At 36.1% G+C, this 52,786-nt stretch overlaps 2 protein-coding genes across 2 annotated transcripts; one reads left to right on the top strand and one right to left on the bottom strand.

Moving 5' to 3' along the window:
• Window positions 1–16,958: 16,958 nt before the first annotated feature.
• On the bottom strand, window positions 16,959–17,909 carry LOC126076343 (olfactory receptor 6C4-like). The gene has a single exon (XM_049884890.1). It carries the CDS (start codon window positions 17,907–17,909, stop codon window positions 16,959–16,961), a length of 951 nt encoding a protein of 316 aa, XP_049740847.1.
• A 16,400-nt stretch (window positions 17,910–34,309) lies between these two features.
• LOC126076342 (olfactory receptor 10A2-like) lies at window positions 34,310–35,260 on the top strand. The gene has a single exon (XM_049884889.1). It carries the CDS (start codon window positions 34,310–34,312, stop codon window positions 35,258–35,260), a length of 951 nt encoding a protein of 316 aa, XP_049740846.1.
• The last annotated feature ends 17,526 nt before the right edge of the window (window positions 35,261–52,786 follow it).

Genomic DNA, 52,786 nt, shown 5'->3' with positions numbered 1-52,786 from the left:
AACCAACTACTAAAGCCAAAGATGAAGAAGATGCATTGATAATTACTGGTGATTGGAATGTGAGAGTTGGAAACAAAGAAGAAGGATCAGTATTTGGAAATTATGACTTTGGTGATAGAAATGACACCAGAAATTGCATGATAGAATTTTGCAAGACTAATGATTTATTCCTTGCAAACACATTTTTTCAACAACAAAAACTGTGTACATGCGTACTATACATGTGTACCTCACTGGATGGAATACACAGGAATGAAACAGACTACATCTGTGGAAAGAAATGATGGAGACACTCAGTCAGAACAAGGCCAAGGGCCAAATGAGGAACAGACCATCAATTGCTCATATGAAAGTTCAACTTGAAGCTGAAGGAAATTAAAACAAGTCCACAAAAGCCAAAGTACACCTCACCTGAATTTGGAGACCATCTCAAGAATAAATTTGCACATTGAACGTGAAAGACCAAAGACCAAATGAGTTGTGGGATGACATCAGTGACTTCGTACATGAAGAAAGCAAAAGGTCATTAAAAGACAGGAAAGAAAGAAAAGACCAAAATGGATATCAGATGAGACTCTGAAACTTGCTCTTGCAGTGGAGTAGCTAAAGTGAATGAAAGAAAGAATGAAGTAAAACAGCTGAGCAGAAGATTTCAAAGGGCGGGGAGAAGTCAAACTAAGGTATTACAATGAAATGTGCAAAGACCTGAAGATTGAAAGCAAAAAGAGAAGAACATACCTGGCATTTCTCAAGCTGAAAGAACTGAAGAAAAAAATTCAAGCCTCAAATTTCAATGCTGCAGGATTCTTCATCTCACATATTTTGGATGTGTTATCAGGAGGGAACAGTCCATGGAGAGGGACATCATGCTTGGTGAAGTAAAGGGTCAGTGAAAAAGAGAAAAACCCTCAAGGAGATGGATTGACACAGTGGCTGCAACAATGGGCTCAAACATAGCAACAATTGTGAGGATGGCACAGGACAGAGCAGTGTTTCATGCTGTATATTGGGCTTCTATGAGTCAGAACCAACTCAATAACACCTAACAACAACACCAAAGATCAAGCCTCTTAGGTCCATTGTCTTGAGTGGCAGACTTAGAAGGTTAGTCTTTAAGATATAGAAAAATTTGTCATCATTGACAAAGAAAACATTAAATGAGGTAACATTACTATTTAAGAGTCAGAATCAGAAAGATCTGGATTGAAGGGAAGTAAGGCCACCATTGAGTTCTTATGCCAGACACAAGAGAATTAGGTGAGTTTGCACCCACAGAAACACTTCCACATTTGAATCATCAAGAAAAATGTGCTCATTCTACTTAACAATTATATTTCAAATTCATTTACTTTTCTACCTTTCCTCTACTGTATGGTTAAACTCATACTAATTCCTACAACAGCTAAACTTCAAAATCATTGTAGCACAATTTTAATGAAGTATAAAATGCATACAGAAAATTCAATTGTAGGTGTGTAGCTGGGCCAATTTTCACAAACTGGCCACACCCATGTAAAACACACCCATGTAAACAGTACTTAGATCAAGGAACAGAAAGTTATCAGTACCACAGAATCCCCTCTTGTGTTCTCTTTGTTCAGTATTCCTCTCAAGGCTAACTATTCTTACTTCCAGTGGCACTGATTAGTCTTAACACTTTTTACACAGTAGAAGGTTATGTTATTAAAATTTAAAGTCAAATATGCTGCACAAAAAGAAGATGTTTTTGGAGGGTAGACTTGGGCTGTTCTCTTTGTAATCATTCAGAGATTCAAACTGAATAAAGTTCTGTCATTGTCAACATATGTCAACAATCGGTTAGCAAATGAAGGAAGACCAAGAGTAGAGAATCACTTAGGAGGTATTTATGGTGGGCCTGGAGATGACTTTCATAACTTTCATCTATATTGTTTTGACAAGACTAAGTTATATAGACACACCTAAACGCAAGGAAGTCTGGGATATCTGCTCTAGGTTACTCTTAAGGAGAGAAAATTTTAAGACTAGACAATCAGTCTCTGCCACAGCTGCCATCATTCTCATCTGATCTACCATTACTTTGGACCTGGGTTAGTAGCTTGTAACAGATTCTAAATAAACTTCTTCCTTCCTTCACTGGATCCATTTCCTATAGAAATGCTAAAATTATGAGACAGAAAATAAAGATGTGTTAGTTTTTGAATATTCATTTCAGGAGATCATCTACATAAAAGTCTTCTGATATAACTCTTCCCAACTTTCGAGAATAATAACCAACACTGAAAAATAATAAAGCAAACTTTCTCAACTCCAGAAGCATTTGAAAGTAACTTCAAGATGAAAAAAATTTTAGATCGAGGAAAATATATCCAAGCTTTATGGCACAAAGCAGAGGCCACATCCAAAATGAATAAAGTGATCTTTAAGTCCTCTTTAGTTTCTCTCCTTATCTTAGAGAAACCTAGTAGATACTACCCGGAAAAATACTAACTATAACTCTGTATAGGGTTTTATGTGTGTATCAATTACATTGTGGTTCCTCCTCTTCAAAATATTCTGTTAATTTATTTTGTTTTTTTATAATTTATTTTATTTTTTGTGGTTGTTGTTGAGAATATACATGCAGAACATATACCAATTCAACAATTTTTACATGTACAATTCAGTGACATTGATTGCATTCTTCAACTTCTGCAACCATTCTCACCCTCTTTTCCAAATTGTTCCTCCCCATTAACATAAACTCACTTCCCCCTAAGTTTCCTATGTACTACTTCTAGTTGCTGTTGTCAGTTTGATCACATATAGTTCTTAAAAGGGCACAGTGCTCAAGGCAGTCTTTCTATTTATTATTTTGTTTGTTTAAATGTTGTTGTTGTTGTTAGGTACCATTGAGTCAGTTTTGACTCATAGCCACCCCATGAGTAGAACTGCCTCATAAGGTTTTTCTAGGCTGTAATCTTTATGCAGCAGATAGCCAGGTTTTTCTCCCATGTAGCTGGTGGGTGGGTTCAAACTGCCAACCTTTCAGTTAGCAACTAAGTGCTTTAATCTTTATGCAGCAGATAGCCAGGTTTTTCTCCCATGTAGCTGGTGGGTGGGTTCAAACTGCCAACCTTTCAGTTAGCAACTAAGTGCTTAACGGTTGTGCTACCGGGGTTCCTCTTTTTTTTTTTTTTTTTAATGGTATACCATATTTTAACACAAATAACGCATGCCTTCCACCTTACTTTGCCAACCACTCCCTTCCCCAAGAGGTAATTTCTTAAGTATGCTTTGCTGTTTTGTTTTTTGTTTTTTTTTTTTTACAGCAACACAGAAAAATAAATTGGCAAAGTGGCACACCTGAAAATACCTCACAACAGAAGGGAGTGGTTGGCAAACAAATGTAGAAGATGTGCATTGTTTGTGTAAAAATGCAGTACATACAAAATTCTCAAAAAGTAAAAAAAAAATTAGAACTCTGTTGATGGAAAATAGTAACCTTCTGCTCCAGCCATCATCAAATAGAATTCCTGTTCTCCATATACTTTCACTGGTTTTTCTTTTTCTGTTGTTTACATTCCCATTGCCATCCAGTTGATTCCAGTGATAGTGACCCTGTAGGATAGAGTAGAACTGTTCCATAGGGTTTTCAAGGAGCCACTGGTGGATTCAAACTGCCAACATTTTGGTTAGCAGCTGAGCTCTTAAGTGCTGAGCCACCAGGGCTCCTATTACTTACATTACTATTTTTTTTGTTTTTAAATAATTTTTATTGTGTTTTATTTCTTTGTATCGCAGTATCTTCCTCTCCATATGGGAGGTGTATGATTACATTTCTTAGTCCCTCTTTATTATTTTATTAGTCCCTGTGTTGTCTTCTTTTATATAATAACATTGCCGTTACCCTGTGTTGGGATTTTTTTTTTTTTTTAATCTTGCTTTTTTTTGTTTTCTTCTTTTGGATTTCCCTGTCTGGGTTGACTTCTGGTTGCTCTGCCCAGTGTTCTAGTCTTGGGCCGATACCTGATATTATTGATTTTCTAACCAAAGAACTCCCTTTAGTATTTCTTGTAGTTTGGGTTTGGTTTTTACTAATTCCCTCAACTTCTGTTTATCTGGAAATGTCTTAATTTCACCTTCATATTTAAGAGACAGTTTTGATGGATATATGATTCTTGGAAGGCGATTTTTTTCCTTCAGTTTTTTAAATATGTCATCCCATTGCCTTCTTGCCTGCACGGTTTCTGCCAAACAGTCCAAGCTTATTCTTATTGGCTCTCCCTTGTAGGTGACTTTTCTTTTATCCCTTGCTGCTCTTATAATTGTCTCCTTATCTTTGGTTTTGGCAAGCTTGATTATAATATGTCTTGGTGACTTTCTTTTAAGATCTACCTTATGTGGAGTTCGATGAGCATCTTGGATAGATATCTTCTCATCTTTCACAATATCAGGGAAGTTTTCTGCCAACAAATCCTCACCAATTTTCTCTGTATTTTCTGTTATCCCTCCCTGTTCTGGTACTCCAATCACTCGTAGGTTATTTCTCTTGATAGAGTCCCACATGATTCTTAAGGTTTCTTCATTTTTTTTTAATTCTTTTATCTGATTTTTCTTCAAATATATTAGGGCCAAGTGATTTATCTTCGAGTTCAGAAATTCTAGCTTCTACTTGCTCAATTCTGCTCATCTGACTTTCTATTGAGTTATCTAATTCTGTAATTTTATTGTTAATCTTCTGAATTTCTGATTTGCTGTCTGTCTATGGATTTTTCCAGCTTATTAAACTTTTCATTATGTTCCTGAATAATCTTTCTGAGTTCTTCAGTTGCTTTACATATGGGTTCCTTGGCTTGTTCTGCGTATTGCCTCATTTTCTTCCTGATGTCTGGAAGGGTTCCGTATATTAAACTTTTGTATTCTGCATCTGGTAATTCCAGGAATGCACTTTCATCTAAAAGATCCCTGGATTCTTTGTTTTGAGAACCTGTTGAGGTGATCATGGCCTGTTTCTTTATGTGACTTGATATTGACTGTTGTCTCCGAGCCATCTATAAGTTATTGTATTAGTTTATGCTTACTTACTGTGTCGTATCTGCTTGCTTTGTTTTGTTTTGGTATACCCCTATGGATTGTTTGAGTGAGCTATCTTGATTATTTTTGCCTTTGGAGCTCTGGTGTCCTGTCCCCAGCTGGCTATAGCTGTTATCAGGTATATCAGTCTAGGAGTCCATTCAGTTTTCTTGTATGAATTCAGCTCAGGTTGCCAGGTAGCTGATATCAAGTGTGTTGTACAGGCTCTTTCCTACAGTCTTAGAGGGGCAGGGGTGATTGGCATATATGCCCGTATCTGATTGCAGCAGGGGCTCACACTCTGTACAAGGCAGGGGGCTGAGAACCAACCCCCAAGTGCCTCTGAGGAAAACACATCTCTGTTCCCTAAAGCGTGCTGGTGGGTGGGCTCTGCAGAGGGACCATGGGCACCCAAAGATTTTGTTGTAAGGACTGGGAGGTACCAGTTATCCTGAGGCCCCTGTCGCTGGTGGCTGGGCGACCCAAGTGGAGCCACCAGTCCTTAGGTCCCTGTTGTGGGTAGGTGAGGACCTTGTTTAACAGGCAAAGCAATGTCAAACATCAAACACCCACCTCTCCACTGCACTGCTGAAATGGTTGGAGTTTACCAACAAGGGCCTATTCTCTCGAAATAGGCCCACACAGGTCCATGCAGAAGGGAAAGGTGCTCAAGGTCCACGGACGGTTTATACCTGGACAGGAGCCACTTCTGTCCTGAGCTCCCCCAGTTAATGGAGCTAGCAAATTATCTTGTCCCCCCAGTTGGAAATTTTTTCCTTCCCCAAGGCCAGGAGGACAGCTCCAGGTGCTCACCAGGGTCTATCTCAGGCCTAGGGATTCAGCCGCTGAAGCTGGGTTGGGGCGGGGGGGCGCGGTAAAATATACACAAGTACTTAGCTTTTGCCGAGAGTGCCCTTCTGCTCAGGTTCTGGAGGTGTGAGTGGGCTGTGTGGCTGGCTGCTTCTCCCTGAGGAAACTGCAGCTGAACGCTAGGACCAGTCTGCCTCTGCCAACGCTGCCACAGCCGCTCCAGGAATGGTGCCTGAGGGCTCCCCACGATTCAGGTCCGGCAACTCCTCTCCGCTTCTGAACGGTCTCTTCCTTCCCCTGCCCCTCGGTTCATTGTCTAAGCTTGCCTTTGATGCTCAGGGCTCCCAGCTTGTCACAAATATACTCATTTTGCTTGTTTTTTGGGGGGTCTTTGTTGTAAAGAGGTCTCGAAGGAAGCGTCTGTCTATTCTGCCATCTTGGCTCAGCCTCACATTACTACTTCTTAAATAATATTTTCAGTTTCAGATTAGTTCTTTATTCTCTAGTATGAAAAATTATTTTTTTACACTTCCTACCCTCACACTTTACCTTTTCCTCTTTCTTTTTATTATACTTTTCATAATAATTTGTATTATTGATTAAATTTTTGTTGTAATTCTCATTTACCTTTTTTGACAATGTAATTATTTTTTTCAAGCTGAGCCACATCTTAGCCTATGTTATGTATCCCTTTTTAATAACATTTTGTTACCACTGGACTTAATTTTCTCATTAAAATATTTGCTTGGCCCTAGGGGTACAGTGGTTAAGAGCTCGGCTGCTAACCAAAAGGTCAACAGTTCAAATCCACCAGCAGCTCTAATCCACGAGCAGCTCCTTAGAAACCCTGTGGAACAGTTCTACTCTGTCCTATAAGGTCGCTATGAATCAAAATCAACTCAATGGCAATGGGTTTGAAAGAAGCAAGCAAGAAAGAAGCACCAGGAGCATAGCAAGTCCTTTGGACCTGGGGTCTCTGTGCTGAGAAGGTCCTAGACAAGCAGAAGATTGATGGCAAGGATCTTCCTCCAGAGCTGACAGAGAGAGAAAGACCTCCCCTGGATCTGGCACCCTGAATTCAGACTTCTAGCCTACTAGATTGTGAGAGAATAAACATCTGTTTGTTAAAGCCATTCACTTGTGGTATTTCTGGTATAACAGCACTAGATAACCAAGACAATTGTTATATTCCTTTGTTCAACCATTTATACTCCCTGAAATGCCTTGCTCTACTTCCTTATCCAATTCCTAGCTAAAGATCCATCCTCTCCTATAAATCTTTTCCAAATGCCACAAGCCCAGAAAAATCCTCTCCCCTGTCTTCTATGTCACTTTGTAAAAATGAATCTCATTTATCACCAAGCTTATGGCACATTATATATGATTATATTCATACATGTATTATGTCTCCTCAATAACACAGTAAACTGACATAATCAGAGATCCTGTTTTATATATACATTTCTTTTATTTTTCAGTGTATAACAATCCATCCTCTATAGACCTATGAAAAATTGTTTACTAAATATTTGTTATTGATAAGGAAGCCATCAAAGAAACATAAGTGTTAATAAAGTCACCAAAGAAGAAACCTGTCCTCAAGGGATGAAACTGTACCTAAGGATTTTCAGGACATTTAGTTTAATCAGGGCTTGTAAAATTCTCAACCACATAATCAACTTCATTTGGGTTGGCTTGACTTTTTACTGATCGTATTATCTTAGGGCAGTTGGCTTTAACTGCAGTGTGTCCAAACACTTGCCCAGTGATTGATTATTAGAGTAAAACTTATTAGAATTTCTCCTCTCTATTCTCCTAGGCAGAGCAAAATTACATATTGGGTCGCTCGCTATAAGTCAGAATTGACTTGATGGCAAACAATAACAACAACAGTGGATTGAACTATATGTTAGTTAAAAGAAAAGAGCTGAATGGAAGTCACTGGCTCATCTGAAGAAGAGTCCAGTCTTAATGGCAGGTTTTCTGTTTTTCTTCTTCCGTTACTGTGTTACCACTTTTTGAATTTTATGATTCCTCCCCTTCTTCCTAATTTTATTTTTCTTCTTCTTTCTTTTCCTTTGTTCACTATTGTTCTCCCATATTCTGAACTGCATCCAGCAGAAACACTGAATTGGTTTATTTCTGTTCAAGTCAGCTTCATTATGCAATAAGGTAGTATTAAAGGGAAATTGAGGACTAGTTCCCTCTTTCCTTCTTAAAAACTCATTGTAACTGGCTTGAAATGAGCCTTCTTGTTTTTCTGGACAGAGAAGTTTCCCTGTGTGTATGCAGATTATCTGCTAAATAAACACTATGCTCTTTAATTCTTTTTGTGCATTGATTATTTTGACAATAAACTTAATACTGGAACAGAGGATGGTAAAAAAGAGTGTCACCCCATGAAGAGATAAAAATAGTAAGATAACACATTACAATGTTTTACAAGAGTAAAATATTAGAAAGAACTCACACAAAGAGTGTTGATTGGCTGAGTAGAAAAAGCAAAAGGCCACACAACCGAAGGGCTAATGTCATGATTATATTGCATTGTTTCCACTATTCATTTTAGCCAAAAGCTCTTTTTCGATGTCATGATCATATACATGTATATCATCTTTTCTCTCTTCTGCAGTCTTCCTGCACTCACAGTCAAGTCCTTGAGGTGATGATGTTAAAAGGGTCATTGGTCAGGCTGAGTGTAAACAACATAACATTTCAGCCTTTACATCTTGAGAAAAGAGGAACGCTATTTTTTACACAATGTTCACCCCTTCATTTCATTACTATAAGGGTGACCTCAACGGAGGAGAATTTTAACAATCAAGTGGATAGGATGATAGGTTCCATGGAAACCAATCATTCTCTTTCCCTAGCTACTCCCATTATTGCTCTATGGACTCATGAACAAAGTGGCCATGGAGGCAGGTTATGCATGGGCCCAGCAACATGGACTTCCACTCACCAAGGCTGACTTGGTGACAGCCACTGCTGAGTGCCCAATCTGCCAGCAGCAGAGACCAACACTGAGTCCCCAAAGTGGCGCTATCCCTCAGCCAGCAACATGGTGGCATGTTGATTACATTGGACTGCTTCCATCATGGAAAGGGCAGTGTTTTGTTCTTACTGGAATAGACACTTACTCTCAATAAGGATTTGCCTTCCCTGCTCAATGTTTCTTCCAAAACTACTGTCCATGGACTTACCAAATGCCTTATCCACCATCATGGTATCCCCCACAGCATTGCCCTGGATCAAAGGACTGACTTCCCACCAAATGAAGTGCAGCAATGGGCCTATTCTCATGAAATTCACTGGCCTTACCATGTTCCCCAACATCCTGCAGTAGCTGGATTGATAGAATGATGAAATGGCCTTCTAAAGACACAATTATGGCACCAGCTATGTGGCAAAACCTTGCAGAGTTGGGGCAGTGTTCTCCAGGAGGCTGTATATGCTCTAAACCAGCATCCAAAAATGGTGCCATTTCTCCCATACAAACGGAGGCATTCCTAGGTAATCAAACTAAACATCTAATTCTGATTCTTAGTGACCCATATTAATAAATTCATCTTGATTCATCTTTATATTCTACCTTGGTTTTACATTGTTAATATCCACTCCCATACACCCGCCAATTTTCTGTTGATATAAATTAGCAAAACTGTATAATTCTTTTATATGCCACCTCCTCACAGGTCACACTTTGTACTCTACCCTTTAGAGCTTGCTAGGACTTGATCCTGAATATAATTTTAGAAGTAAGGAGAGGTAAGCTATTATGGGTAGTTCTTAAAGATAATCAGCAACACCTCACAAGGCAACTACCCCAGGCTCTTCAGGCAAGAGGAGACTAACCTGCTCAGCCACAAGTGGTGAAGAGTGCAAGATGGAATTTAGGAATTTGGAGCAAATAGTTCTATCAGAATATGTCCAAATGCCCCATCTCAATGTTCAAGATCCCATAACTTCCAAATCAATGCCCTAACTTTGATAAAAGAAACCCTGAAAGTCCAAGGTTCCAACTTACATTCTAATTCTATCACATAAAAAATTAGACTTGGATTGGGTGTTCAGGAATCTATGGCCTCCAACTACAGGAGACAAGGGTTTCTTTCAGAGTAGTCATAAAAATTTTCATGTCCTTCATAGGGAGCATAGGTCCCTAAAAAAAACAAAGCAAACCCGTTGCCGTCGAGTCGATTCCGACTCATAGCAACCCTATAGGACAGAGTAGAACTGCCCCATACGGTTTCCAAGGAGCACCTGGTGGATTCAAACTGCCAACCTTTTGGTTAGCAGACGTAGCTCTTAACCACTATGTTACCATAGACCCCTAGGTGGCCCAAAGTTTTGTGTTTGACTGTTATCCAAAAGTTGACAGGTCAAACCCACAAAAGAGCACCACAGAAGAAAAGGCCTGGCAATCTGCTTCCTTAAAGATTACAGACAAGAAAACTCTATGGAGCAGTTCTACTCTGTAACACGTGGGTTCACCATGAGTCAGAATTAATTCGATGGAAACTAACAACAACATAGGGAGCATGAAAGTGGAATTTAAATACCTGATGTCACCATTTTTCTTCTCCATGCTCTATATCACCCTTGTAAGCAACCAGTCAATGCTATTATATTCATTATTTGGAAAAAATATTCTAAGACAGCAAATATTTCATCAACCAGAGTCTTATAGTTTTGACACTGCATACCATGGACAAAAAGTGCCCCCTTCACCACCAGCAGTGATTTAGGCAACTCATCTTTAAGGTTCCATTCTCCTGAAACTACTCTTGGTATCAATACACACAGATAGATGATTCATAGATAGAATTATAAATAATTACTTTAAGTTTGACCTTATGAAATCTGGGAATCTACTAAATACTGTCTGTAAGGCTATTTTCTTCATGACTGATGCTGGAGTTTGAAATTCACGGAACAGATAGTTGGAAAGGGAGAGCAAGAACAAGCTGGAATCTAAAGGTAGGAGCATGAGCCTCTGACGATGAACTGAAGTCCGTGTTAGTTGTTTGTTTTTCCTCACTTCAGACTTATTCCTGTCCCAAAGAAGCCAGATCAAGAGACAGTCATTTGAAGAGAACAAGGGGATACTACGTCGTTTAAAGTCAGCGAAGGTGTGCATCAGATTTCTACCCTTTATGTCCTTTCGGCATACTTATGCAATACGTATGCTGAGCAAATATTCCAAGAAGCTGGACTATATAAAGAAGAATGTCACATCAGGATTGGAGGAAAACTCATTAACAACCTGCGTTATGCAGATGACACAACCTTCCTTGCTGAAAGTGAAGAGGACTTAAAGCACTTACTAATGAAGACCAAAGACCACAGCCTTCAGTATGGATTACACCTCAACATAAAGAAAACAAAAGTCCTCACAGCTGAAACAATAAGCAATATCATGATAAACAGAAAAAAAGGCTGAAGTTGTCAAGGATTTCATTCTACTTGGATCCACAATCAACACTCATGGAAGCAGCAGTCAAGAAACCAAAGAATACATTGCATTGGGCAAATCTGCTGCAAAAGACCTCTTTAAAATGTTCAAAAACCAAGGTGTCACTTTAAGGGCTAAGGTGGGCCTGACTCTAGCAATGGTTTTCAGTCGCCTCATATGCATGCAAAAGCTGGGCAATGAATAAGGAAACTCAAAGGATAATTGATGCCTTTGAATGATGGTGTTGGCAAAGAATATTGAATATACCATGGACTGCCAAAAGAATGAACAAATCTGTCTTGGAAGAATACTGTCAGAATGCTCCTTAGAAGCAAGGATGGTAAGAATATATCTCACATACTAATTTTACTCTGGAGATGTTATCAGGAGGAATCATTCCTTGGACAAGGACACTATCCTTGGTAAATAAGAGGATCAGCAAAAAAGAGGAAGATCCCCAGTGAGATAGATTGACACAGTAGCTGCAACAATGGGCTCAAGCATAACAACGATTGTGAGGATGATAAATGAGAAATGTTTGAGTATTGAGATAAATATTTTGTGGATGACAAATATCATTATATAAGAACTCTGAGATATAATAATAAATTTAAAATTCTACCAAAAGTAATTATCACACGTGATTAAAATTTAATATTACAATTTTTTAAGTTTGACAACATATGCAACTTTCTGTCAACTTTCTAAAGTCACTATACTGGGTATTTGTGATACTAAACAAGCACACATTTGAAACTCAGGTTAGCTGACAAAAAAATAACTTTTTAATACCTCTTCTAGTAAAAAACACCAATGGTGGTGATGTTTCCAACAATTTATTAAGTTTTTCTTCCTCTCCAAGAAAAATTGATTGAGACTTTTAAAAATACTATGTGTATTTGTGTGTGGTGTATGTGTTTGTTTTAACAGAAATTATCCTTGTCAATAAAAGTTCTACCTACACAGTATCCTTTTAATCTGTCCTTTGAAGTGAGCAACCAACAAAAAACCCATTGCCATCAAGTAGATTCTGACTCATAGTGACCCTATAGGACAGAGTAGAACTGCCCCAGAGGGTTTCCAAGGTGTGGCTGGATTCAAAATGCCAAACTTTTGTAGAGTTTTTATAAGGAATTTGTGTTGCATTTTGTCAAATGCTTTTCCACATCAATTGAGGTGATCATGTGATTCTTTTATTATGTGGTGATTGATTTTCTAAGGTTGAACCATCCTTGCATAAAAAAAAAATTTGCATACCTGGTATGAATTCCATTTGGTCCTGGTATATTATTTTTTTTGATGTGATGCTGAATTCTATTGTCTAGAACTTTGTTGAGAATTTTTGCATCTATATTCATGAGAGATATTGATCTGTAATTTTCTTTTTTTGTGGTGTCTTTGCCTGTTTTGGAATCAGGGTTATGCTAGCTTCATAGAATGAATTAGGAAGTATTGCTTCTTTTTCTATTTTCTGAAATATTTAGAAAATATAGTACCGGTGTAAGCTCTTCTCTGAATGTTTCGTAGAATTCTCCAGTTAAGCCATCTGGGCTTTTTTTGTTGTTGCTGTGAGTTTATTTTATTACCTTTTCAATCTCTTTTCTTTGTATAGGTCTGTTCAGATTTTCAACACCGATTTGTGTTAGTTTGGGTAGGTAGTGTGCTTCTAGAAAATTGTTCATTTCCTATAGGTTTTCGATTTTGTTGGAGTATAGTTTTTCATAATACTCTGTTATGATCCTTTTTATTTCTGTTGGGTCTGTTGTAGTGTCCCCTATTTCATTTCTTATTTGGGTTATTTGCATTCTGTTCATTTTTCTTTTGTCTATTTGGCCAGTGGTTTGTCAATTTTGTTGATCCTTTCAAAGAACCAACTTTTGGTTTGTTGATTCTTTCTATTGTTTCTCTATTTCATTGATTTCTGCTCTGATCTTTATTATTTCCTTTCTTCTGGTGGCTGTGGGCTTCTTTTGCTATTCTCTATTTGTTCTAGTTGTGTAGCTAATGCTTTGATTTTGTCCCTTTCTTCTTTTTTGATATGTGCATCTAGTGCTATAAATTGACCTCTGAGGACTGCCTTTGCTGTGTCCCAAAGGTTTGGGGATGATGTGTTTTCATCTCATTTGATTATAGGGATTTTTTTATTCCATATCTGATTTCTTCTATTGTCCAGTGGTTTTAAAGTAGGGTGTTATTCAGTTTCCATGTAATTGATTTTTTTCTTTTGCTCTTCCTGGTGTTAATTTCTACTTTGATGGCATTGTGGTCAGAGAAGATACTTTGCATTACCTCAATATTTTGGATTTTGTTGAGGGTTGTTCTGTGGCCTAAGATGTGGTTTATTCTGGAGAACATTCCATGTGCATTAGAAAATAATATGTACTTTGCAGCTCTTGGACGGAGTGTCCTATATATGTCTATAAGGTCAACTTGGCTGATTGCATCCTTTACATCTTCTGTATCTTTGCTGAGTTTCTTTCTAGATGCTCTGTCCTTTATTGACAGCAGTGTGTTAAAGTCTCCTACTATTATTGTGAAACTGTCAGTTTCTCTTTTCAGTGCAGCTAGAGTTTCTTTTACGTATTTTGGAGCCCTGTCATTGGGTGTGTAGGTATTTATCATGGTTATGTCTTCACAATGGATAATACTTTAATCATTGGATAGTACCTTTCTTTGTCTTTTATCATTACATAGTACTCTTCTCTGTCTTTTATGGTGGGTACTGGGTTTTGTTTTAAAGTCTATTTTATCTGAGATTAGTATTGCCATTCCTGCTCTTTTTTGGTGGCTGTTTCCTTGATAGATTTTTTTCCAACCTTTGATTTTAAGTGAATTTACATCTTTGTTTCTAAGATGAGTCTCTTGTAGACAGCATATTGATGGACTCCGCTGTCTCATTTATTCTGTCACTCCAAACTTTTGACTAGCAACTAAGCTCTTAACCATTGCACTACCAAGGCTTAGAGCAGCCAACACAGGGTGACAATATTTTGGTTGAATACCATTAATGTATTGATGATAGCATACAAAACTGTGTTTAAAACAACATACAAATTGATGCGTTAATGAATCAATTACTTGACTGTCTAGAAAACTAACAAATTAACTCACTAGCTGACTAACTCATTAACATCAGTTATGTGTTAAATGTTTAGGTCACTCTTTAATGCAGTTATGGCTAGGTGTGGTGTGATTGATTACTTTTGTGTTGCCCTTCTAGCCATGGTCTTGTAACTCCCACTCAAGTGGTTGGGCAGGACTGTGAGACAGGGTGATTATAGCCCGTCAAAGAAATTAGTTTTTCTATCTCACTGGGCTTGAAATGAGCCACCCCAGTGGCAGGAAAGAGACAATCCCACCACCACCAAGGAAGAACCACCAGGAGACAGTGTGTCCTTTGGGCTCAGGATCCCTGTGCTAAGATTCTCTGGAACCAGGAGACAGGAAGAGTGAGAACTGTAACACTAAAGGCAGCAAGACATGGCAGCAGAGACCCAGCAGCAGAGGCCTGGTAGCAGGAGATGGTGCAGTGGGCTTTCTGGCCGATGAAGAGAGAAAGCTGAGTGCCTTTGGGCAGAGGCCCACAGCCAGGAAGTCCAGCTGGGAAGAGGCTGTTCTGATGGAAGAACTGCATCCTTGAGTGTTCTTGAGTCTGAATTGTAACCTGTTACTTCCCTAATAAATCTCATAATCATGAGTATGGTCTGTGAGTTCTGTGTGGCCATTGCAATGAATTATCAAATCCAGCAGAGAAGTATAGAGTATTGCGGGAGGGATGGCTGATGTCAGAACTGGTAGAGACAGGAGGCATATCTGACTACTGCCTCATAGGAATCAGCCTTGGGCTATTGATTTTGATTCTCCTTCCCCCTTGTAAAGTTAGAGGAGGTCAGACACTGCCTCCGTGCCGTTTTTTAGCTAGGTATACACCCATTGTCATTCAGTTGATTCTGACCCATAGTAACCCTATGGGACAGAGTAGAACTGCCCCATAGGATTTCCAAGGCTGTAAATCCTTATGGAAACACACTGCCACATTTATCTCCCACAGAGTGGCTGGTGGGTTCAAACCACCAACATTTCAGTTAGCAGCCTCTTGCTTTAAACATTGCACAACAAGGGCTCCTTGGCTAGGTATACAGGAACTGACAAAATCTCCGTTTTCAATAGGTATCCATTATTAGGTATCCCATGAATCTCCGCTACCTGGTAGAGTCTGCATTATTAGTTAATGGATGAACAAAGAAATCCAAGAGTACAAATTTGATACTAATTTACTACAAGCCTTAGTGAAAGTTTCTTAACATCTCTGGGACTCAGCTTTCTTCCTAAAAACAAGGGAATGGAGTAGAACATACCTATAAACCAAAAAAAAACCTGTTGCTGTTGAGTCGACTCTGACTCATAGCTACACTATAAGGCAGAATAGAACTGCCCAGTAGGGTTACCATAGAGTGGCTGGTGAATTCAAACATCCAACCTTTTGATTAGCAGCCATAGATCACAGCTGTAGCTCTTAGCTACTGTCCATGCTATGTATCTGGCCCATGCATTCTAAGAAATGAACATGGGCACAGCAATGTTCTGAAAGTTGCAGCTTTTACTTGTGATGGAGACTCTGACTAAGGAGATCAGATTGTAAAGATTTAAAGTTTAGTGTGATGAGAAAAAAAAAAAAAACCCAAGGACTATAATTTACACCTATGAAATAATTAACATCATGGTTAATATATTCCATATTCACTATTCCCTATTAAATGATTATTGAGTCAATGATTAGGCAAAACACTAAATTGTATGAAATAAGCTGGAATGACATATTTTTAATTAGATTAGACTTGAGTCATGGCTTTAGTTCTCTCATGTATTTGCTCAAAGAGTTTCATTTATATGTAAATAATCACTTAACATTTTTCCATCAATGCTAAAACAAACACACAATGATTTTCTTTTCTTTAGAATTTTTTTTTTTTACCTGAAATACTTGAGTATGCCTAAATGCTCAATGAGTGATTACTGTGAAAAGACTAACCTTAAATCATAATTTTAGGCTTTGAAAATAATCAACTTTATGTCCATTCGGTAATATATTACATAAGCTATTATGGCATAGTGGTTAAGTGCTACGGCTCCTAACCAAAGAGACAGCAGTTTGAATCCACCAGGTGCTCCCTGGAAGTTCTAATCTGTCCTGTAGGGCCGCCATGAATAGGAATCGACTCAACCTCACTGGGTTTGGTTTTTTTTGTTATTATTTAAAAGCTAAAGTATATTTATACAGAATGTGAATTTAATTATTCAGTTACAAATATAGAGATGACCATAATGATATTGGATAAGATTAAAAAATTAAGTTATAACAAACTGACTACTAGAAGTCAAATTCCTAATCCTGACTCTTCCCTTAGTCTTTTCTTAAAAGTTAAGTATAAATAAAGCAAAATAAAACTAAAGTGTTAGAGGTCACACAGGTACACACAAAACCTTTACATTTTTGAGAACAGAAGAGATGGTGATAAAGTAGTTTAATTGGGTAAATAGTTCACTGTTCAATTAGGAACATTAATGAGATAATGTAGAAAAAAATATTGTTAAATTATTATAAAGTCCACCTCTAGTCTTCCAAACATTTCTTTGTTATTCGTTTTAATGATGTACCTCAAATAGTTCCACTTTCTTGAAAAAAAAATTGTACCTTGCTGACCATATCTTTGAAGGCTATTTTCACTTGCTGGTTCCTTAGGGTATAGATGAATGGGTTCAACAGAGGGGCAACTGAGGTATTTAGCACAGCCACTCCCTTATTAAAAGTGGCTGCATCCTCAACAGAAGGGTTTATATACATAAAGATACAGCTTCCATAAGACAGTGAGACCACAATCATGTGAGAGGAAAAAGTAGAAAAAGCTTTTTTCCTTTGATGAACAGAGGGGATTCTCAGAATTGTCCTGATAATGTATGTATAGGAAAGAATCACTAAAACTAAGGTAAAGATGAGTGTAGCCCCAGTAAGGAAAAACTCAATCATTCCTATGAAATATGTGTCTGAACAGGACAAATGTAACAGTACAGTGTAGTCACAGCAATAATGATTGATGATGTTGGACCCACAGAAGGGCAGCTGGAGAGTCATTATATGTGGCACAAGGACAACTAACAAACCAGAGAACCAGGAACATAGGACAAGTTGAATGCACAGTCTCCTACTCATCATGGTTACGTAATGCAGGGGTCTACAGATGGCAACATAGCGATCATAGGACATGGTGGCTAAAAGGTAAAATTCAGTGGCTCCGAGAAGGATGGCAAAAAAATACTGAGTGAAGCAACCAGCAAAGGAAATAGTCTTGTCTCCAGTTACGATATTGACTAGCATTTTGGGAACAAAGACAGAGGTAAAAGAAATTTCCAGAAAGGAAAAATTCCGGAGGAAGAAATACATAGGACTCTGGAGGCGATAATCCAGCAGGGTCAGAATGATGATGGTCAAATTTCCCATAATACTTAAGACATAAGTTAGAAGCAGAAAAAGGAAAAGCACAGCCTGAAGCTCGGTGTCATCTGTCAATCCAAGAAGAATGAACTCTATCACTGACGTTTGGTTTCTCATCATGAACTTCAGATATATTAAAGGAAAGAATTATGATTAAAAACAAAAATGTTGCAATAAGACTAAAGGCTCTATGTATTGTTTTAAATATAAAAGCAGATTCAAAAAAACAATCTGAAGCAAGATTTTTAACCCTGAATCTTTCTTAACCCTTTATTTTGAAAATATCCTACATCTGAATGACAAAACAATAAATTGAATGAAAAATACATATATAGTAAAATAAATGACTAACATATTTGCTTATTTTACTTCATGTGTAACAAAGACTCTGCTTCTTAGGGACATTTTCAATTATTTCTTCCAAATTTTACCATGATTTATTTTTCACCACTTCCCTACCTGTTTAAATTTTCCTTCTTAGTCTTTCTATCTCAATTTTCATCTTTGAACTATTGGTTTTGTAGCTCGTGCATAGGTAAATCTAAAGCTTAATTCAAGAGAATTGGGTTTACTTGAGGCTTTAAAAAAAATTAATCCTTTAACTCTTCATTTATTAGCCAAAAGAGTAAATATAACTCAAGATATGAGCAATAGAAGATAAATGAACTTGTTTTCTTTTTTGTTTTGTATTTTGTGCTTAATTCAAATGTAGAACATATGGATTAATTGGTGTTCAACAAAATATTAAATCAAAATTATATCACTGATTGTGTTTTCTTGATGGAAACAGGACCTGTCTTAGGCTGGGTTCTCTAGAGAGGCAAAACCTGTAAAGCACATAAACAGAGAGATTTGTATCAAGGAAATGGCTTACACAGTTGTAGAGGCTGGAAAGTCTCAAGTCATTGGATAGAGGCTCCTCCTGATGCATGTAGCCACAGGAGCTGGCGAACCCTAGATCAGCAGGTCAGAGAGCACGGCTCTTATTTACAGGTTGTGAAGATTGACAAATCCCAAAGATTGGCAGGCAAGATTGCAGGTAAGCTTCTAGCTCAAGTTCCAAGAATAGGAAGTCAGATGAACAGGATCCAGCTGCAGGATCCAGAATGAACAAAAGCCCACAAGCCTTGCCAGAATATTCACTTATATTCAATGCAGACCACACGTCCAAGGAAACTCCCTTTGAACTGACTGGCTACTCACAGCAGATTCCATCATGAAGGTGATCACATAATATTAAATCTCATCATGGAAGTGATCACATTATCATATGACTATCAAACCGCTGAGAATCATGGCCCAGCCAAGTTGACATGCAACCTTAATTGTCACACTGTCCATCAACATATAATATAGTTCATTAAAAAATCATTTCAAGTTCTGTTCTCTGTAAAATTTTCTCTAATAATTCCTATCAATAAAAATTCGTTCTCCCCCTTTTTTATAAATATTTATCATAGCATAACACCGGTTTATAAAGTTCAGCAAATTATTCTCTAGTAATTTCAAGCATATAAGTCTTATCTGTCCAACTTAAAAATGATAAACTGCCTACGAAGAGTAGATAAAAAAAAATAGTCAGTGAGAAATAGGGAGACCTTTTCAACAAGACGGATTGACACAGTGACTGCAACAGTAGGCTCAAGGAAAACAACAATTCTGAGGATGGTACAAGACTGGGCAGTGTTTCATGCTCTTGTACACAGGGTCGCTATACATCAGAACTGACTCAACGGCACCTAACAAGAAGAGTAGAGTCCTATTACTTTATGTTTTTTGTAGAGGCCAGCATGTTGTACAGATTTGCCAAAATGTTGATGAAAAACTTATTTTTGATTCTGTTTAAATTCTTACCCCATCTTATCAAATGCTAGAGAGTTTTTATTCAAATCAGAATCTCTAATTAATTTATGCATATAATTCTTCAGGATTTTCTTTTAATATTCTCAATCATCAGTATAAAGAAATACTACTAAAAGAATGCTTTCTCCTACTAAAAAAAATTAAAGGCTCTTTTCATTTTAAAAATTAAATATTTCACTGCATGCATTGGCAAATGCTCAGATTACAATATGTAATATATTTCCATAGTCACATGTCTAACCACATCCATTACCAAAATTAAAATTCCAGAAAGATTTGATATGGACAAAATGCCAGCTTTTGCAAAGTTAGAAAGACTGTGTAGTAAAATTATATCTGGGAAAATATCAGGGGTCCTAATATAATAACGTAAGCCAATTTATACCAGTATTTTCTCTTTTGTTAAATACTTCAACAACTAGTTGTAAAATTAAATATACTAATAAATTTAAAAGACAATATACTATGTGGTTATGCAGTGTTTTTATTGTCAACAAGGAAATTTCTTTATATCAATGAATAATCTTGTTTACTGAATTAATAATGCAAACCTCTGTGTTACTTGAAATTATGATTATCAATTCCTAATTATCTTATAAAATTTATAATGAGTATAGATGAGTGTGTAAAATGAAAAAAATAGACACAAAAAAGAGAATATTATGAAAAGATTTTATATTCAGAAAAATATCAGGACACTACTTCCAGTATAACAAAGCAGGTCATTAAACTGTAATATTGAAAAAAATAGATATCAATCTTGAGGAATTGATCAATCAGTAATGATGTTTTGTTTCTATTTGGTAGATACTTTGAAGACATCAATTTTTATCTTTTAATTCGAGAGCCTAGATATTAGTTAAGACTTAAAATTCAAGCAGAAAATAATCAAGCAATTGCATTCACTAAAGAGCACTAATATTTTGAAATTTCTATTTTTTGATAAAAATGGTTTTAACAAAACAAAAAATTGTAAATATTTCCCACAAAATAGAACCATTTTAAATAATGAATAAGTCAGCGTTCAAAAGTTAGTAGCAAATACAGTATTTTTATGTTAGTAACTGATATTATCTATTAAATATAGGATCAACGAAAATGAAAATTTTTGTATAAGAAGCAAAATTTAACTCAGGCATAGTTCTTTTCTATGTAATAAAGAAAATAATCTTTACAATAAAGATTAGTGTCATTCCCTGAAAAATAAAAAAGTTGAATGTGTAAAAAGAAATTTGTGTTTTAAAAACGTAAAATTATGCATATATTGGATCAAATAATGAAAACCTATTCAAGTTAAGATTTATTTAGCAAAAAGATTCTGCTTTCAAAAGTTTTACATTTAAGACATTCATTAAAAAAAAAACTAAGTTTTATTTGTGGTTAAAAGGACATGGAAGAACTTTCTCAATCTTTTCTGAATGACTTTAATTATGGATCAATTCTCACAAGGTAAAAATGTTTCCACAATGAACTACATAAATGTCATGTTTAGCCCCCAGGTCCTTCTGTGGTAGGCTTTAGAGCTTTAAGAAACACTTGTAAAATTATGGAGCATTGTGTGAAGTTACGCTTATGAAGCAAGCTAAGAAAATAGAATTCATAAAAAATAAGAACAAGAACAGTGGAAAAAACATTTTTTTAATTTAATTTATTATATTCACTTTAAGCTGAAATTATGTGAGTACAGTGTAACATTTCCTGCCTGAAAGAAAATACATGTATGCTAAAATATTAGATTTTGAAAACTCTCACCTTTGTGTAAATCAATCCAAAGTTCATTAAAAGGATCTATGTCCAGGATAACAAAAAGCAAAGTTGAAAAAAAGACAAACAAATTCTTAAGGAAATTATGACTATCTAGTTAAATGCAGCCATAAGCAACCTTCCTTTACCTCAAGCAGAAGAATCTGTCCCATCCTAGTTCCAAATGAGCTCTTTTGTGGCTGAATTGGAGAGTATGAAGGTTTAGAGCCCACTGGGAAATAGTCCCATATCCATCAGAAAAATAAAAATCTAAACAAGCTATTTATGGAAATAAATATTTAGATTACACAAATCACTCATTCAATTATTTAACTGTCTCACATACAAAATTACACGTTATCCCTGTCTGTGCTGAACTCAAATACCAATTAATTTTCATATCAATAAATGTGGACATATGCACTACAAAAATATAAATTTTTCTGACACTGATGTATGGTTGTGATAATACAGGTAATCGTTACCTCTTTGGGTAAGAAATTTCAAAAGATCTGAGAAAATAATAGCTTAACTCACCATGATCTGTGTGCTTTGACCCAGTAGTTACATGTTGTTGTTGTTGTTAGGTGCCTTCGAGTCAATTTCAACTCACAGCAGTAGGTACTTACTCTTTCAATCAAATTTTCCAGTTAACTAACATTACTATTGGTCTCTTATATGCCCCCTGGAGTAGTGGATTGCTCCAGTGTTGACGCAGGAAACTGGCAGATAACAGAGAATGATGAGAGCTACAGAGTGGAGGTTCCCTGCCAGCTGACACAGCATGGGTTTGCCATCTCGGAGTACAGCCATCACGGACCCCAGACAGGGAATACAGGAAGGCAACATTATGTAGTTCCCCACAGAAGACAGAGCAACTGGCCTTGTGCTGCCTACATTCCTTCCTGAGGGGCTGTGCCATGCCACCCAGCAAGGGACACACCAACTTGCTGACACCCTGATTCTGCTCTGCCCTCAACAGCCAGTTCCCTCAGCAACATATTTATTTTTTGTTTTTAGTTTTTTTGTTTGTTTCTTCTCTCTCCTTCCATTTTTCCTTTCCTTTCTCCTGCCCACCTAGTCCCGTGTGCTGCCCCCACCCCTTCTTGATGGGCAGTGACACACTGCTCAGTTAGAAAAGCCACCAGCACACAGCCTCTCCATGTCTGCCCTGCCCCCACCCACCTATCCCCACTATGCCACCATTTTATTTACTTTTTTCTTTTTTTTTTTTTTTTGCTTCTGTTTCTCTCCTTTGTCTTCTTTCTCTCTTCCACTTAACTCCACAGATCACAGGCACAGAAACTGTCTGATAGGGAATTCAAAAGTGTTATATTTAGGGCTTTCCAAGAGATTAGGAAAGAGATGAAGGAAAACACAGAAAAACAAGGGGAAAAAACAGGCAAAATCATGTAAAATACAGACAAAAATCCAGGAAAACACAGACAAAGGAAAGGAATTCAGGAAAATAATACAAGGAAAAGAAAATGTCAAAATACGTGAAGAAGTAGAAATCATACAAAAACACCAATTGAAATCCAAAAGATAAACAATAAGTTTTCAGAAATGGACAATGCAACAGTTTTTAGGAGCAAACCTGAAACAATGTAGGACACAACCAGTGAAATGGAAGAAAATCACTGGATACCTTTTTTTTGAGGAAAAATCAGAGAAAAGAATGAAGAAAACCTAAGAACTAGGTGGGATACAATTAAGAGAAAAATTTATGTGTGAATGGAGTTCCAGAACAGGGGGAGAAAATGGAAAACACAGAGAGAATCACTGGAGATTTGCTGGCAGAAAACTCCCATAATATCATGAAAGATGAAAAGCGGACCATCCAAGAAGCTTAACAAACCCCATATATGATAGGCCCCAAAAGAAAGTCACCAAAACATATCATAATCACACTTGTTAGAACCAAAGACAAAGAAAAAATCCTGAGATCAGCTCAAGAAAATCAAAAAGTCACATATAAAGGGGAAAGAATAAGACTAAGCTCCGATTACTTGGCAGAAACCACACAGGCAAGAAGGCATTGCGATGACATCTATAAAACCTTAAAAGAAAAAAAAAAATGGCCAACCAAGAATAACACATCCTGCAAAACTCTCACTCAAATATAATGGCAAAATTAGGACATTTCCAGATGAACAGAAATTAAGGAACTATGTAAAAACCAAATCAAACTTACAAGAATTATTAAAGGGAGTCCTTCAGTTAGAGAACCAACAACATCAGACAAAAACCTGAATCTAGGACATAGGACAGCATCAGCCAGATACCAATCTAGGTAATGAAATCTCGAGGATAAAACAAAATTAAAAGATTTACAACAGGGAACCAGAGACATCAATCTGTAAGTGACAACAATGTAAGAAAAATAAAAGGGGAATAAATGGTATAGGTATAGAATTTGCAAATGGAGATGAAGTCAAGGCGATATCAAGTAATAAAAGATTGGTTCAAACTTAGGAAGGCAAGGTAAATTTCAGCGTAACCGCAAAGAAACTTAACAAATTTACTCATCAAAGTAAAGAAGAAAAACATAAAGTCTCAGTACAAAAAAAAAAAAGTTACAAAAATGAAAGAAACAAAAAAATTCACACACACACACACAAAAAGAAATTCAGCACAGGAGAATATGAGGAGCAAAGAAAACGTCAGCACCACACACAAAAAAAATCATTGCAAAATGACAGCAATGAACTCACACCTATTGATAATCACAGTAAATGCAAATGGCTTAAATGCATTAAATGACAGGATGGATTAAAAAAAAAAAGACTCATCAATATACTGTCTACAAGAGACATGCCTTAGAAACAAAGACATAAATATATTAAAAATCAAAGGATGGAAAAAATATATCCAGCAAGCAGCAAACAAAAAAAGCAGGAATAGCAATACTAATCTCAGATAAAATAGAGTTTAAGACAAAATCCACTAAAAAAGACAAGAAAGGACATTATATAATGATTAAAGGGACAATCCACCAAGACGACATAAGCATAAAAAATATCTATGCACCCAATGACAGGGTTCTGAAACACATAAAACCAACTCTAACAGCACTGAAAAGAGAAATTGACAGTCACACAATATTAGTAGAAGACTCAACACACCACTCTCGGTAAAGGACAGAACATCTAGAAACTCAACAACAATACAGAAGATCTAAAAGCCACAATCAACCAGCTTGACCTCACAGACATATATAGAACACAACAGCAAAGTATACATTCTTTTCAAATGTACATGAAATGTTCTCCAAAATAGACCACATCTTAGGCCACAAAGCAATCCTCAACAAAATCCAAACATTGAGATAATAAAAAGCATCTTCTCTGATCACAATGCCATAAAAGTAGAAATTAATAACAGAAAGAGCAAGGAAAAAAAAAAAACAAATGGAATCTGAATAACGCCTTGCTTAAAATCTACTTAATAATAAAAGAAATCAAAGATAGAATAAAAAAATTCCTAGACTCAAACAAGAATGAAAACATATCATACCAAAATTTTTGGAACACAGCAAAAGCAGTTCTGAGGTCAATTTATAGCAATAGATGCACATACCAAAAAAGAAGAAAAGGGCAAAATCAAAACATTAGCTATACAACTTGAACAAATAGATGCGAGCTTCTCAAAACAAACAAACAAAACAGGAGCCAACCTAAAGGAGATCCTAATGGCTAAAGCAGAAACAATTGTAGAAACAAAATACATAATTACAAAATTTTAACCCATGTGGGCTGTTTTGACTACTGTGGCAGTACAATAGGTTCTAAATCAGGTAGAGTAAGGCCTCCCACTTTGTTATTCTTTTTCAGTAATGCTTTGTTTATCCGGGGCCTTTTTCCCTTCCGTATGAAGTTGGCGATTTCTTTCTCCATCTCATTAAAGAATGTCATTGGAACTTGGATCAGAATTGCATTAAATCTATAAATCGGTTTTGGTAGAATAGACATTTTTATAATGTTAAGTCTTCCTATACGTAAGCAAGGTATGTTTTTCCAGTTATGTAGGTCTCTTTTGGTTTCTTGCAGAAGTGTATTGTAGTTCTCTTTGTATAAGTCTTTCACATCTCTGGTAAGATTTATTCCTAAATATTTTACCTTCTTGGGGGCTACTGTAAATGGTATTGATTTGGTGATTTCCTCTTCGATGTTCTTTTTGTTGGTGTAGAGGAATCTGACTGATTTTTGTATGTTTATCTTGTATCCTGATACTCTGCTGAGCTCTTCTATTAGTTTCAGTAGCTTTCTTGAGGATTCCTTGGGGTTTTCTGTGTATAAGATTATGTCATCTGCAGATAAGGATAATTTTACTTCTTCCTTACTTCTGGATGCCCCTTATTTCTTTATCTAGCCTAATTGCTCTGATTAGGACCTCCAGAACAATGTTGAATAAGAGTGGTGATAAAGGGCATCCTTGTCTGTCTCCCGATCTCAAGGGGAATGCTTTCAAGCTCTCTCCATTTAGGATGATGCAAAAACTATTCTTATAAATAAAAATAAACTAAAAATAGTTTCCAATTAGCTCAGTGGGAATGATTCCAAAAAATTCTAATGAAATCTTGGAGACAAGAAGGTTTGAAAAGTGCCCAGGAGTTTAAGGTTATCTTATGCATGAGTGAAAGCTTTAACAAATAACTAGAAAGGGAGAGAGTTTCATCATTTCCTAATTTTACTTCTTTCTGGAATAAACAAAGGATGCTTCCTACATTTAGGGAATTAAAGGAAAATTTCTTCATCTTTACTTTCCCAATAAACTAATAACAATGGTACGATAGTTTAAATCTTAGGGTTTTGTTTTTAATCCCAGGTTGTATCTACCTACCTTAAAAACAAGTAAAATAAATCTCCTACTAACCCCAAGAAAATATTATGCTGTGAAATTAATTAGCTATATCCTCATTAATACCTGTACCAAATAAAACTATACACCATAATGAAGAAAGCATTTATAATATCTAAAAAAAGAAAAATCAAGTGAGAAAATCTTGCATTACTGAATCATGTATCAGGTTTTTGTTTTGTTTTGTTTTTGTCAAAAAATTTTAAGTCAACAGTTTTAAGACCTCAACAAAGAAGACTGTGATGAACCTCCCATCTGAAGATGAGTTGATACTTCAATTAAGCCATTTCTGCGTTCTCCGTTCTTACAAGAGTCTCACACACACACACACACACACACACACAAATCAGGTAAAATACAACTCACTGTGTAGGTGCCCAATTGCTAGTCCAGAGTAGTCCAACTCATTACCAAGCAATTTCAAAGTCAGACTGTATAATTCATCTACTGACTATATACTTTTGCCATCTTGTGCCAAAAACAAAAAAAAAAAACACTATTGTCATGGTGATCCCAACTCATGCTAATGCTGTAGGACAGAGTAGAACTGCCCCATAGGTTTTCCAAGGCTGTAAATCTTTACAAAATCAGACTGCCACATCTTTCTCCCATGGAGCTGCTGGTGGGTTTGAACCACCAAACTTTTGGTTCTCAGTTGAGCAGTTTAAACCACTGCACTGCATAGGTCATTTCAATTAATTAACTGAAAATTATTCATGCTTTTATAATTTTGGATTTGCCTGGAAAATATGTGATTCTTTTTTTATTAATATTTTGTTTGACCTATTAAGCAGCAGGCACTATGCTAAAGTGCCTCAGACACTTTAGTAAGGTTAAAATAGACAGAAACCCCAATCTCAAAAATATTAACTTGTTCATAATTCTCTCTTGACATAATTCATTTTGTGGAAATAATAAAGGAAGAAATGTTAACAAGAAAGGCTGTTTCGTTGTTTCTGAAAAAAGTCAAAATGTGACAGTATTTGGTCTAGAATTCGATCCATAACTGTGTGAATTAATCTAGAAGATATCAAGTCTTTACAAGATGACAAACATAAATTCATCCCAAAGTGGTGTGTAAATCAAAATACTACAGCATAACTCCTTTTTTGTTAATGAGTTCTTCCCTCAGTTTATCTTTCTCTTCTCACAATTTACTATAAGTAACAAGAGATTTCAACACTTTGCTTGGAAATCTCCTCAGCTAATAATAATATCCAAGTTCACTGTTTGCTGTTTTTTGCTTTCCACATAACTATGCTTGCTGCAAGTGAAGAGGACTTGAAGCACTTACTGATGAAGATCAAAGACCACAGCTTTCAGTATGGATTACACCTCAACATAAAGAAAACAAAAATCCTCACAACTGGACCAATAAGCAACATCATGATAAATGGAAAAAAGTTTGGAGTGTCAAAGATTTCATTTTACTTGGATCCACAATCCATACCCATGGAAACAGCAGTCAAGAAATCAAAAGATGCATTGAATTGGACAAATTGGCTGCAAATGACCTCTTTAAAATGTTGAAAAGCAAAGATGTCACCTTGAAGACTAAGGTGCGCCTGACCCAAGTCATGGTTTTTTCAATTGCCTCATAAGCATGTGAAAACTGAACAATAAATAAGGAAACCAATGAAGAATTGACTTCTTTGAATTGTGGTGTTGGCAAATACTGAATATACCACGGATTGTCCAAAGAATGAACAAATCTGCCTTGGAAGAAGTACAACCAGAATTCTCCTTAGAAGCAAGGATGGAGAGACTACACCTTACACGCTTTGGACATGTTATCAGAGGGATCAGTCCCCAGAGAAGGACATCATGCTTGGTAAAGGAGAGGGTCGGTGAAAAAGCTAACCCTCAATGAGATGGATTGATACAGAGGCACCAACAATGCACTCAAGCATAACAATGACTGTGAGAATGGCGCAGGATCGGACAGTGTTTCATTCTGTAATACATAAGGTTGGTATGAGTCGGAACTGACTTAAGGGTACCTAACAGCCACAACAACACGTGTGTATTAAAATATATCTTTAAGTTTATACGTAAAGTTTCCAACTCCCAAAGGCAAATAAAGATCATATTTATTAAGGTACTGATAATAAAAGGCAATAATAATGGAAACTAAAAAAAAAAGAAAATGCTGTATTTGACTTACATCAGAACCAACTTAGGTTGGAGAGGTTGAAACAAAACCCTGTTGTAAACTGGGGACTATCTGTGTTTAATTAATTTAATTTAATAATTTGAAATAGATAATCTAATACATGCATTTGTTTTTCTTATTATTTTTTACTATATTGTCCTTGAGATTGGGGGTCATATGTTCTATTCCACCCACAGGCATATATATGACAGACTGTGCCATGTATCGTAGGGTTGTTATACATCTTTGCTAAAGGTAATAGCACAGTAGATTAGAGTCCAATACATTAAATGCCTAAACAGAATTAATGAGCAAATCAGAGTGCACCAAATATTTATTGTTGTTATTAGGTACCACCAAGTTAGTTCCAAAACATACTGACCCGATCCGACGGAGTAGAACTGCTCTGTAGAATTTCCAAGGAGGGGCTGGTGGATTTGAAATGCTGATCTTTTGGTTAGTAGCTGAGCTCTTAACCACACAGTACCTTGCTTTGCTTTTGGTTGAATGTGTTTCAAAGTTAGTTTCTTCATTTAGTTTATTAGTTGACTATTTTCCTAATCAATACTCTTCTGTAAGTATGAATATCACTATTAAAGAGGTCTTACAAATCACATAACTTCTAAGAACAGTTTCTGTTTTATATCTCTATCATTTTACTATGTTTTTCTTTAAGAACTGACTTGCACTCTCAGCACTGTAATTTGAAAGTGGAAAACAATATAATCCACATTCTTTAAAATAAGTTCTTTGAAGATGAGGAGAATAATTAGAATGACTGGACACTCTTCTTTTTCCCTTAGAAGGCTTTCATTTCCTTTTTCTCCCGTACGATGTCTCAACACAGTCTCTATCCTATCTCACCAAAATTGACCTAGAAGAGAGAACAGAGAAAAATTCAAGGAGGGGAAAAGTATTAGTTATGCTGGTATTGAAGGAGACATCCTGGCTTCAGGTCCCAGCCCCACTCATTTGTAAATATACTACACTGGGAAGTTCCTTAACAACTCTGTATTTACATTTCCTGGTCTCTCTAATGGGGGTACAGTAATAGCTATTTAATAGAGTTGTTATAAAAATTAAGGAAGATAGTACCTATAAATGGTGAAACATCATATCTAACAAATTATAAGCACTAAAAATATTAGCTAGTACATTTAGTTATAGGAATCCTTGTGTGGTGTAAGTGGTTCTGTGGTCAGCTACTAACTGGAAAGTTGGCAGTTCAAATCCATCCACAGGCACCTTAGAAGAAAGGCCTGACAATCTACTTTTGAAGGATTACAGCCATTGAAAACTCTACATGCACTTCTATATGCAGGGGGTCACCATGAGTTGGAATTGACTTGATGGCAACTATTTTAAGTTTTTTGTTTTTGCTTTTTTTACTCCTAGTCATATTACTACTACTGCTACTACTATTACAAGGATGATTTTAATACAGTCAAGTGATGGGTGAATTTAAGCTCTCTCATATACACAAAAAACGGCAAAGAATCCTTATCCCATATCAAACATTGTAAGTACTAGAAGTGCAAGGTCTTAATATAGCATGCATGTTTATTTGTTTTTGTTCTACCATGAGATGCTTATAGTTTTGAATTGACACCTTAATTCAAAAATTAAAATTAAAGTGAAATTATTTGTGTTAGTCATCTAGTGTTGCTCTAACAGAAATACCACAAGTAGATGGCTTTAACAAAGAGAAATTTATTCTCTCACAGCCTAGTAGGTTACAAGTCCAAATTCAGGGTGTTGGCTCCAGGGGGAGGCTTTCTCTCTCTATCGGCTCTGGAGGAAGGTCCTTGTCCTCAATCTTCCCCTGGTTGAGAAGTTTCTCGGGCACAGGGACCCCGGGTCTAAAGGACGCACTCTGCTCCTTGTGCTGCTTTCTTGGTGGTATGAGGTTCCCAACTCTTTGCTTGCTTCCCTTTCCTTTTATCTCTTGAGAGATAAAAGGTGACACAGGCCACACCCCAGGGAAAATCCCTTTACATTGGATCAGGGAGGTGAGCAAGAGTGTTACATCCCACCTTAATTCTTTTAACCACAGGCAGAGATTTTGATTTACAACACAGGAAAATCACAAAATGGAGGACAACCACACATGTCCTAACCAAACTGACACATATTTTGGGGGGGCACAATTCAATCCATTACACTATTCTATTTCAAAAATGTAGGAAAGAGAAGGTTTGTATTAGATAGCTGCCTCCTACCAGCTGTTGAACAGGTTCATGATTTTTCATCTTAAAAATTTAATAGCAAGTAACAATAACAAATAAGCTAGCCCTATCCTGTCTTTTTAAATCACCCTGTGTTTCTTCTCTCCTTCGTGGCCAAATTCCTCTAATGTATTGGTCTTACTAGTTTCTTTCCTTTCTTAAGTTCTGTTAACTTGTAAATCAATTCAGTCTGAATCATACCCTTACCTCACTTCCAAATTGTTATTTTCTGAGTTCATCAATAATCAATGCATAGCTAAACCTCAACAGAAAATTCAAAGCTGTTTTCCTCCTCACCTTTCAGAAATGTTTGACACAGTTAAACACTCTTTTAGCTGTCCTTCAAAAATTTGAAATTGCTTATAGAAACCCTGGTGGTGTAGTGGTTAAGTGCTTCGACTGCTAACCAAAAGGTCAGCAGTTCAAATCCACCAGGTGCTCCTTGGAAACTCTATGGGGCAGTTCTACTCTGTCCTATAGGGTCGCTATGAGTTGGAATCGACTCGATGGCAGTGGGTTTGGTTTGGTTTTATGATCCACATTTACACCCAAAGTCTTTTTTTTTTTTGGACCACTCACAAATCATGTTGCTGTATGGATTAGAGTAAAAAAAAAAAAAAAAATTTTCTTTTTTTTGTGAGAAATCATGGAATTTGGAGCCCATATGTAAAAACAGCGTGGAGGTGAAATCTGACCCCCTCTAACTTCACAATTGGGAAGGAGAATTAAGGTCAGACATGTCTCCTCTCTCTGCCATCTTTACCATTTACGACATAAATCATCCTACCTACAGCATTCTACTTCTCTCCTGGGTTTGTTATTCATGGCAACGGCCACATGGAACTCATAAACAATACTCAGGATTATGGGGCTTGTTAGTGAAGTAACAGTTACAATTCTGGCTCAGGAGCACTCAAGATACAGTTCTTCCATCAGGACACCTCTTCCCAGCTGTGTTCATGGGCACACCCCTTCCTGGCCATAGGCCTCTGCTCAAAAGCACTCAGCTTTCTCTCTCTGTGGGCCGGGAAGCCCACCACACCTCCTGCTGCTGGATCTTTGCTGCCAGGTCTCTCCTGCTGGGTCTCTCCAGTCACTACTTATCACCATCTTCAGGGTTACAGCTCGCTCCTCGTGGTCTCTTGCCTCCAGGAGCTTCTCAGTACAGGGATCCTTGGTCCAAAGGATGTGCTGGCCCCTGGCTGTTCTCCCTTAGTAGTGGTGGGATCTTCTCTTTCCCGTCTCTGGGATGTCTCATTTCAAGCCCAGCAGAATGGAAAAACTGACCAATTCCTTTGGCAGGCCACAATTACCCTATTACAAAGTCCCGCCCAATCACTTGGATTGGAGTTACAAGACCATGACTAGAGAGGCCACACAAAAATAATCAAACACATCACACCATAATTTGTTATTATTTCTGGTAGTGCTTGTTCTCTGACCATTCTCTCATCAAACATTATGGCCTTTACCCAGTTATCCAGACCAAAATCTTAGAACTGTTGACTTTTGTCTTTTAATCGATACACCACATCCAATCATTTATCAATAATGATTTTTTTAAAGTATCTTTCTGTGATTTTAGAATCAGATTGAGAAATGGACACAACACAGACTTTAGGTGGACATTAGAGTAGAGAAGTGTAAAGAAACATGCACTGATCGTGCATGGTCTGACCTTTCGCTACAATTGCCCAAGGGTCCATGCCCATGAGCACAGCATGTTGTCTTCCTTCTGCACTACTTTCTCAATGCTGTACATTTGTTGGGCAGTGCTTCCACACTGACTGGAGAAATACTGCCACCCCAAAAGGCAAAACGTTTCTTCTTTTCTGGGGCAGCATGAGAGGTATTAAAAAAAAAAAAAAAAAGCATAATTTTTCTGAGCAGTATTTTATAAGGGAAAAATAATGTCTAAAATCCTTTTGGTTTCACATGGAAATTGTGGAAGGGAAAAGACCTCTCTACCTAACACAATAGCTTCTTAATCTCTCAAACTCCATTTTTACTAATGCCCACCCCAATGAATTTGAAATATTGACCAGGCAGTGTGAGAAAATATGTTTTGATGGAAGGAATTGGGATTCTGGGAAATGAACATATTTTTTCATTTCTTGAGGACAAGGCCCAAAGCATTTTTTTCAAATGTTTGATCAGTTAGTTTAATTAATTGCATCGAAATTTGGAATTTCCCTGATTAGCCCTATTTATTTATGCTGTTAACAATTAATTTATAGATAATAAATAACGTGGATGTTATCTGTGAAGTTTATGGTGCTATTTGGAAACCTTGGTGGCATAGTGGTTAACAGCTATGGCTGCTACCAAAAAGGCTGGCAGTTTGAATCCACCAGGCACTCCTTGGAAACTGTATGGGGCAGTTCTACTCTGGCCTTTGGGTCACTACGAGTAGGAATTGACTCGATAGCAACTGGTTTGGTTTTTGTGTGTATATGTCTACTGCACTGTACCTACCAATAGAAAAAAAAAACCTGACAACTTGCACTGTCCATTTGAGCAGTCTATAGAAGATTTTTTTTTTTAAGATTACTATGGCAAACATGCATAAAGTTCAATAGTTATTTAAATTGCATGATGGTTATTAATTAGAAACTTTTAGTTTTACAGATTGAGAACTTAAGTGATGCAATTGACAGCAATAGATTATCTCTTGAAAATGTATTCAAGAAATGAAAACCAAATTGCACGTTGAACATTTATTGTTGTTGTTTTTGTACAAATTTCTCTTGAGACAAACATAATTAAGCCATACAGTAGACACAATCCCTATGGTCTCTAGTAAGATAGAAATACAGCCTACTCCATTACCATCCTACAATTTGGAATTCTGAAAGTCTAGGAGCCCAATAAGAAAAAGTAAGTTTAGGGTGCTTGTGAATCCAGGTATAGCCCTTATTCATACTATTCTGTAAAATTACATTGATGTTCTGGAAAGGAAATTCTTTTAACTTCAACTTCTTTGGATTTTACCTTTCTACCCTGGTGGCATAGTGGTTAAGTGCTATGGCTGCTAATCAAAAAGTTGGCAGTTTCAATCTGCCAGGCGCTCCTTGGAAACTCTATGGGGCAGTTCTACTCTGTCCTATAGGGTCGCTATGAGTTGGTAATCGACTCGACAGCACTGGGTGGCTTTTTTTAATTATTGACTTACTGTGTTCAAATCAAGATAAGCAAAAATATGTATGTAAATATATAGGTAAATTGCTAGAAACACCTTCTCTTCCAAACTGTGATGAGCAGTTTTAAGGAAGGTTGTGGAATTTGCAAGACCATAATAATTATATTTTACTCTATATACTTAGGTAGCATGTGACTCCTTTACAATTAGAATATATTACTTACATAATAATATGTGCATATAATTATAGTAGTGATATGAAAACAAGAAATCTGAATCTGTAACTAAAAACAGTTGTTTTTTCTAAATTTCTCTAACAAAAGCATAAGATACACAACTCAGAATAAGGAAGGAATATTGCATCCATTTTAATTGAAAGTTACTTAAAAGGTTTAACAAAAGGAATCCAGGTATCTTGGTTCTCAGCTCAGACCACTGATCCTAGGAGAGCTTCTTTGGCCGAGGTTTGATAGAAACCTATGTTAGGTGATTGGAATCTTTTAAGTATCGTGTACTCTATTTCTCATCTCCACAGATGTCTGGCTCTGAGCCTGTGGTGGGTAGAAACCAGTCCCTCTGCACCAAATTCACATTTGTGGCTTTTTCCTCTCTGGCAGAGTTACAGCCTTTGCTCTTCGTAGTGTTCTTAGTTATCTACTTGCTTACAGTGGGAGGAAACCTCATCGTCATTTGCCTGGTCTGGATCACTCCTTCCCTGCACACTCCCATGTATTTCTTCCTGGTGAATCTCTCCTTTCTGGAGATGTGTTACATCAGCAGTGTGGTGCCTCAGATGTTGATGCACCTGCTAGTAGAGACAAAGACCATTAGTGTTGGACGCTGTGCAGCTCAGATGTGTATATTCACCATCTTGGGACTGACAGAGTGCTGCCTGCTAGCAGCCATGGCTTATGACCGATTTGTAGCTATTTGTTACCCGCTGCATTATTCTATCTTGATGGGCCCTCGTGTGTGTTTGAAACTGGCTGCAGCATCTTGGACCACTGGAGTGGTGGTGGAGTCAGTCCAGACCACTTGGATCTTCACTCTGCCCTTCTGTGGAACAGGAAAGATTCAGCACTTTTTTTGTGACATCATGCCTGTGGTGAAGCTGGCTTGTGTTGACACTTCCCACAACGAGATTGTGATGTTCGCTGTCTCTGTGCTCTTCATCATGAGTCCCTGTCTCCTCATTCTGTGCTCCTACATGCGCATTCTCACAGCCATCTTGAGAATTCCCTCAGCAGCTGGCAGATGCAAAGCATTCTCCACCTGTTCTTCTCATGTCCTGGTTGTTTCCTTGTTCTATGGAACTGCCTTATTCACTTATCTCCAACCCAAGACTGCCCACACTCCAGAAACAGACAAAGTAACTGCTCTCATGTACACAGTGGTCACTCCTGCTCTGAATCCTGTCATCTACACCTTGAGGAACAAGGAAGTGAAGGAAGCCTTTCAAAGGGTAACACAAAGGAACTCTTTTTGACAAATGGCCTAAACCTAGACAGCTAGGCCAGAGCAGATAAAACTTGCACTACTGTACAGAGAAGTTACCCCAGACTTCATGATCTCTCTCTCTATATATATGTATGTATGATTTTAACGGTTCGAGTCGGAATCGACTCGATGGCAGCGGGTTTTTCTTTTTAAATGTATATAAAGACTTTAATGATTAGGTGTACACACACCCAAATATGTGTATATATATAATCATTAACACCTGTATAGCCTAGCAACCAGAAAACAATTGGATTTGGTCTATAGTTTTCTATGTATTTAAACAAGAGGAAACTATGCAGTAGGATCATGAAATTATTTAATCATTCTTTCATTCAACAATATTTACTAATCATCTCCTGAGTGTAGGTTACTGTTCATTTTTTCCTTCCCCAGTGGTAATAGGATTAAGGTATTTTTCATGCCATTTTACTGAGGAAAACAAAATGTTCTTCTCGTGGAAAAAAATTAAAAAATAGATCCTTTTTTTTCTCTATTTTGTTGTTGTTACCAAACGAATGAAGTTTTAGTGAAACTTCTTTGTGACGTTCACTCCCGTTAATACTATTGTGAACTCTGTTTAAATGTGTTGGTTTGGATAGTAACTTCCTTTAGAAACTGTTTATAATATTGTAACTAATTAACCATAATATGTTTGACCCCCTGAATAAAAAGGAGCAAGGCTTCCACAAGAGAATAAAGTAAATAACTTTTTAACAAATTTTAAGTTTCTATGTAAACTGGAGAAGTGAGGTACAAAAGAATTAAATGTTCAGTGACATTTTGTAATGTCCACCATTGATTTTATTTTAATGATGTTATCCTAGAATCAAACTCTAATACAAGTGCAAGTAATTTACTTCAGAGGGGTTCTAAAGTGAGAAAATGAGGGAGGGAAGGGAAGGCAGCCAAAAAATATTCCATTATGGTACAAAGTAATATAGAAGGCCACTAGAATTTATACCTGTGTGGAAACAGTGTAAAACACAGCCCTGAGATTCACCATCCTCTGGGTCTAGGTTGTTGTTGTTAGCTGCCTTCAAGTTACCCCGGAGTCATGGTGACCCCATGCACAACAGAATGAATTACTGCCCAGTCCTATGCCATCTGCATTGTGATCCATAGGGTTTTCATTGGTTATTTTAGAAAGCAGATCACCAGGCCTTTCTTCCTAGTCCATCTTACTCTGGAAGCTCTGTTGGAACCTGTTCAACATGGTAGCAACATTTAAGCCTCCACTGATGGGTTGGTGGCGGCTGCACATGAAGTGCTCTGGCTAGGAATCAAACCCAGATTTCCCACATGGAATATGAGAATTCTACCACTGAACCACTACTGCCCCCTGGATACATGTAGTTGGGGAATATCTACACTCATTTGCATACACCCAGGACTGCTGCTGGGGGATAGTAACCCTGATGCTGCTGCTCTGCCGCTGACTGGGACAGACTTCGGGAAATGCCCTCAGCACAGAGATGTGGATATTTGGCAGCTGGAAGGCATCTGCAAACCAAAAAACAAAGTTGCTCTCCAGTCAATTCTGACTCATGGTGAAAGTTTGGTGGTTAGAACCCACCCAAAGGCATCTTGAAAGAAAGGCTTGGCAGCCTGCTTCCAAAAGGTCACACCCCTGAAAATTCTGTGGAATGCAGTTCTAATCTGCACACACCTGCTTGCCATAAGGAAAGCATCTGCAGTGCTTTGGAATGGTAAGTTTGAAGGCATACAGAAGGAGACACTGTCAGCCAAAGCTACAGGTTTACTCTACAAAAGAAGTCTTGTATTTGGAATAGCAAAGGAGTTGAAGTGTGAGTATGTAAAATAAAGAATTGGTATAAATAGAAGAAGATAAGGATTGATACCTTAATAATTATTTTTCCCTCTCTCATTTTCTAACTCCATTTGTGGAGTGGTAGGTTCATTTCCAAAGGCAAGAGATGGAACTGTATGTGGTTAAATCAATCAACTGCTAACTAAAAGGTTGGCAGTTTGAAACCATCAGCAGCTCTGTGGGAGAAAGATGTGGCAGTCTACTTTCATAGACATTTACAGCTTTGGGTACCCTATGGGGTCACTATGAGTTAGAATCCATTCGATGGTGGTGGGATCATACAGACATTTCACAGGAGAAAATCTTGCCATATAAATGCCTTTTCATTATATCTTGACTTTTCCTTGCCCTACCAATTTATTTTTTAGACATATGAAATGGTTACCTTCCTTAGAATAGCCTTTGCAAACACAAATTAAACATTTTAAAATCAGTCAGTAGAAAGAAGAAATATAGGTAAAAGTTCCAAGAATGTATTCACATAAAATATGTTTAAGTGTGATTATTTTTCAATGTACCCAGTGAAAAATTTATCATGACCCATCATTACTTTAACTGAATGTAATTAGTCAGTTTCACTGTTTCTTTGTTTGCTTCCACTTAGTGCTGTATGTGAAAAATTAAATATGCAATCAGCTATGTATGCATTTGCTCATGGGAACATCCAAATATCACAAATATTTGGGCATTTTATACAAGGTGATGGGCCACCACTTAATTTGCTTTTAGAATTAAATACCCTAGTTGTCTTAAAGATACAGCAACCTTTTTAGGAACACTGAACAATACTTTCAAGCTTCTTTTTATTTGTTTGTGTCTTATTACTGCTGTTATTTGGCTAGGCAGGTCCACCGGCTAGAGTGACTTGGGTAACTCCTTTGTGTGTATTCCAGTACAAAGGACACCCTTTATAATCAACATAAATGATATTTCATAATTTTTAATGGAACTCTCTTCCAATGCACTTCATCTTTCAATATTTTTAATATGATCAAATAGCAGAAGAGATAATTCTTCTCTTTTTGGTAATGCTTACAGGTTTTAGTGACTAAATGGGATGAAAAGAGTTATTAAAAAATCACTGAGTGCATATCCTGACACTGATTAGTCATACAATAATAGTTATTATTATAACTTTAAGAAGCCCTGGGGGCACAATGATCACATGCATAGCTGATGACCAAAAGGTTGGCGTTTTGAACCCACCAGTTGCTCCATGGGAGAAAAGACCTAATGATCTGTTTCTGTAAAGATTTCAGCCTAGGGAACCCTATGGGGCAGTTCTACTCTGTTCTGTAAGTTTGCTATGAATTAGAATTAACTTGATTGCACATGACAACAATAACGTTATTAACTTTGTTAATATTGATATGTTTTGATAAAGATCTGTGTATTTAAAATTATACTGAGACATTTTATGAACTCAAGAATTGTGGTTTTTGTAAGGGAGATTATAGTATTTTTATATACAATATACTTCCAGCCAAGCCAGTTAGTGTTCTACATGCCCTGACTTCTTATACCCAAGGGAAAACAATTAATTAAAACATAATTGAGTAATAAGGTTAAGCCCTGTGGGACATAAATATGAAATATAATACATAGTTTTGCCCTCAAGTTCCAAATAAAAGATTTTTTGGTATTATTGTTTTGATGATTATATAACCATTCGGTTCTGTAGTGGAAAATCTCCAATATTCTCAGCAGCGTGCAAGACAGGCAAGTAATAAAGTAAGTACTTCAACTGGACACAAAGTGAAGCAGCTGAATTTGCTAGCCAGGAAATCGCTTCCGATTCTAGGATGTGATCAGAACCAGTTCCAACTCATAGAACCTCCATGTATGTCAGAGTAGAACTGCGTGCTCCACAGGGTTTTCAGTGGCTAATCTTTCTTCTGAGACAACATTGGGTAGACTTGAACCTCTGACCTTTTGATTAGCAGCTGAACTTGTTAACCATTCACACCACCCAGGAGCTCCTGATGTCTGATGTTCATATCATTCTTTGGTCCTTCTGGTTGCCTTACATTCACTATTTATTTTATGGAAAAAAGAGACAAATATATATATCCTAAATTGATAATGAAAATATGGCATTTATATGAATTTCTTAGTATTTATCTAATTTTTAAATGGTTGCATACTTCTTTTTTTAATTTTGCTGCCTTCTGTTGTAATGAAGACATAATGTGTTGCTTTGTTCATACGAACATTTTCATCAAATTATCACTTAGCTCTTAAGTTTCAGGTTTAAGGTCAAGGTGAGGATCAGGTCCTATAGTGTTTGTCAACAGAGTTACAACTCAAGCTGGACATACCTACAGATTTTATGCTCAGAGACTACACATCATTGGAAGTAGAAACTGAACACATATATCCATTTCCTTTGGCTAAACTACACAATTTGGGCTCTCTCCTGCTAGAAAGAAGTGAATATTTTCAATTTGCATGGGATACTGTGATAACCGAAGGTAAGGGCAACTTTAGAACAGTGGAATGACTGAAGGCTTCATAGTCACAACTTGCATAGTAGTACTGCCTCATTGCCTCCAAAGCTTCCTCTTAGTTGTCTCTGGGACACAACGAATACCTCAAATGCAGACATACACATACCAGTCCAACAGCTGCTAGCAATCACAGAGTGTCTGATCCCATATTGTTTTGCCCTCACTTTTACACACTCACTGCCTGAAAGACACTTATAGAAGCTTTGCTGCGGTATTGACTGATCAAACTCTATTAAGAAACCCATGCTTGAGCCAGAAGTAATGTTGCTGAATGCTCTCAACCTCCAATTGCCTAGGATTCCAGAATGGTGTTCCAGTCCCTGGAAAAGAAACAAAATAAAACTCTTGGCCAAACCTGTGTCACATTTTATTACTTGGGCTCCACAGTCGTTCATCCTCAGGTAAAAGTTTAAAAAATAGTTTTCACACATATCACAAGCAGAAAACTAATGTTGGCTGTTTGTTTTGAAGAATAAGAAAGAGTTCCAAAAGCAACCTCACAAAAAGTTCTATTCAGAATGTATGGGAGGAAAAGGATGTGTATATCTGGAGTACAAATAGTAAAATGTTTTGCACACCAGTGATAGGCTTTATTAATACATGACTACTTCTCTGAGAATTGCCCAGCATCCAGTTCCCCATATGAAAAAACTTCTTGGCATAACCACTTCCACAGCCAAAACTGATTTTAAGTATCAGAAATTTCTAACAGTCAATATGTCTACAAACCTCCAAAAGGAATTAAAAAAAAAAAAAAAGATGTTAAAAATTGTATTTCATCCATTTTCAAGAGACTAAAGTGTTTTAAAATCATGTAATAAAGTTATATTCACTGAAACTGTTAGTGTGGAGTGGGGCTTTTAACTTCGTTAGCAATTTCATATGAGGAAAAAGCTGAAGAAGGCTTCAAATGAGTCAGTAATAATTGGACTTATTGAGAAGATGAAAAGTTATCCCAACCACCTACATGTCCCTACCAAGTTGTGCTTGAGAAACAAGCTGAACAGGGTGTGAGGCAGATAGAACTGTTGTATTTGCAGAACTGCCATGTCCATGAGAAGATTTTCCCTCTACTTCTCATGAGACATGGGAAGGGAGTTCCTGCAAGTATAATAAGTTACATTTGGGGTGCCTAAAATAAAATTATTTGTAGAAATCAGCATATCTGTTAAAACACGAAACTTAACTACAATTCTCCAATTAGATGTTTGTAGGAATGCAGAACTTGCAGCCAACTAAGGTACTCCCGTCTCAGTGAAGTTTAGAAAAGCAAAAAATTTAATACAGAGTTTGACTTAGATTTCCTGGAGTTTGTGAACATAAAGTCTTGGGCCATATCTAATGCAATGATTACTATAATTCTGAGGTTCACTCAAGGAGTCCTAGAAAGCAGGGTTTAATATAAATGAAGTGTAGCATACTTGAAATGAAGATGATTAAAATTCTCACAAATTTTACCAGCTTTCTGTGATATTTGAAGGCTATAGAACAGGAACTTAATCTTTCCCGCATCTGTACTTGAAAGAGCATGGAGGTTAGAGACAAAGATAAGAAAGACAACAAGGAGGAGAAGTTGAGGGAAAAACCAGAGTTGGCCCTTCTCTGTGGATGTTCTCAGCTTGGGTGGGATGAGGGTGAAACTGAACAGTGCTACAAGAATATAATGCATACTGTCACTGGAAAAATCTAATAGTTCAATTGAATACAATATTTCTCATTGATCTGAGGATAAAGATCAGAACTATTAACATATTTGATCCATATTTAATTTAAATCCTTCAGAAGTTGAGATTTTGGACTTGGAACTGATTTAAGACTTCTGTGATGACGCGAAGGGATGAATGTGTTTTGCATGTGGCGAGGACGTGAATTTTGGGGGTTGAAGGGTGGAATGTTATGACAACAACCTTCCTCCGGAGCCAACATAAAGACCCCCTAGAGCCGGCACTCTGAACTTGGACTTCAGCCTCCCAAATTGTGAGAAAATAAATTTAGCACTGTTAAAGCAAAACATATATATATATATATATATATATATACAAGCTCAAAAAGGCTAGGCTCTGTATGATCTGATTCTCTTTTAATCTCAGCAACTTCATCTAGTAACATGCTCTCTTCTGTCCAATTTAATCAGCTTTTTTTCCATTTCTTGAATATTGTTCCACCATAGATAGAACAGCACATACTGTTTCCTTTTCTTAGAATATCCCTCTCCAACAGCTATCTATCTACTTTATCTAATTAATTTCATCAAATCTCAACTCGATAATCACTTATTTATGAAATCTTTCCTTTACCCATAACTACACCTTTTCTTCTTGTCATATATCTTATGGTATTATCAAATTTTCCTTCTTTACTAAATTTCCTTTCCAAATTTACTGTGATTAAATGTTGCATTTTTTTTTGTTTCTTTCATTAATGTCTGTATTTTCACTAAATTATAGATTTCTGAAAGCAAGGGTCATGTCTTGTCTATTATTGCATCCCAGAACTTAATTGCAACAAGTTGAATAATTGAATAAATTAATTAATTACATAGCTATTATCAAACTTTCAGTCCATTTGAATGATCCAAATATATCCTTCAACTGGCTGCTTGCAGGGATGCAGATATTGTAGCCAACTAAGGTAGTCCCATCTGAGTGAAGTTTAAAAAGGCAAAAAATTCAAAACTGCTTGTCTTTGCCCACAGATCTTGCAATTTCCTAATCTCTTTCTGTACAGTCAAACGATTGACCATTGTGAGAATATAGTATAAATTTTGACCTCGGGTTATCCATCTTTACAAACAAAATAGTCAATAAATTTAGATAAATATTCACTTAGCACCTATTATATGGAGTACCCAGGTGAGGCAAAAGGTTAAGCTCTGGACTACTAGCTGAAAGGTTTGTAGTTCCAACCCACTCAGAGGCACCTCAGAAGACAGGCCTGACAATCTGCTTCTGAAAGGTTACAGGTTACATGGGGTCATCGTGAGCTGAAATTGACTTCATGGCAATCACCAAAACAAATATGCTAGTCATTGTCCTGACTGTTTTACAAAGCCTAGATTCCTAATATCTCACAACAATACTACAATGAAGGTATTATTATCTCCATTGTACAGATGAAAAAATGAGGGCTCAGAGTAGTTTTTAAAAAATTGCAATTGGTGACACCATTTGTAAATGATAGATCTATACTCTTAAAGAATATTCTATGACACATCTTTTTCCATCAAATTATACTCTTTCCTCCTCTGTCATTCAGGGTCAACACTTAGAGATGATTGGATGATGCAGCAGTTCACTGCCTGCTTCTTCCAGATACAGAGTAAAATCATTTTTAAAACATACTCAAATTTTTTATCATTTGTCAATTTTTCATAGGAAACTTCCAGTATTCCCTTAGACAGATGTAGCAATGAGGCCTTCAGGCATACTGGGAAGGTAAGTAAATTGTTCAGTCAACCAACTAAACATTCAGAGCCTGACTAGGCCAGGCCCCTAATATTAGCTTTCTGCTGATAATGGAAACATAGGAATCAGGATGTTTGAAATCTGAGAATAAACTGGCTAAGGTACTCAACAACCAAAAGAATTGGTCAACATTCAACCATTTCAGCAGGTAGCATATGATCAAGAATCGATGGTACTGAAGGAAGAGGTCCAAGCTGCACTGAAGTCATTGGTAAAAAACAAGGCCCCAGGAATTGATGGAGTACCAATTCAGATGTTTCAATAAATGGATGCAATGCTGGAGGTGCTTATTTGTCTATGCCAAGAAGTGTGAAACACAGCTACCTGGCCAACCAACTGGAAGAGATCCAAATGTGTGCCCATTCCAAAGAAAGGTGATCCAATAGTACGTGGAAATTATCAAACAATATAATTAATATCACACATAAATAAAATTTTGCTAAAGATAATCCAAAAGTGGTTGCAGCAGTATATCTACAGTAAACTGCCAGAAATTCAAGCCTGATTCAGAAGAGGAAGTGAAACTAGGGATATCATTACTGATGTCAGATGAATCTTGGCTGAAAGCACAGAATACCAGAAGGATGTTTATTTGTGTTTTATTGACTATGCAAAGGCACTTGGCTGTGTAGATCACAAAAAATTATGGATAAAATTGCAAAGAATAGAAATTCCAGAACACTTAATAGTGCTCATGCAGAAGCTGTACATACACCAAGAGGCAGTCATTTAAAAAAAAACAAGAGAATACTGAGTGGTTTAAAATCAGGAAAGGTGTGCATCAAGGTTATATCTTTTCACCATATTTATTCAGTCTGTACGCTGAACAAATAATCTGAGAAGTGGACTATATGAAGAAGAACGCGGTATCTGGATTGGAGGAAGACTAAAAACCTGTGTTATACAGATGACACAATCTTGCTTGTTGAAAGTGAAAAAGACTTGAAGCACTTACTGATGAAGATCAAAGACCACAGCCTTCAGTATGGATTATACCTCAACATGAAGAAAACAAAAATCCTCACAACTGGACCAGTAAGCAACATCATGATAGACAGAGAAAATATTGAAGTTGTCAAGGATTTCATTTTACTTGGATCCACAATCAACACCCATGGAAGAAACAGTCCAGAAATCAAATGACACACTGAATTGGACAAATCTGCGAAAAAAAGACTTCTTTAAAGTGTTAAAAAGCAAAGCTTTAACTTTTAGGACTGAGCTGTGCCTGACCCAGGTCATGGTATTTTCAGTCACCTCATATGCATGTGAAAGCTGGACAATGAATAAGGAAGACCGAAGAAGAATTGATGGCTTCGATTAATGTTGTTGGCAAAGAATATTGAATATACCATGGACTGCCACAAGAATGAACTGTCTAAGGAGCAGTCTGGCTATACTTCTTCAAAAAAATCAGTCTTGGAATAAGTACAGCCAGAAGCTTCTTAGAAATGAAGATAGAAAGATTTCATCTCACATACTTTGGACATGTTGTCTGAAGGGACCAGTCCTTAGAGAAGGACATCATGATTGGTAAAGTAGAGGCTCAGCAAAAAAGATGAAGACCCTCAATGAGATGGCTTCAAAAATGAGCTGAAACATAGCAAAGGTGGTTGGGATGATGCAGGGCTGGGCAGGTTTTGTTCCATTGCACATAGGGTCTCTATGAGTTGGAACCAACTTGATGGCAACTAAAAACAACCACCTAACAAGATACTCAAATTTGCTTAAGGCTAAAAGAAAAAAAAATTTTTTTTTTTGAATACTAGGGTAAATACAAAACAAAGACATGGAATATTAATTCTGACACCTGGGATTGGCCTGACTCCACCCTGGTCCCAAAATCAATTAGTCAATTTGCATTTTGAAGCTTCAGAGTTTGTTCAGAAACTAGAGATAGATAAAACACTCAAGTCGTACATTGTCCTGACACCCCAACCATCATGGGTTAGAGGAAAGAAATCTCATCTATTTATATTTAACTCTTCTTTTAATAATTTTACTATTGTTTCTACATCCTTTATTAATCCTTGTGTAAGAGGCAATTTTTGAATTTTTGTCTCCCTAGCAACCATCGTCTCTTTGTTTTGCACCTCATTGGAGAAACAAACCTTTCCAATTCTCAAACTGCAAGTTAGCCTCACAGAATTCAGGCATGGGCATGTGCCCAAGACTTGGCAGAAAAGATTGGCTTAAAGTTTGATACATGATTCAATAAGGTCCAAGAGTATTGGACCTTGAGTATTTACTTAAAGAAACAATAAGGTGATATCTTTTGCATTAGTCTTGAACTTTGGGAGATGTAACTCTGGAACTTCAGAGTGTTACATCACAAGAAAGAACATACTTGAGAGCAATGTCAGTGGAAGGAAAACACTGCCTGCAGCTATGTAAATGTTGAGTCATGATGACATATTCATCTCTGAATCTAAATTTAATAATACACTAGAGTTTTCTGTTGCTTCAGAAAATATCCTTCCCTTCCCCTTTAACTTTTGCTCGCAGCACTCCGAGCTAAGGTGTTTCTTATCAATAACTGAAAAATTTCAACTAAAGTAATAACCATTTTAACTGAAATTCTACAGACCTAGGTACAAATATATTTTTTTACTCTATCTTTATTATTTCTCTAGAAAAGACTAAATATTACCACAGATTCTTCTTCTAGTATGACACATCTTATACCATTAAAATGTTCAGTGTTCTTCCCTAGCTGTTAATGGGTGGTGCAAATGTTTAACATACTCAGCTGCTAACCAAAAGGTTGGAGGTCACGTCCACCCAGGGGTACCTCAGAAAAAAATCCTGGTGCTCTACTTCCGAAATAATCAGCCATTGAAAACCTTATGTAGCACAGCTCTACTATGACACACATGGGGTCACCACAAGTCAGAAATGACTCAACAGCGATTGGGAATTGGCGGTTTTCCCCTATACATTTCATAATTTAAAATGAGTTTCATTAGCGAATACAAAAAATTTAACATGCTAGCATGCATGTATTCATTAAGAGCAATTCAAAAATGATGCAAATTTATTCAAGGAGTAACATACATTAAGGGTCAAATAATTCATAGCCATAGATTTGTTTGGCAGGATTTCCAAGGATTTTAATTTTATGAAATTTACCTATATTCCACAGAAGGAAAGGACTGGACAAAACTAATCTGTGGACCAGAACACTTGGCTCAAGGAAAATTTCCCAAATAGGCAAACTAAAGTATGTGATTATTATTTAGACCTTTTCAAGATGGAGATGCATGCATTATCATTACGTTTTGATTTTGGAATTTTTAAAAATAATGCCTAAGTAAGATTCAAAAAATTCAAGTAAAGCCTCCTCTCACTTTTTATTTACGATCGTCACTAGGTAAAACAGGTGCCACCTATTTCCTACTAATTATTGATTAATATGTCAATATTAATTAAAGTAGTAACTATGATAAAATCCAGAATACAATTTTCTATACTTAAATGTTTAAAGTATACATTTTTTTTCAGTTCAAACAATACAGTAAATCCAATTTATTAATTGCTGGATAAATGCCTTATAAAAGAGGAGATGATTATATAATTATATTTACCAGTTAAAGAAATTCAGATAGCTTTATTTACTGCGTAGGTTTAGGAGGGTTGTCTTCCCCACGAGAAACTCCCTAGCAGTGCCATCTGGTGGACAGAACTCCACCAGAGTGCTTTTCTGAATATATGTGAGGTACTTTTTTTTCACAGACGTTTTTACACTATTAAATAACATACAACCCATTGTGACATTTTAAGTCTGAGCATACAGTAACATATGCAGTTTTATTAAAAGTATTACATTTATTAAAATTTATTTAAAATCTACTAAATGACTAGAATCATCTCCTCCCTTACTCCCTCACTGGATTTTCTGTGCATGCCAAATGAGGATCATGTCACAATTGACTCACTTTTTTGTCACCTAACCTTATTTTATTTTTCTCTGTAGCATTTATAACTCCTTGAAACATCTCTTCCTTGTAAGTGATCAGCTGTTGGAGAGAAGAGGTGGCTTCTTTCATGGCCATCAGTGATTTTCACACTGAGAGGTCTGTGCACTGCATCTCCATTCTTAAAGGAAGGCCTAGGCAGCACTAAACAAGCATTTTTAAAATAAATGAATGAATAAGCATTGTGTTAAATTCTAGGTGTTACTACATTTGAAAGATCTAGATAATACAATAGAACAAGCCCACAGGGGTAACCAGGATTGCTGTGTTTGGACATGACTGACAAAGTTTGAGTGGTGTCATTAGAGAAGTTGCATATGAAAACAGAGGGACTGGGTTATTGTCACTGCACACTTAAAGGACTTACGCGAGAGATTTGATTTGCTCGCACGGACCAAAAGGACAAAATTTGAAACAATTGGAAGAAGTCACAGAAAAGCACCTTTCTCTTTAATATTAGGAAAACTTTCCTAAGAAGTAGAGCTTTTAGAAAATTAAATAGACTGTCTTCAAAAACATGAAATTCTTCCTGGATGAAACTGTTCATGAGTGTTCTAATCAGCTATTGATTTAGGGAACAGATAGAAGAAATTACTTACTTAGAATAGTTGATATGATTAAATTATTTTAAGGCATTTCTATGACATAAAACACACTCACGCATCTTTTGCTTTTCAATGTACTAAGCACTGAAAGAGCGTACTGAAAATCTAAATCTCCTTTTCTTCCTTCTTCCTGGCAACCGCCATCTATCTTTTGCTAGAATATGATTCTTAACCTTTTGGAGATTATTTATATGCATGAATGCTATAAAATGGACAGCTACGATTAAAATTTTCTTAAAGAGTATTTAATTTCTATATTCTTTCTCATCAAAACTGAAATTCCCTTATTTAACTAAAAATGACAACGAGAATGTCTATCCACTTTAGAGAAGAGCTTTAAATTTTAAAGCACTACCTCTCTCACTTAAAATCCAAACTTCCAACTTCTATGTGATATGAGATTCTGGAAAATGTAAAAGATTCAAATTATAGCTTAATTCTATAATGCCTCGAATTAGCTTCAATCAGAAGGTGCAAAATGCTTTATTTTGGATCAACAACTAACATAATACTTTATTTTCCTTATTCTGAAGATGTCACTAGAAAGACCCATTGCATTCTTTTGGTAGGTAACGAATGGAGAGTCAGCATTCTTTCCATTATACTCTCTTATATTTACAAATTTTCGTTATCACAGTCAGGGAATTCTTCCTCATAATTATTTTCCCAGAGTTATCCCAAATTATTGGTGGGTGCCAGAGAAAAAACTTTTTTATGGTGACTGAGTATTGAGTCTTTGAGAAGGCTTGTGCAAGTATAATTTTTAGTAGCTATTCTTCAAACCTTGTGTGTACATGTTTTGTTGTTACTTGTTGCTTGTGGTGTGATTTTTATATTCAGCTGATATCAACTCTCAGGAGCATTGATGGTGAAATTAATTTATTATTCTGTTTTGTGGCTTATCTGATTAAAAGTACCAGCTGATAATAGTGCCTCATTCATTGAGCCACTAATGTAGTCCAGAACAGAACTACTCAGTCTAAACAACTGCCCATACATCAATAGTATCTACACATCTGATATGTCCTGAAAGGAATACAAATTCAAACAGTATATTAATTGAGTGACATAAACATTGTAAAATGTTCATCCAACTTACTAACGGAAATATCGTCTTTGAACTCTCTCCAGTAAAGTTTGGTAGAGTCTCAGTAAAGAGTGTTCATCTTCCTAAACTGATTTTTTTTTTAAAGAAAAATATAAATTAAATTTTTCAAAGAACTGGGTGTATATCATTCATACACTTGAATGCTAAAAGCAAGAGAAAATTTAATTTAAATTTGTTGAGAAAGGAAACAGTTTTAGGAAAAGAGCTTCTATGTTTTTCCCATTTATTCTATGTTTTCTTTGTAAAACCTAATTAAAAATATAAGATTACCATTCCCACTGAAGGAATATCAAATGAAAATTAATTCTAAGCTAACTTTCAGGGATGAAAGAATGTAAAATGAGCTTAAACTTGAAGCTATAAATTACCCTTACAGATAAATTTAAAAAATAATAAGATATGTGGTCAAGGGCAGATGTAATTTTACATAGAAGGAGGCAAAGAGTTGTGTTTGCAGACACATTAAAGTTACTTTTAATATCTGGACTCTTTGGGAATTACTCTAATAATGTTGGCATCCACTCAAGAGATTCCTCTGAGTGTAAGACAACTGTGGAAAATTACAAAAAACATTTCTCTCTGACTTTATATTTTTAAACATTTAATGTACAGCTTAAAACTATTTTAAGCTTCATTGCACTTTAATCACCTATCCAGGGATTTCTTAAGGGTCTTTCTAATTTTGTTCCTTAACTACATTCACTTTTTAATAGGGCCCAGTGAGACTGATTATAATGGTGAGGTATTTTGCATGTCTTTAAGGTAATTCATAATACGAAATACAGGATACAAAAGTTTTATTCTACCAGTGGGAATCACCTGGTTGTCCCGCTGCGACCTATAGCTAATTATGACAAAACCATATCAATTTGTCTGGAGAAGCTTCAGAAATTATCTCCCTACACCCTGATTGTACCGTGAGACCGGTCAGGTCCCATCTTCTCATTAACCTTCTCAAAGGCATGATTCTATATCTCTTAGGTCTCTCTCTTTCTGGCACAGGTATCTTTGAGGATGGAGTGTTATCTTTTTCATCCAGTGGGAATCACACACATCAGAATAGTTTTCTACAAACATACTACTCTGAGAGTGACTTCATGTTTAATTAAAAATATTTGTATAAATATTATCCAAGGGCAAAGATGACTATTGGCAACAATGCAAGAGTGCTATATGAGCCACCAATTGGTCTCCAGCGTTTGCAGCTTTAAAGATGTAAATTTCTTCTGCCTAGAAAGCAGCCAGCATCCCAGACACTTTAGGTGAAAGCGCATCATAGAGAGGTCTTTTCCTCTCCCACAATTAAGATGACAGCCCAGCTTGAAAAAAAGTCAGTCAGAAAATTCCTTCATCAATTATTCAAATTCTCAAGATTAGGGGGAGAAAAGTGTTTTAAATGATTTTCCTCTTACCTAATTTAAATATTTGCAGTGTTGTGAAAAGAACATGGATCTTGGAATAAAGAAAAGTTGAGTCCTAGTGGTTAATTGATACAAATAAATATATGGACATGGGCAAATTGTTTAATTTGGGGGAATTTCCTATTTTAAAATTCTTAATAAGAATTCTATCCTGTCTCACAGAATTTTTAAAGACTAAATTAAAGAATACATGCAAACTAATAGATACTCTATCGATTGCCCCATTCCCCAGGCTGGACCAAATTCAACTCAAATGATCGGGTACCTATTATTTTTTAGAGAAAGTAAAATGAACATCTTAAAGAAAGAGATTTGTTAGTTCCTTTAAATTCCTCATTCTAGACTCACACCCTGCAAACATAAGTGAATCATTATTAAATGAGTCTTCAGAAATTGGGATAGTTTTCTTCTCTACATTTTTTCTAGGTTTAACAAAAAACAATGAAAATTTATAATCTGAAGAGCATAGCAAAGTATATAAAAATATATCTTTTAAATATTAAAAGTTGACCAAGTCAGTTCTACAGTAAAGAATGTCTACATATCCCCCTCTTTGTCAATCGAACAATGGAAAATATAAATATAAGGATTGAGAAATGTCAATATATCTTATTGCTGGCTATATACATATATATAATTTATCATGCAAGGAGATAAAACACGTTTTCTCCAAAATGTCCATAGAAAATTATTAATTTTATCATATATAAGGTTAAAAATAACCTTTATGAGACAAAAGCAAAGAATAAATACTGTCCAGAGTCAGAATTGACTCAATGGCAATGGGTAATGGGTTATTATAATAAAAATCCTAATAAAACAGGAAAATAATGACAATATGAACAAAAAGAAAAAGAATTAACTTTAGAATAGCTCTTTGACCTAATAGTAAATAAAACCCGAAATTTAGATAATTAGAAAATATTTAATATTAATATATGTAAAATTATAAAATGAAACTATGACAATATTAGAAAAGAAATCTGAATTTTAAATACTTTTATTTTACAATAATATAAGGAAATAAATCAGCTAAATATTGAACTCAGGAAAAGGAAAATAATAAAATTAAGAATAAAGAATTTCTGTATTTGCACTGATTAAACATTTATTTTATATATATAAAATCAATGTTATATATAATATATAATTTTTTATAATATATATATAACATTGATTTTATATATGTAATAAATGTTATATGCATATATACAGATAAATAAAATTAAATATATATATACATATAAATAGATCTCCCAAAATTGTTCTGAATCCATATCTTTGATATTATAGACAGAAGGCATATTATCAAAGTTGAAAGTTATGGTGAATAAGATGATGTCCCCTCTAGTGGTACAAAATACCAACAAAATCACAGAAGCTGAAATAATTTTTTTAATGTTTTTCTTAATAATACTAGTAATAATAATAAGTTATACACTTACTAGAGGATGTATTTTGAACCTGTGTAAATTATCTCATACCTTATCAAGCTTTTCTATTTATTTATTCATTTATGCATTCACTTTTCTCAGTATGGACTCAGCACTTGTGCTAGAAAGTAAGGAAGTAAACAAAGATCAACAGGGACGTTTCAGAATGACATAGGAGTCAGCTAAAGGGAGCTTCCACTGACCAAAGCCTGAAAAATTTGTGCATCAAGGTTGATAGCAACACAGTAAAACACATTGAGTAATGTAGGATGTCAGTCTACATTAATCTATTTTGTTACTTGGATATTTATTTATTCATTCATTCATTTAAAAGTGAAAAAACTCTTAATTTTACAGAGTAGAAGCCTAACAAAGATTTGCATTAACCGATTAAATGAACATTAGTAACAGGACAGAATGAATGTGTCCTAACATGTGCCATCCATTAGAATACAATGAGAACATACTGCTTCTGTGATATAGCTGCACAGTGTGCATAAACTGATTCTAATCATAAGGCACTACAGGCAAACCCAAATTGAAAGATATTCTATAAAATGGCCAACCAATGATCCTTAAAATTCCAATGTTATGAAAGTTAAAAAAGACTGAGAAACTGTACCAGATTGAAAGAGACTTAAAAGACGTGACCACTGAATGAAACACCTGCTTCTGATATGGATCATTTTGGTATAGTGGACATTATGGGGAAAACTGGTTCAATTTGAAGAGTCTGAGGTTTAGATGAGAGTAATGTAATAACACTGATTTCCTGATTTTGATGTTTGTATTTATGATTATTCAATAAGATAACCTTTTTCTAAAGCATAAACAGTAAAATATTCAGGACTGATGAGTCACTATGTTGACAACTTACTCTTAAGATGTTTTTGGAAAAAAAAAAGTTCTTAGTACTATTTCTGCAAAAAAAATACATAGTAAGTCACCATTATTTGCATATTCCATATTCACAAATTTGTGAATTTACTAAATACACCTGCAATCCTCTCACATTCACAGGATGAAATTGCACAGAACAGTGAAAAATTCACAGTTGAGGTTGTACAAGACTGATTATGTATTAATGGGGACTTTTTAGAACATAACTAGTGTGAATGAGAGAATCAACTATATTACAAGCTTTACATTGTAACTTTCTTCTATGCACTTAA

This window comes from Elephas maximus, chromosome 4 (assembly GCF_024166365.1).
Source record: "Elephas maximus indicus isolate mEleMax1 chromosome 4, mEleMax1 primary haplotype, whole genome shotgun sequence".
Taxonomy (NCBI): Eukaryota; Metazoa; Chordata; class Mammalia; order Proboscidea; family Elephantidae; genus Elephas; species Elephas maximus.
The sequence above is the reverse complement of the archived record's forward strand: the minus strand, read 5'-3'. Positions and strand labels throughout refer to the sequence as shown.

Excerpts from the sequence above, each read along its gene's own strand:
- LOC126076343 (XM_049884890.1), bottom strand. The coding sequence starts at position 17,909 with ATGAGAAACCAAACGTCAGTGATAGAGTTCATTCTTCTTGGATTGACA.
- LOC126076342 (XM_049884889.1), top strand. The coding sequence starts at position 34,310 with ATGTCTGGCTCTGAGCCTGTGGTGGGTAGAAACCAGTCCCTCTGCACC.